We start from the raw sequence: 72,089 nt of genomic DNA on the forward strand, positions 1-72,089 counted from the left end.
TTTCTACCTTTTGAGTTCCTTCACCCATTTTCTTCATCCCACACCCTCTGCCTTTGGCAATCACCAGTCTGTTCTTTGTATCTATGAGCTCGTTTTTTTGTGTTTCTGTTTTTAGATTCTACATATAAGTGAGATCATATATTTGTGTTTCTCTGTCTGACTTATGTCACTTAGCATAATGCCCTCAAGGTCCATCTATGTTGTCACAAATGGCAAGATTTCATTCTTTTTTATGTGACTAATATTCCATTATATATATTATCACATCTTCTTTATCATATATATATATGTATGTATCACATCTTCTTTATCCATTCATTCATTGATGGACACGGGTTATTTCCACATCTTGGGTATTGTAAATAACACTGCAGTGAATATGGGGGTACATATATCCTTTTGAATTAGTGTTTTCATTTTCTTCGGATAAATACCCAAATACCTATGGTATTTTATGTAGAGGTTTTGAGGACCTCTATACTGTTTTCCAGAGCACCAATTTACATTTCCACCAGCTATGCACAAGGGTGCTCTTTCTCCACATCCTTGCTAACACTTAATGATTTCTTGGTTTTGTTTTGTTTTGTTTTTTGATAATGGCCATTCTGACAGATGTGAAGTGATACCTCATTGTGGTTTTGATTTGCATTTCCTTGATGATTAGTGATGTTGAACATCATTCATGTACTTTTTGGCCTTCTGTATGTCTTCTTTGGAAAAATGTCTATTCAGATCTTCTGCCCATTTTTAAAATAAGATTGCTTTTAATTTGTTGAGTTTTAGGAGTTCTTTATATATTTTGGATATTAATCCCTTATCAGATATATGATTTGCAGATATTTTCTCTCATTCGATAGATTGCCTTTTCATTTTGTTAATGGTTTCCTTTGCTGTGCAGAAGCATTTTAGTGTGGTGTAGTGCCAGTTGTTTATTTTTGCTTTTGTTGCTTTTGCTTTCAATGTCAGATTCTCTGTCTTCTGTTTTAATTGGTGAGCATATTTAGAATATAGATAGTATTGGGTTTTTTCCTACCATTTATACCTGTAATGGTACTAGCCACTTAGTAAATGTTTGATTATATTGAAACATAATACAAAGGAGAGAAAATGATGCATATGAATATGAATAGATTCAGAGATTATTAGAACTGAAAAAAAACCTCAGTGATCATCTGCAGTGGTGTAATGTCGAAGCATGAGATTTGTAAAGTTTTTTTTTAATTTATTTATTTGAGAGAGAGACAAAGAGAGTGAGAAGATGAGTGGGGTGAGAGACAAGAGGGAGAAGCAGACTCCCTACTGAGCAGGGAACCTGATGCGGGGCTCGATCCTGGGACTCCAGGATCATGACCTGAGCCGAAGGCAGATGCTTAACTAACTGAGCCACCCAGGTGCCCCAAAGCATGAGATTTGTATCATAGCAGACTAAGTTTGCCATTATGGCTCCATCATTTATTGGCTGTGTGACTTTGGACTGAGTCTCAGTTTCCTTCGATAAGATAAAATGAAATTATTCAAATATACTGACTGGCACATACTGTAGTTATCTGAAGGGGCACCTGCACCCCAATGTTTATAGCAACAATGTCCACAATAGCCAAATTATGGAAAGAGCCAAGATGTCCATTGACAGATGAATGGATAAAGGAGATGTGGTATATATGTGTATACACATACATACACAGACACACACAGACACACACACACAAAATGGAATATTTCTCAACCATTTAACAAAATGAAATCTTGCCATTTGCAACAATGTGGATGGAACTAGAGGGTATTATGCTAAGCGAAATAAATTAATCAGAGAGAGACATTTATCATATGATTTGACTCATATGTGAAATTTAAGAAACAAAACAGAGGAGCATAGAGGAAGGGGGGAAAAATAAAGATGAAATCAGAGAGGGAGACAAACCATAAGAGACTCTTAACCATAGGAAACAAATTGAGGGTTGCTGGAGGGGAGATGGGTGGGGGAATCGGGTAACTAACTGGGTGATGGACATTATCAGGGCACATGATATAATGAGCACTGGGTGTTATATACAACTGATGAATCACTGAACTCTACCTCTGAAACTAATAATATACTGTATGTTAATTGCATGTAAATTAAATTAAATTAAATTTTAAAAAACTATGCACCTTGGCAAGGAAAGACAGTTTTTGGTTATTCTTGCATTTCAGAGTGGCTTGTAGCTTTTATTGTTTTCCAAATTTTGTTTGCTTTTTTGAAATTCACTGCTTTTACATTCACTTACTGGTCCTTTAAACTATTTGTATATGTTTATTTTTAAAAAATGTATTGCAGTAGCTCTTTTCCATCCCACAGGCTGATCCACAAGCTGCCTATATACTCCTTCCTTCCTACTCCACCACCAACTTGCTTACTACCATTTGGCAAATAACAACTTCCAACCTTTTTTAATTAGGATTCCATTTTTACTGCCTGAGTTAAGCTATATGGTTGGACTGCTATAACAAACAAACCCTAAACTTTCATTGAGTTATTTAAAATAGTACCAGTTTATTTCTCATTTATGTAACAGACTAGACTGGGTTCAGTTGATGAGGGCAGACGGTCTGCTGCAGTTATTCAGTTATCCCAGTTGCTGTTGCTCCTGACATCAAAAAGAGGCTTCCTGAGTTCCTTTAGGCATCGGCATTTCCCTGGCAACACAACTAACTGAAAGGGAAGCTTTTCCCACGCAGTTACCTCTTGGTTTTCAATTTATTCATACTAACTTGGTCCCATTCTCTGAATTGACTTGAATGCAAATTCAGTGATTATATATAAAATGGGATATCTAAGGTGATCAGGGAAATAGCTTTAATATTGTGGTGCTAGCCTATCATTAAAGTGGTTTTTCTTCTCTCTGGGCCTGCGAGAAAACTATATTTCACAGCTTCCCTTTCAGTTAGTTGTATTGCCAGGGAAATGCCGATGCCTAAGGGAACTCAGGAAGCCTCTTTTTGATGTCTGGAGCAACGGCAACTGGGGTAACTGAATAACTGCAGCAGACCGTCTCCCCTCATCAACTGAACCCAGTCTAGTCTGTTACATAAATGAGAAATAAACTGGTACTATTTTAAATAATTCAATGAAAGCTTAGGGTTTGTTTGTTATAGCAGTTGTCCAACCTTAAGTAATATAGAAATCTTACCTTATAGTTGAAAATACTTCACAAGACATATTTACGTACTCACTTGATAGTTACAATTTGTATGACGTATTTTTGTGCCTATTTCCTAATAAAGGAATTGAAGTAAGTAGTGTTATCAAGGGCTTAGGGTCAAGTTCAGGATAGATTTACAGGACTTGAAAGATTAGAAATACAAGCTATTGTAACAGGATAAGAGGTTGAGTGAAAGCATTAAAGTATAACATAGTACCGTATATAAACTACAATATGTAAATATTTATTCAGGCAGGATACATAAAATATAAGGGCTGATCCCAGGACAAGGATGGAATATTTTCTCCTCTGTATTGGAACTGCAGTGGTTTTCAACAATTTGCAGATGTATAGCTAAAGGGAATGAAGCATCCCCAGAGGTGCAGCTCATTCCTGCTTAAATTAGGTTAGAAGGCTAGGCCTTCTGGGAGATGCTTACACTAACCAGAAACTATGCTAACATACTGCATTCCCAGCTAGTAGACCTCACTCCACTCTCCATAATTATTTCCTTTCTAAGTGCTTTTGAGGAATCCCTGTAAAATCTGCCCTAATGTGATAATTGGGGTTCAAAAGTTTTAACAGTATAAAGTAAGGGATTATGTTATTGTAATGATAATGAAAACTGGGGGGGAGCCTGTGCAGCTTTCGGGCAGGGAGTTGGAGGTCTTGCTGTGTGATCCAAAAGTGTCCTTTCCCAGGTTTGGTTTGGCACCTGTGGTTGCTGTTACCCCTCCACTTAATTTCTTTGGAAGCAATATTGGGTCCTGTGGTTGGCTGGAGCCCCACAACAGTGGGCAGTTCTCTTTGTCTAAGTGTCAATGCAAGAATTAACTACTATGGTTTTATAATAATGCTCATGTCTGGTAAAATATGACTACCTTCTGTGTTCTACCTCAAAAATGTCTTATTCTTCTTGGCCTTTTGCATTTCTACATAAATTTTAGCATAGGGGTGCTCAGTATGGACTCTGCTTGAGACTCTTTCTCCCCCTCTCTCTGCTCCTCCCCCCTGCACACACACTCTCTCTCAAATAAATAAATAAAATCTTAAAAATTTAGAATAAACTTGTAATTGATCGGGATTATATTGAATCAAGAGACATTTGAAGAGAATTTACTCACATTTAAAATGAAGTTTTCCAGTCCATGAACATATAATATTTCTCCATCTAGGTACATCTTTTCTAATTTCTCTCAATAGTGCATTATAGTTTTCCATATAAGATGTTAAAGGTTTTTTTTATAAACAATTTTATTAAGATATATTTATATACTGTAAAGTTCAGTCCTTTAAAACAGAACTCAGTGGTTTTTAGTATATTTAGTATATTCATCTATTGCCGTGTTTATTTTGGAATGTTTTCATTCCTCCAAAAACAAAACAAAACAACTCTGTAGGAATAGTATTCACATTTCATAATCCCCTAAGCACTGGCAACCACTAATCTACTTTCTGTCACTATGGATTTACATATTCTTGACATTTCATATAAATAAAATAATATAATATGGAGGCTTTTGTGATCAGTTTCTTTCACTTACCATGTTTTCAAGACTCATCCCATGTTGTAGCATGTATCAGTATTTAATTCCTTTTTACAGCTGAATGATATTCCATTGTATAGATAGATACTCTACTTTTTGTTTATCCATTCATCCACTAACAGACATTTGAATTGTTTCTACTTTTTGGCTATTATGAATAATTCTTCTGTGAACATTTGAGTACAAGTGTTTTTTGTGAATATGTTTCCAATTTTCTTGGATATGTATGTAGGAGTTCACTTGCTGGATTATATAGTATGTCTTTTTTTTTTTTTTAACTTTTTGAGGAACTGCCAAACTGTTTTCCAAAGAGGCTGCACCATTTTGTATGCCTACCAGCAATATATATCTTCTTTAGAGAAATGTTCATTCACATTCTTTACGCATTTTTAAAATTGAGGTATAATTGACATATTATTCTATTTTTAGATGTACAACATGGTTCAATAATTGTACATATTACAAAATGATCACCACACTGCTCATTTTTAAGTTGAGTTATTTGCCTGTTTTTTGGTTTGTCAAAGTACTTTCTATTTTATTTGTAAATATTTTCTCCAACTCTGTGTTCTGTGTTTGCACTTTCTTGATAGTGCCCTTTGAAGCATGGAAGTTTTAAATTTTTACGAAGTCCAATTTATCTTTTTTTTTTTTTTCACTTTTACTTTTGGTATCATATTGAAAAAAGTATTTCCTAATCCAAGGTCACAAAGATTTACTCTTATGTTTTCTTCTAAGATTTTTTATAGTTTTATCCCTTATATTTAGGTTTCTCATCCATTTTGAGTTCATTTTTATATATGATTTGAGGTGGGAGTCCAATTTCATTCTTTTGCATGGAGATATCCAGTTGTTACAGCACAATTTGTTGACTTTTCTTTCTCTCTTGGATTGGTTTGACAGCCTTGTCAGAAATCAATTCGCCAGAAATGTATAAGTTTATCTCTTAACTCCGTATTCTGTTCCTTTATCTATTTATCTATCTTTATTTCATTACCATACTACCTTGATTACTGTAGCTTTAGTGTTTATGACTAATGTATATAATTGCAATTTTTTTTGCATACTGATCCCGCAACTTTACTGAGCTTGTTTATTAGTGCTAATAATATTTTTGAATATTCTGTAAAAGTTTCTCTATTCAAGACCAGGTCATCTGAAAAAAATATATAATTTTATTTCTTCCCTTCCAATCTTGGATATCTTTTATTGCTTTTTCTTGTCCAATTGCCCTAAATAACATCTTCAGTACAATGTTGCATAGAAGTGGTACAAATAAGACATCTTTGTCTTGTTCCTGATCTCAGGAAAAAATATCCAGTCTTTCACCATTAAGCATGATGTTAGCTGTGGGTTTTTCACAAAAATGCCCTCTATCAGGTTGTGAAATTACCCTCTATTCCCATTTTGTTGAGTATATTTTATCATAAAAGGGTATGGATTCTATTCATTGCATTGCTGCATCTGTTGATGGGTGAACATGTGTGATTTTTCCCCCTTTATTTTGGTTATATGCTGTATTACATAGATTGATTTTAGTATGTTTACCTGATCTTGAATTACTGATAAATTCCACTTGGTCATCAAGTACAATCCTTTTTCTGTGTTACTGGATTTACTTTGCTAGCATTTTGTTGATAACGTTTGTGACACTGTTCTACAATTTTCCTTTCTTGTGATGTCTTTCTGTGGTTTTGGTATTAGAATAATACTACCGGCATCATAGAATGAGTTGAGAGGTCTTCCCTCCCTATTTTTTGAAAGAGTTTGTGAAAGATTGGTCTTAATTATTCTTTAAATGTTTGGTAGAATTAATTAGTTAAGCCATCTGGGCCTGGGCTTTTCTTTGTGGGAAGTGTTTTGATTACTAAATCAATCTATTTACTTAATATACATTTCATCAGATTTCTCTCTCTCTCTCTTTTTAAATCAATTTTGGTAGTTTGTTTGTTTCCAGGACTATTCCCATTTTGCTGGTTTATCTAATTTGTTGGCATACAGTAGTCCATAGTATTACCTTTTAGTTCTTTTTATTTAAGGCCAGTAGTAATGTCTACTCTTTTATTCCTGATTTTAATGATTTGAATCTTTTCTCCCTTTTTATTTGGTGAGCATAGTTAAAGACTTGTCAATTTGCAGATCTTTTTAAGAACTAGCTTTTAGTTTCATTGATTTTCTCTATTGAACTTTTATCCCCTATTCCCGTAATTTCTGCTCTAATCTTTATTATTTCCTTTCTGTTTCCTTTAGGCTTATTTACCACCCCCCCTTTTTTTTGTTTCATAAGGTGGAAGGTTAGGCTGTTGATTAGATCTGACTTCTTCCCCCCCTCACCCCTACCAGCTTTACTGAGATATAATTGACATTACCTCACACAGTTTCTAAATACATACATATGTATATGTGTGTGGATAAATATATATATTATTTAAGTATATATATATATATGGGCAAGAAGAACTGGTAAGATCTACTTTCTTAGCAAATTTCAAATATACAATACAGCATCATTAAGTATAGTCACTATGCGGTACATTCTATCATTACATCTTCAGAACTTATTCACCTCATAACTAGAAATTTGTATCCTTTGATCACCTTCACCCATTTTCCCATCTACTCTTGCTCCCACCCCTGGCAACTACCAATCTGCACTCTGCTCTGTTTGTATGAGTTCATTTTTTTTTTTAAGATTCTACATACTTGTGAGATCAAACTTTATTTGTGTTTTTCTGTATGACTTATTTCACTTAGCATAATGCCCTTTAGGTTCAACCATTGTTGTCATAAGGCCAAGATTTTCTATTTTATGGCTAAATATTAGATATTTATATACATAATGTATATATGTATTTATATTATATTATATGATATTACATATCATCAGTTGAAGGAGACTTAGGTTGTTTCCAGGTCTTGGCTATTGTAAATAATGCTGTAATAAGTATGAGCTACTGAGATCTCTTCAAGATAGTGATTTTATTTCCTTCAGATATATACTCAGAAGTGGAATTGCGAATCATATAGTAGTTCTATTTTTATTTATTTTTTAAAAATTTTTTTAGTTCTATTTTTAATTTTTTGAGAAATCTCCATACTGTTTTCCATAGTGACTGCACCAATTTACATTCCCACCAACAGTGCACTAGGGTTCTCTTTTCTCTACATCCTTGCCAGCACCTGCTATCTCTTGTCTTTTTGATAATAGCCATTCTGACAGGTGTGAGGTGATACCTCATTGTGTTTTGATTTGCATTTCCCTGGTGATTTTGAGCATCTTTTCATGGATTTGTTGGCCATTTGTGTATCCTTTTTGCAAAAGTGTCTGTTCAGATCCTTTGCCTACTTTTAAATTGAGGTGGGTGTGTGTGTGTGTGTGTTATTGAGTTGTATGGGTCCTTATATATTTTGGATAGTAACAACTTCCCACATGTGTGGTTTGCAGATATTTTCTGCCATTCTCTAGGTTACCTTTACATTTTATTGGTTGTTTCTTTTGAGGTGCTGAGGCTTTTTAGTATGATGTAGTCCAAATTGTTTATTTTGGCTTTTGTTACTTGTGCTTTTGGTGTCTTATCCATGAAATTATTGCCAAGACCAGTATCAAGGACCTTTTACCCTATGTTTTCTTCTAGGAGTTTTATGATTTGGGGTGTTATTATTTAATTCTTCAATCCATTTTGTGTTAACTTTTTGTGAGTGCTATAAGATAGGGGGTCCCATTTCATTTTTTGGCATGTGTCCAGTTTACTCAGCACCACTTATTGAAGAGATTATCTTTTCCCCATTGAGAATTCTTGCCTCCCTTGTTAAATATTAGCTGAACATATATGCATGGGTTTATTTCTGGGCTCTCAAGTCTATTCTGTTGTTTTATATATCTGTTTTCATGCCAGTACCTTAATGTTTTGATTATTATAGCTTTGTAATATAATTTGCAGTCAGGAAGTGTGGCTAGTGTTAATGAAGAATTGAATTTTTAATTTAATTTTCATCCATAATAAATTCAAATTTAAATTGGGACATATGGGAGCTAGCTACCATGTTGTATTGTACAACTTTAGTGGACTTAGTCTGTTTTCTCTCCTTGATAGCACGTTTCTTTGGTGGCAACATCTACTTTATCCTTGCTTAATTTTGATACAGGATTTCTTTTATGGTTCCAAAAATGATGCTTAGTGCCAGACATACATGCAGTCAAATTGTTTGCAGGCACTGCCACTTCTGGAGTGCTGCATGAAGAATGAAATGCCTCTCAAGGAACCCACCCTTCTCCAGGGTGGTTAACTTCCACTGAGTTAACATTGATACCCTTATTCTTCTCTCACTCACAATACTTTCTGAATCCTATATTTATAAAAACAAAGTCCTGTACTGTAGGGCAGGGGTCACCCTTATCTCTAAGACCCAAAGGCCTGACTCCTCATTTTCAAGGAATGAAGATGGGCAAACCTCTCACATTTTTTTTTTTTCATGCTGAGATCACAATAGTGAAAACAAAGACACAGGTAATTTCTCAGTCAAGCTGTCTTGCTACACATACAGATCAATGTGACAAAAAAAAAAAATAGGAAAAACCAACAAATGAGGAAAATCTTGTGTATTCTACATTATATGCTCCTATTTGTAAATGCTAGTAATGTTCTTACTGCATTGCAAAGCACATGGTAAATGAGAAAAAAAAATGCTTAGAAATATTCTTTGCAGGCATGAGTTTTGCATTTCTGGGAACTGGATGCAAGGTGATAACTGTGTAATAATTTGTGAATTATTTTAGAAGTCTAGCAACATTTCTATTTGAGTAAATTTGAAACAGAGAGAGATTGTAGCATAAATGGTCATAAAGATTCAATGATGATGGTCTTAAAATGTCCTCATTTCCATGGCAATTCTAGAGTAATTATCTTCTAGTAAACATATAAATTTGGGTTTAGTTACAGAATATTCTGATTATATGTGTGTTGTTATAAAAAAACAACCTACCTATTTTTTTATGTTAGTGAAAACACTGTCATGTGACTATTACAGTTTCCTTTGGATTCTTACTAACCAGCTTTTGCAAGTTAGCCAAGTAGAATTTATTTTAAATGTTGTATATGACTTATGAATTGTAATGGGAAATAAAAAATAAATATAAGCTGCAGTAGTTCTTGCTAAAATTATGTTGCACTCACAATGTAAAAAATTTCTATGGAGTAAGTAATATATTGGTCACAATTAACTGGTAAAAATAGGAAAATCACAAAATCAACTTGGCTGCAAACATAAAAAACAATATGGCTTCCTCTTTGGTAAACATTCAAAATGTAGATTAAGATGATGTGATTTCTTTGCTGTTATAGAGATGATGCCTCACTTAATATATATTAAAAACATTACTACTTATTTTGAATTAAATATGATATAGTGCAAATAAATAAATAATATATGAAATACTGGAAATAGTGTGTTTTAAAGGACTTGGAAATCATCATGTGTTAAAATGCAAGATTATTTTTTTTCTATTCCATATGGGTCTTTATTATATGTGGATGCTTATTCTGATATATATTAAATAGTATACATATGCAACAGAAACCAGAAACCCTATTTTTTAACTCTGATTGTATAACTTGCCAGTCATGAGATCATGAGAAAATAATTTTGATATTTCTTATTCACAGTTTATTTATTTACTTATTAACTTTCAAAAATTTCTATTCTGCTCATCTTAATACCTGGTGGTAATGACCAATTGATACTAATGGAATATAGAGAATCTGTGATGCATTTTGATTAAATAGAGAGCTACTGAATAGTCAAACAAAGCACAATTGATTTCAAGGCAAAAGACAGGTATTCTTGCTCAAAGAGGCCTTGGGATAGTGATTACATACAATCAAGGTAAATTTATTACCTGTCCATTGGGTTTAGAAAGGGTGTAAACTGCATAAATATGTATAAAAGTTTTAGTGATTCCTTATTAGTATGTATATCCAAAAGCCATATTTCAGAATATAATTCTTTTCTAGAAATATTATGGAATAGTTCAACGTGGAAAATATGAATATACAGTAAACAATATATTGGAGGGTGTTATGGAATTGATAGGATTAGGGATGGGCTATAAGAAGACTTAGGTATCAGCTAAGATTCATTTAGCCTGCATATAATAGAAAGCCTAAATAGTGGCTATATGAAATAGAGGTTTATTTCTCTCTCATTAACAAGCAATCCAGAAGCAGACAGTATTCAGCTGGTTTGGCAGTTCCATTGTTGTTCAGGACCCAGGTTTCTTCAATCTTTTACTTTACTACCTTCGTTAATGACTTCTCTCCCCAAATTTGACACATTGTCCAAAATAGCCACAAGTCTTTGTTCCAGGGAAGTTGGATGAAGTGTATTCAGAATTTTTTGTACTAATTTTTTGCAGTATTTTGGAAACCTGAATTCATTTCAAAATGAAAAGTTAAAAAGTAAAAAAATACAACAGCATGGAGGGGATTCTTGAGGAGTGGGGAACATTATGATTTGACATATAGTACACAATGGCCAAAAGAATGTACTAAGTTTTAAAAATAATAGAGATTATTTAGAACAGTGGTTTTTAATCTTAATATGAGAGGAAGAATTAAATGTTTATCTGTGCATTTAATAGTTTTGAGGGGTAAGAGAGTTCATTACTTTCATCAAAATTTCAGTAGAGAGTAATTTAGAACAAATGGGTAAGTTTTGATTTTCATACTTAAACAATCTCTTCTTATTCAGAAATTCTCTTCTCAAGTATGGGTCAAAACAAAACCCATGAGTTCATATGACACAAAAAAGAGAAAACCAAAAGCAATATAAATAAAAAAAAAATAAAACCAGCTCCTCACTGTGTCATAGGAACTAACTAGGACATACTCCTTATTATGAAAATTGGCAATTTGAAGGAAAACAGTTATTTCTGTTTTTCTTTTATAACTTCCATTGTAGGATGACCAAGTAGTTCATATTGATAGGAGAAAGTTATTCTTTATAGAAGATCCCATGCTAGTAAGTAGAAGAAATGATAGATTTATAAAATTATGATTTTGCGTTTCTTTTTTTTTTAATTTTTTATTTATTTATTTGAGAGAGAGAGGGAGAGAAACAGCATGAGAGGGGATAGGGTCAGAGGGAGAAGCAGACTCCCCGCTGAGCAGGGAGCCCGATGTGGGACTCGATCCCAGGACTCCGGGATCATGACCTGAGCCGAAGGCAGTCGCTTAACCAACTGAGCCACCCAGGTGCCCCTGATTTTGCATTTCTTAATAATATATTATTCATCATATGATACCCATCAAATTGATGGGAAACTTTACAGTAGAGGGATTTGTTTCCTAACTGATAGATAACAATTGAGTTTCAAGCAGCACTTGTGAAGTATTTTTGCCAAAAATGTTTCCTTAGTCCAACCAAGCCTTCATAAGTAACTTACAGTTTATTAGGAATATGAAGAATAAAAACAAGTTAAAGAATATTGCAAAACCAGAATGTAGGATAATCTATAGGAACCTTGATCCTGTTCTTTTAATAAGTCAGTGGCATAAAAAAAAAAAGGAGAGAGAGACTTAAAAGATAAAACTGTGGCAGAAAGAGATGTACCTCTTAGGTCCCCCTTCAAGAAGGCACTGTTGCCTAGCTTTGAGCAGTGTGGCTAGCTGACAGCTTCCAGATGTGAGTTCCTGTAGGATGTCCTCAGCTTTTCTCTCTGCTCTAGCTAATGAGCTGAACAAGAATGTGGTACAAGGGCTGGCGATTTTTGCCAGGACAGGGTGCCTCTAAAGGGTAATCTTTGCTCCTGAACTTCCTGTTGGACTGACAGAAATTTTGTTACAATTGCACCATTGCTCTATGCCTCCCCCTTTCTAAATCTGCTTTCTTTTTATAATCACTAATAAATTAATGGGCTCTCAATGTCTACTGATGTATATTCTTTCATGAGATGTTCAGTCAGGTGTGACTACAAGAGGGGACACAGGAGAGGTGCAGGAAAAGTTTACTATACACACAGTACTAAAGAGAGAGTCACCACACACCACAAAGAGGGGGTCACACAGGAAGCAGGGGGAGAACTGAGGGACCAGGCTCAACCAAGTAAGTGGGGAGAGAAGGGAGAGGGAGTGGGAAGAAGGTGAACTTGTGGGCAAATGCCTTTATTAGGAGTTGGGGTAGAGTCCACAGCAAAAATAGGAGGGGATTTCCTTGGTGCATTTGAAGTCATTAGGTCACAGTCAATGGAGGGGAAGAAGGGGAGTTTGTGGCAGGGGCCAGCCTTTTTACACTGGAGTTCTTGGTCACCTGGGCAGGGTGCTCACAGCCTGTTTGTGGGGATTTAAGGTAGTAGGAAAATAGGAAGTTTTAAAACTGACAATACACCAAATTACTTCTATCTTAATACCATCTTAGTTCTTCCTAGAGGTATAAATGGATATAATTTCCAATGGCAATGTGAGGACCTTATGTGAATTGGAATCAAAACTAAATGTGATAACCAAGAAGGTGTGTACTCTGAAAACTGTAAGATGTTGATGAAAGAAATAAAAAAAGACACAGATAAATGGAAAGATATTTCATGCTCATGGATTGGAACAATTAATATTGTTAAAATGTCCATACTACCCAAAACAGTCTATAGAGTCAATGCAATCTTTATCAAAATGCCAGTAGTATTTTTCACAGAGCTAAAACAAATAATTCTAAAATTTGTAACCACAAAAGACCCCAAATAGTCAAAACACCCCTAAGAAAGAACAAAGCTTGAGGCATCATGCTCCCAGATTTCAAACTATAGTACAAAGCTATATTAATCAAAACAATATGATACTGGCACAAAAAAACACATAGATCAGTGAACAGAATAGAGACCCTGGAAACAAACTCACACTTATATGGTTAAGTAATCTACAACAAAGGAGGCAAGAATACACAATTGGGAAAATATACATAATAAATAAATGGTGTTGGGAAAACTGAACAGCTATATGCAAAAGAATGAAACTACCATTTTGTCACACCCCAAACATAAATTCAAAATGAATTAAAGACCTAAATGATTAAAGACCTGAAACCATGAAACTTGTTAAAAAAAATGTAGGCAGTAATCTCTTAGACATCAGCCTTAGCAACATATGTAGGGCCATGTCTCCTCACACAAAGGAAACAAAAGCAGAAATAAACTATTGGGACTACATCAAAATAAAAAACTTATGCACACAAAGGAAACCATCAACAAAATGAAAAAGCAGCCTACTGAATGATTGAAAATACTTACAGATCATATACTGATAAGGGGTTAATATCCAAAATATACAAAGAACTCATACAACTCTATGCCAAAAAACAAAACAATCCAATTAAAAAATGGGCAGAGAACCTGAATAGACATTTTTGTTTTTCCTTTTTTCCCCCAGGATTTTTAGTCTTTTTTTTTTTTAACTTTTAAAAAGGTTTTTAATTTTAATTCTAGTATAGTTAATTAACAGTGTTATATTAGTTTCAGGTGTTAGAATATGGTGATTCAACAATTCTATACATTATTCAGTCCTCATCATGACAAGTGTACTCTTTAATCTCCATCACCTGTTTCACCCATCCTCTCCCACCTCCCCTCTGGTAAGTACCAGTTTGTTCTCTATAGTTAAATACTCCATTTCTTGGTTTCTCTCTTTTTCCCCTTGCTCATTTTTTTTGTTTGTTTCTTAAATTCCACGTATGAGTGAAATCATATGGTATTTGTCTTTCTCTGACTGACATATTTTGCTTAGCATTATACTCTCCAGCTCCATCCATGTTGTTGCAAATGGCAAGATTTCATTCATTTTATGGCTGAATAATATTCCATTGTGTGTATGTGTATATGTATATACCACATCTTCCTTATCAGTCTATGGACACGTGGGCTGCTTCCATAATTTGGCTATTGTAAATAATGCTTCAGTAACCATAGGGATACATATATCTTTTCAAATTAGTGTTTTTGTACTCTTTATGTAAATACCCAGTATTGGAATTACTGAATCATATGCTGTTTCTATTTTTAATTTTTTGAGGAACCTCCATACTGTTTTCTACCATGACTATGCCAGTTTGCATTCTCACAAACAGTGCACGAGGGTTCCTTTTTCTCCACATCCTCATCAATACCTGTTGTTTCTTTTGTTTTTTATTTTAGCCATTCTGACAAGTGTGAGGTGTTATCTTATAGTTTTGGTTTTCATTTCCCTGATAATGAGTGATGTTGAGTATCTTTTCATGCATCAGTTAGCCATCTGTATGTCGTCTTTGGAGAATGTCTGTGCATGTCTTCTACCCATTTTTAATTGGGTTTTTATTTTTTTATTTTTTTAAAAGATTTTATTTATTTATTTGACAGAGAGACAGCGAGAGCAGGAACACAAGCAGGGGGGAATGGAAGAGGGAGAAGCAGGCTTCCCGCCGAGCAGGGAGCCCGATGCGGGGCTCAATCCCAGGACCCTGGGATCATGACCTGAGCCGAAGGCAGACGCTTAACGACTGAGCCACCCAGGCGCCCCTTTAATTGGGTTTTTGGAGTGATGAGTTGTATAAATTCTTTATATGTTTTGGATACTGACCCTTTTTCAGATATGTAATTTGTAAATATCCTCTCTCATTCAGTGGGTTGCCTTTTAGTTTTGTTAATTGCTTCCTTTGCTGTGCAGAAGCTTTTTAATTTGATGTAGTCCCAATAGTTTATTTGGCTTCCGTTTCCCTTGCCTCAGGAGACGTATCTAGAAAGGTGTTGCTATGGCCAATGTCAAGAAAAATTACAGCCTGTGCTCTCCTCTAGGAGTTTTATGATTCAGGTCTCACATTTAGGTCTTTAATCCATTTTTAGTTTATTTTTGTATATGGTGTAAGAAAGTGGTCCAGTATCATTTTTTGCATGTAGCTGTCCAATTTTACCAACACCATTTGTTGAAAAGACTGTCATTTTCCCATTTCCTATTCTTTGTCAAAAATTAATTGACCGTATAATCTTGGTCTCTGGGCATTCTGTTCAGTTCCATCTCTCTATGTGTCTATTTTTATGCCATTCTGTTCATTTCCATTTCTCTGTGTCTATTTTATGCCATACTGTTTTGATTACTGCAGCTTTGTAGTATAACTTGAAATCTGAAATTGCATTATCTCCAGCTTTGTTTTTCTTTTTCAAGATTGTTTTGGCTATTTGGGGGCTTTTGTAGTTCTATACAAATTTTAGGATTACTTGTTCTAGTTCTGTGAAAAATGCTGTAGGTATTTTGGTAGGGACTGCAGTAATCTGGAGATTGCTCTGGGTAGTATTGGACATTTTAACAGTATTTGGCTTCCAATCCATGAGCATGGATATGAATATCTTTCCATTTGTGTCATCTTCCAATTTCTTTCATCACTGTCTTATAGTTTACAGAGTACAGGTCTTTCACTTCCTAGGTATTTTATTATTTTTGGTGAAATTGCAAATAAGATTGCTTTCTTTCTCTTTCCATTGCTTCATTATTAGTGTATAGAAATGCAGTAGATTTCTGTATATTGATTTTATATCCTGCAGTCTTTACTGAATTCATTCATCAGTTCTAGTAATTTTTTGATGGAGTCTTTCAGGTTTTCATGTGCATCTGCAAATAGTGAAAGTTTGACTTCTTTACCAATTTGGATGCCTTTTATCCCGTTTTCTTGTCTGATTGCTGTGGCCAGGATTTTCAGTACCATGTTGAATGAAAGTGGTGAAAATAGACATCCTTGTCTTGTTCCTGATCTTAGGGGCAAAACTCTTGGTTTTTCACCATTGACTATGATGATATTCACTGTGGGTTTTTCATATATGGCCTTTATTATGTTGAGGTATGTTCCCTCTAAATTTACTTTGTTGAGTGTTTCTATCATGAATGGTGGTTGTACTTTGTCAGATGCTTTTTAGGCATCTGTTGAAATGACCATATGGTTTTATCCTTTCTCTTATTGATGTGATGTATCACAGTAATTGATTTGCAAATAGCTGAACCACCCTTTGATCCTGGGAATAAATCCTGCTTGATCATGGTGAATGATTTTTTTGAACGTATTGTTGGATTTTATTAGCTAATGTTTTGTTGAGGATTTTTGCATCTATGTTCATCAGAGATATTGGTCTATAGTTCCCTTTTTTGGTGATGTCTTTTTCTGGTTTTGGTATCAGGGTAATGCTGGTCTCATAGAAAGAACTCAGATGCATTCCTTCCTCTTCTGTTTTTTGGAATAGTTTGAGTAGAATAGATATTAACTCTTCCTGAGATGTTTTGTAGAATTTACCTGTCAATCCGTCTGGTCCTGTACTTTTACTTATTGGAGGTTTTTTGATTACTGATTCAATTCCATTGCGGTTAATCAGTCTGTTCAAAATTTCTATTTCTTCCTGATTCAGTTTTGGAAGGTTATATGTTTCTAGGAATTTAGCCATTTCTTCTGTGTTGTCTAGTTTGTTGCCATAGATTTTTTCTTATATTCTGTTTGTATTTCTGTGATATTGGTTGTTATTTCTCCTCTTTCATTTTGATTTCATTTATTTGAGTCCTCTCTCTTTTTTAGATTTATTTTATGTATTAGAGAGAGAGAGCACAGTGGGAAGACAGAGGGAGAGAATCTTTCAAGCAGACTACCCACTGAGCATGGAGCCTGACACAGGGCTCAATCCCACGACCCATGAGATTATGACCTGAACTGAAACCAAGAGTCAGCCGCTTAACCGACTGAGCTACCCAGGTGCCCTGTCTCTTGCTTTTTTTTTTTTTTGGATGAGTCTGGCTAAAGGTTTATTAATTTTGATCTCTTCAGAGAACGAACTCCTGGTTTCATTATTTGTTCTATATATTTTTTTAGTTTCTATTTCATTAATTTCTGCTTTGATCTTTGTTATTTCCTTTCTTCTACTGGCTTTGAGTTTTGTTTGTTTTTCTTTTTCTAGAACCTTTCGGTGTAAGGTTAGGTGGTTTATTTTAGCTTTTTCTTGCTTCTTGAGTTAGGCCTGTATTGCTATAAACTTTGGATGGCTTTTTTTGCATCCACAAATTTTGGACCATTGTGTTTTCTTTTTTTCTTTTTTCTTTGTCTCCTTGTATTTTTTATTTCCTCTTTGATTTCTTGGTTGACCCATACATTGTTCAGTAGCATGTTATTTAACCTCCATGTATTTGTGCTCTTTCTTGTGGTTGATTTCTAGTTTCATAGTTTTGTGTTCAGAGAAGATGCACGGAATGACTTAGATCTTTTTAAATTTGTTGAGACTTGTTTTATGGCCTAACCTGTGGTCTGTTCTGGAGAATATTCCATGTGTAAGTACTTGAAAAGAATGTGTATTCTGCTGTTTCAGGATGGAATGTTCTGAATATACCTGTTTTGGTCTATCTGGTCCAGTGTATCATTCGAAGCCATTGTTTTCTTGTGATTTTCTGTTTGGATGATCTGTCCATTGATGTAAGTGGGGTGCTAAAATCTTCTACTATTATATTACTATTGATATCCTCCTATATAAAAAAGAATGAAATAGTCACAAAAACATGGAAGGACCTTACACTAAGTGAAATAAGTCAGAGAAAGACAAATACCATATGATTTCACTTGTATGTGGAGTCTAAAAACAAAATAAATAAAAAACAGAAACAGACCTATAAATACAGAGAACAAACTGGTGATTGGGTGGTTGCCAGAGGGGAGGGTGGTATGCAGATGGGTGAAATAGGTGAAGGGTTAAGAGATACAAACTTGCACTTAGGAAATAAATAGAGTTATGGGGATAAAAATTACAGCATAGGGAATCTAGTCAATAATGTAATAACTTTGTATGGTGACAGATGGTAAATATACTTATGGTAGTGAACCTTTCATAATGTACAGAATTGTCAAATCATTATGTTGTACACCTGAAACTAATATAATGTCAATTATACTCCATTTAAAAAAATCAAATGTGAAGCACATTTTTAGTCAAAGAAATTTGAATATGAGCGGAGTATTTTACTTTCTAAGGTATTATGTTAATTTGGTTATATATGATAATGGCATTACAGTTATATGAGAGAAGATTAATTTTTTTTGAGATATATACTAAAATGAGTGGTGAAATAAATAAAAATGGTTTAAAATACTGGTTTAAAATATTTTTCCTAAGAATGAGGGGCAGATAAAAAATAGAGAAATAATCTTAATAATCTTGGTGATGAGATCATTATATTACTTGTAGTATGGTGATTTTAAAACACTAGGACTAGTTTTTGGGCATTGAATATGTGACCTTGGGTGAACTGATGATGAAGAGATCAAGCAATGATCAAGAGTGCATGAAATAGAAAAAAGAAATGAGAAGATGGGTAGTTTATAAAGAGAGAATGATAGGAAGCTGTTGGAAATAAAAACATAAGTATTCTTACTTATTACACTAACAATTTGAAAAGATGAAGTACTATAAGGGAGAATACATATGCTTTGAAATTAAAGGACCTAGACTTTATTATTACCTACAACACGGATAGATCATCTCTCGGAATAAATTAACTATATTGAGTTCCAGTTTTTAAAAATACAAAATGGGTAATCTCAGGAAACAAACTGAAGGTTGCTGGAGTGGTGGGGGGTGGGAGGGATGGGGTGGCTGGGTGATAGACATTGGGGAGGGTATGTGCTATGGTGAGCGCTGTGAATTGTGTTAGACTGTTGAATCACAGACCTGTACAAATAATACATTGTATGTTAAAAAAAAAAAGAAGATAATAGGAAGGGAAAAATGAAGGGGGGAAATCGGAGGGGGAGACGAGCCATGAGAGACTATGGACTCTGAGAAACAAACAGCGTTCTAGAGTGGAGGGATTGGGGGGATAGGTAAGCCTGGTGATGGGTATTAAAGAGGGCACGTACTGCATGGAGCACTGGGTGTTATAAGCAAACAATGAATCATGGAACACTACATCAAAAACTAATTATGTAATGTATGATGATTAAGATAATAAAATTAAAAAAATACAAAATGGGATAATAACCTCTACTCTTCTATTTTATTATCAATATTTGTAATAAATGGACAAATGCAAGGGACGACATTATATACTAAATGAAATTGATATTTTTGTGGGTCTAAAATTTGAGTATTGCCGTCTGATAGGTTTTAATTTATTATAATCTCAATGAGATAAAAATATGCATAGAATGTAAAAAAAGAAAGAAAGGAATTACACAAAACTATTTATAGTGATTGTCTTCAGGAGTTTTGGGTGGTTTTTTTTTCTTCATATTTTATTCCTTCATATTTATTTTGTATTTTATTATTTATTTTATTTTCTAGGTAGTTAGAGTGAACATTATTTTGTTAATTAAGGGAAAAACTTTAGGAAAAAAAGATCATGTTCCCTTAAATATAAAGGTACCACACATGATAATATAAAAAGTTCTTTTAAAAATATAAAGTACTAGGGCGTCTGGGTGGCTCAGATGGTTAAGCGTCTTTAAAAAATATATATATAAAGTACTATACAATAATAATAGTTAATACTTTACACTTATTATGTATAAGTACTTTACATACATTATTTAATCTCTGCAAGAACACTGTGATTTTTTTTTTTTTTAAAGATTTTATTTATTTATTCATGACAGACAGAGAGAGAGAGAGAGAGGCAGAGGGGGAAGCAGGCTCCCGAGGAGCAGAGAGCCCGATGCGGGACTCGATCCCAGGACCCTGAGATCATGACCTGAGCCGAAGGCAGACGCTTAACCATCTGAGCCACCCAGGTGCCCAAGAACACTGTGATTTTAAAATGATGCATGTAAAGACTGAGGCACAGAGAGGTCAAGCACCCTGTTCAAATTTATCTGGCCAATAGCACAGTTAGAATTTGAACTCAGGCATTCTGGAACCCAAATCTGTCCTTCTAACAATATAAATGTAGATGAGAATGACACCCTGTTATTAAGACAAAGGAATGAGAACATGGAATGATATGTTTGTAATTATCAAAAAGCATTTTAGAAAACATATTGTGATATTCTTCACCTTTTCTTGAAGCACAACCAGCATTTAAACTCTCTTTTTTAGCAGAAAAGAATAAATGTAAGCAAATAGAATTCCAGTGCTTTTCAAGACTACCTGAAACCTCTCACTTCATTGGCATGTGTTCAAGCCTTATACTTACTCATTTAACCAACGAACATACTTAGGGTAGCCCTATTCCCTGTAAACATGCTGGCAAACTATATTTTTCTATTTCTATACAATCACAATGATGTCCTATTCCATCCTCCTTACTTTTTTCTCCCTGTGAGAAATGAACAGAGCTAGTAAGAAGTCACAGTTGGTTGATATTAATTCCACAGTTTTCTTTTGATGCCTGCTCTCAGGAGTGAGTGCTAACAAGCACTGAAATGCAGAAGGAGAGACAACAAGAAGGTGACCAGAAATGCAAGCTCCATAATCAGCTCCTCAAAACTTGAGAATTGAAAGGATTTTTTGAGAGCTTAATTACTTGAGTTATAGAGGGCCAGTCATCTTCTATATTTTATTTAATGTCATTCATCATATTTTCCACCATCCTAACATTTATAAAAATAGAAACAGAATATCTAGATTGTCTGAAGTCATGAAATGAAATTGGAATATAATTCAGATATTTCTAACAATCGTAATTGTATTTGGAACATTAAGGTCATTATTGTGATCCTTTTTTTTTTTTTTTTTTTTTTTATTTGAGAGAGAGAGAGAGAGAGAAACAGCATGAGAGGGGATAGGGTCAGAGGGAGAAGCAGGCTCCCCACTGAGCCGGGAGCCCGATGTGTGACTCGATCCCAGGACTCCAGGATCATGACCTGAGCCGAAGGCAGTCACTTAACCAACTGAGCCACCCAGGCGCCCTGTTGTGATCCTTGTTTATGCTGATTCTGTACATACATTTTACTATCTTTTTTGAAAATGTTTATAAAGCATTGTTATATAGTTATATAGTTATAACTATAACTGGGTTATAATCAGAGATTATATCAAGTCATATTCCTCCAAGAATATGTATAACCAAGAATATATATAAATATATAATCCAAGAATATGTTTTTATTCATATACATAAAATTTAGAACATAATAAAATCATCTGACATGCTTATTCAAAAGCATATTTTGAAACTTCACCATCAGAGATTCTGCTCTAGTATATATGATGTATGGCCCAAGAATTTGGTTAGTCAGTTTAATTTCCATTATTTCCAAAAAGAAACCTCATTTCTATTAAGCTATCACTCTCCATTCCCAACCTCCCTTTAGGCCCTGGCAATCACTAATCTACTATTTTCTATCTGAATTTGCCAATTTTGGACAGTAGATTACTGTTTGTTGTTGATTAACACATTTTATACAGTCTGGATTTTTTCATCCAGCTTCTTTCACTTAGCATGTTTTTGAGATTCATCCGTGTTTTGGTATGAATCAGTACTTCATTCCTTTTTTGTGGCTGAATAATATTCCATACTGTGGATATAAATCTTTTTTTTAAATCTGTTCATCAGTTGATAAGACATTTGGGTTGTCTCTGCATTTTAGCTATTATAAATAATCCTACTCTGAGTCTCAATGTACAAGTTTTTGTACATACATGTTTTCAGTTCTCTTGGGTAAGTAACTAGAAGTGGAATTTCTGAGTCATATGGTAATTCTATATTTAACTTTTTGAAGAACTGCCAAACTGTTTTTCATAGAGGCTGCCCCATGTTACATTGCTACCTGCATTGTATAAGGGTTCTAGTTTCTCTACATCCTACCACCACTAGTTATTTTCCACCAAAAATAATTACCTCCATTCCAGGAGATGTGAGGTGGTTTCTCATTGTGGTTTTGGTTTTCCTAATAACTAATGTCATTGAGCATCTGTTAATGTGTTTTTTAGATATTTGCATATCTTCTCTGGAGAAATGTCTGCTCAAGTCTTTTGCCTCTTTTTATTAAAATTGGGTCATTTGTCCTTTTGTTTAGTTCAGAATGTTTTTATATGCTGTGTATACTAGACCCTTATCAGATATATGATTTGTAAATATTTTCCCTTGTTTTATGGGTCATCTTTTTTTGTTGATACTCCCCTTTGATGCAAAAAGTTTTAATTTTGATGAAGTACAATTTATTTTTTGTTATTGTTGATTGTGTTTTGATGTCATGTTAAGAAATTATTGCTTGACCCACGGTCACAAAGATTTAAACCTATGATTTCTTTAGAGAGTTTTTATACTTTTAACTCTTACATTTAGATCTTTCATCCATTTTTGAATTCATTATTATATATTGTTTGAGGTAGAGGCCAGCTTTGTTCTTTTGCATATAGACATCCTATTGTCCCACCAACAATTGTTGAAAAGACTATTAACTTTCCCCATTGAATGGTCTGTGCACCTTTGTTGAAATCAGTTTGCTGTAAATAGATGAGTCTTTTTTCTTGACTCTCAATTTTATTTGATTGCTCTATCTTTATGCCAGTACCACACTGTTTTAATTACTGTAGATTTGTAGTAAGTTTTGAAATTGGGAAGGGTGAGTCCTTCCACGTGGTACTTATTTTCAAGATAGTTTTGGCTTTTCATGGTCCTTGAAATTCCATATGAATTTTAGTACCAACTTATCCATTTCTGAAAAAGAAGCAGGTAAGATTTTTATTGACTGCTTTGAATTTATAGATCAACTTAGGGAATATTGGAATCAAGGTAATACTGCCTTCAGGGAATGAGTTAGGAAGTGTTTCATACTATTTTATTTTTTGGAAGAGTTTGTGAAAGATTGGTATTATGATTCTTTATATTTTTGGTAGAATTCACCAGCTAAGCCATTTTGGACTTCTTTTTTTTTTTGAAAAGTTTAAAATTGCTCAATCTCTTTACTTGATATAGGTCTATCCAGGGAGTCTCTTTCTTCTTGAGTTGGTTTTGGTAGTTTTTATGTTTCTAGGAATTTGTAATTTTTCTTGAATTTAATTAGTATACAATTGTTCATAATATTTCCTTATATTCTTTTTATTTCTGCAACATTAGTAGCAACGGTCTACTTTTATTCCTGATTTTAAGAGGCTGAATCTTCTCTCATTTTTCCTGGGTAGTTTATGAATTGGTAAGAGAAACTAATTCTAAAGAAACATTACCAATACAGCCTTTATAGTAACATCTAGATTACTGTTTGTTGTTGATTAACACTAACAGCTTAGCCAAATTGACACACATGACTAACCATCACAGTCTAACTAAAGGTCTTTTGGTTTTGTTAATGTTTTCAAAGAATCTGCTTTTGGTTTCAAGATTCTTTGTCATTGTCTTTTTAAAAACATTAATATTATAGTAATGTATTTAAATATAGAAATCTCAGTGAATTCTGTTTACTTTCATGTGTTTTAAAAATACTATTTATTTGAGTAATAACTACCATTATAGAAAAATGAATAAAGGTGTTTTTTTTTGCATGATACTTTGAAAGGAGAGTAATCCAGTTCAGTTTAGAGTAATTACTGGCTAGCTCAGTCAGGAGAGTGTGTGACTCTTGATCTCGGGGTAATGGGTTCAATCCCCATGTTGGGTGTAGAGATTACTAAAAAATAAATAAATAAATAAGTAAATGAAATAAATATGATAATTACTGATAGGAAGGACTTCTGTTTGTTTTCTACATGCCTGACAGCTTTTTGGTTCCTCACTTCCTGCATACTGTCTTCCTTTGTGTGTGGTTGATTTTTTATAGTGAAATGTTTAAATTCTTCTCTCATTTCTTTTTGTGTATATCCTATAGGTATTTTGGTTACCATAGGATTACATTTAACATTCTAAAGTTATAACACTATAATTTCAATTTATACCAACTTAACTTCAATAACATACAAAACTTCTACTCCTTGAATAGCTCTGTCCCCATCCTTTTCTATTGTTGATGCCACAAAATTACATCTTTATACACGTGTGTCCAAAAACATAAACTAATAATTTCTTGATGCATTTGTCTTTAAAATTATGTAGGAAACAAAATGTGGAGTTCAAAACCATAGTTATAATAATGGTAACTTTTAGACTATTATTTGTTTTATTTAAATATATTAGTCTGCTAAATTATGTAGAAACAAAAAGTGGAGTCACACACTATTGTTACAATTACGATCATCCTTGCTTATATAATTGCCCATGCTTTAACCTTTACTAAGACCTTTATTTCTTCATATGGCTTTCAGTTACTGTCTAGTGTCCTTTAATTTCTTGCTGGGAAGGTCTAGTGGCAATGAATTCTTCATCTTTTATGTATCTGGTAATGTCTTAAATTCTCCCTCGCTTTTGAAAGACAGATATAGGATTCTTGGTTCACAGGTTTTTTTTCTTTTAGCATTTTGAATATAGCAGCACACTGCCTTCTGGCCTACAGTTCTGATGAATAATCTGTAGGTAATCTTATGGAGGATCCTTTGTATGTGACTAGTTGTATCTCTCTTGTTGCTTACAAAATTCTCTCTGTCTTTGGGCAGTTTGACTGTAATGTGTCTCAGTGTGGGTTTCTGGAATTCATCCTAATGGAGTTCATTAAGCTTCTTGGAAATTTATAGTCATGTCTTTCATCAAATTTAAGATGCACAAGTAATAGAGAACATGAGCAGGGAGCCCAACACTGGGCTCAATCCCAGGACCCCGAGATCATGACCTGAGCAGAAATCAAGAGTTGGCCACTTACCCAACTGAGCCACCCAGGTGCCCCTATTTTCCACCATTTAAGTTTTAACCTATTTGTATCTTTATACTTAAGTGTGTTTCATGTATACAGCATATAATATAGTTGGTTCTTATTTTTTTATCCTGACAATCTGCCTTTTAATTGGGTTATTTAGACTATTATATTTAATATGATCAGTTTATGGGCTATATTTAAATCTACTATCTTGCTCTTGTTGTCTATTTATTCTGTCTGTTATCTGTTGAATATATTTGTACCCCACTAAATGTTCTTGAGCTTTGTCCTAGAATGAAATTATTTGGAACCCATTTTATCATTTTGTCTCTTGTTTTTATGATTTGTTAGATGGGCCTGGAGCAGTTCTCCGTCTGGGCTTAGTTTTTCCCCTCTTCTGAGTTTAGCTCCTTCTCTGTATTCTGCACAGTAGTCTATGAGCTATGTAGTTTATTTCATGTAGCTATTGGAAACAAACACTATTCCAGGCCTTGTGTGAGCATCAGGCATTGTTACCTCTAATCATCTTGTGTGTTTTTTTCCCTGGCCTTATTTAATTTTTTTTTTACATGTATGTGATAATTAGTACTCAACTATTGCACAAAAATGTTTAGAGCGTGAAGTATACAAATAATTTTCTGTAGGTTTATTTTTCTTTTGCATTAGTCCACATCCCACAAATCTAGAAAAAACAGCCTGCTAGACAATCTAGTGCACCGCTTTCAAAGCAAAATATTAACTCATAAAATACGTTTTAATAACAACAATAAGCAGAATTTGCTGTGGCCTCCAAAGTAGCAGAGTGCACTACCCTCTCTCCATAGGTTTCTGCGACTCTTCAAAGTCATTTATATTTATAGCCAGTGCTCAGAGTTCTCCCTTTCCATTAAAGCGGCTTCTCTTTACTTGATCTTCTGCTACTTTTTATCTGGCCAGTGCTAATGGCATGTTAATAATCACAACAAACACTATTACTGGTTCTCTTTAATGTGTAATATGTTGTCTTAAGGATTATATATACATGGTTTTATTTACTCCTCAGAAGCCCTATTTTAAAGTTGAGAAAACAGAGGATGAATGACTTGCCTAGGGTCACACATAGTTGGTAAGAGCTCAAACTTAGTTTAATTCTAGAGTGCTTACATAGGACAGTGGTAGAGTACTACTCTTAGCTGCTACAAGAAATAATAATGACAATTAACACTTGTGTGATTGTTACTACATGTCAGAGTTGTTCTTAAATTTTTAAATCACAGATATTAAATTATTTAAAGGTGGTCTTACAACTACCTGATGGATATGGGATAGGTTCTATTATTATCCTTATTTTATATATGATGAATGGAGGAACAGATAGGTCATTTACCTAGGAAGTGGCAGAGCTGGGATCTGAACCCCACATTTTGTTTTAGGAGTTTATGATCTTAACCTTTATCTGTGTTGATTAGATTAAATGCTACCACCAATCTGCTGGTTTCCATTTTAGCTTTTGTTTGTCTCTGGTTTTTGTGTGATTATCCTGTAATCAGTAGCTGGCCAAGGAAACAAAGTTTTCATATTTTTCTATCCTTTTCATCTTATTTCCTATTTTATTGATTTGTTTGGGAAATGGCAGATAACTATAAGGTCATCTCAGTTAAGATGACCTCTGACCCACTTTAGCTTTGTGTTACTGAGAAGTCAGACTGCCCCTTCCCTTGTGTGCTGTGATCTGTTTTATTTGTCCTCTATTTCGGCTAAGAGATAGTGGGACATGTTTTCCAAATGAAGTACACACACACTATATACACACATACAAGTTCCACAACAAACCACAGTGGGGTGTATTAATAAAGAGTATAAATTATAGTATGTGTATGTGTGTAAAAAAACATCACCTAAGAATGATAATACATCAGAAGGTGTTTTTGGAAAAACTAATTCTTTCAAAAGATTTATTGTATTCCCCTTTAATCCAGTTTATCTTTTTTTTTCTGAAATGTATTTAAGCCTCAGCACCTTTATAGAGCCTTTCTGGACCTACTTCCTCTTGTCAGATGCATGTAATAGCTCTTCCTGTTATTTATTTAGTCTGTCCTTGTTCCTCTTATTAGACTCTAAGCCTCTGAATACAAGGAGCTCTTAAATTAGTGCAATAATAGAAGTTAAAAGCAATCTTCAATTCACTTAGTAAAGGCTGGGGAACTTTAATGTTTGTGAGACTATGACTTTGATCTATTTGAAAATAAATTTCTGATAATTCTTTCCCTCCCATACATCATCACCCTCCACATCCTGCCACAGTTCTTTCCTTTAAGTTTCCTCCTGGCCCACTGCTTTATTTTCTCTTTTTTATGTATTTGGAGCTTACAGATTCTCTACTATTTATAAGTTAGACATTCTACCTGTGTCATAAGACTTTTAACCTAAAAATGCTATTGAAATCCAGAAATCATTCCAAAAATCAAGTTTAAAAAGTAAACTCAGTTCAGTGTGATTCAAACACTCTCACTTTGGGGTCTCAATTAGTTCTTGGCCTTAAGATGTATGTTTAGGATCATCCATCAATTTCTTTGTGACACAGAAACTGCACTTCTATTCTATTAGCAAGAGAGAATTCAGGGAGAATGGGAGTTTTGAACTTGAGAGTTGGAAGAGAATTTGAGACTTCTTAACTTCCTTCTAGAGAGAAACTGTCCTAATCCTTACTAGACAGCTGGGTGTATGTCCCATTTTTCAAGAGAAGGAAACTCAACTCTGTAACTCATACTAACATTTATTAAAAATTCTCCAGGCCTGTCACTGGAGAAAGATGACAAATATTACCACAGCGATGTAATCTAGGTCAACATCAACAGTCATGTTGGTTATATACACCCTGGATGTGTTGAGAATGGCATTTTACCTGTGTGACCTTCCTTCTCCAAACCCATAACCCCACTCTAACCATGAGAAAAGCATTAGACAAGCCTAAATCGAGGGACATTCTACAGAATATATGACCAATACTCCCCCAATCTGCCAAGGTCATCAAACATAAGGAAAGCCTGGGAGAGGCCTAAGGAGACATGACAACTAAGTGTAATGTGGTATCCTGAGTGGGATCATGGAACAGAAAATGGTCATTAAGGAGAAAGTAATGACATCCAAATAAAGTGTAGATTTTAGTTAATAATAATGTATCAATATTGGCTCATTAGTTGTGACAAATGTACCATATAAGATGTTAATAGGAAAAACTGAATACAGAGTACATGAGAACTCTATGCTATCCTTGCAACTTTTCTATAAAAACTGTTCTAAAATTAAAAATTTATTTAAATATAACAAAATCATCCAACTATAGGAAGGTAATTTTTCATTCAGATTCAAGAATACTTTGATGCAAGCAGAAGTACAAGTTTGTCCTGTTTTACTATAATGACTAAGGCTGTTATAGAATTCTGGATTACAGTAAATATTAGTATTTGAGTTTGTTACTTTTCTAGACCTTTGAAAATCCAGGAGGTATTAATTAGCATCTTAGCCTTTTTAAACTAAATCAATTGTCCCTTAACTTTTAGCAATTTCTATGAAACTAGGAGTTCAGTTATAGTGAAAAATTTCTTGTTCATGATTTGTAGTAGAGAGAGTTAACATCAATGGGATGGATAATTACTTCTAAAAATTTTGGGAAACAATATTGATATGGTCATTTAACATAGGTTAGGAATCCTCACACTTCTTGAAGTGATGTCCTAAAAATAGCACACTACTTAATTTTTGTATAATCAGAGCCATGGTTATATTCTGTCTTACCATTCTAAACTCCTTTTTAAGGACTTGTACCCTTGTACTTTTAAAGTTTTGTATAGACACTTCTGCTTTGATCATATTTTATTCCTAGAATGCATGTAGTTTATGTTGGTTTATTGAAGAGTCTACTTACAAAGCCATCCTGACACATCATACTTTCTCTGTACAAATAATGTAAGGGATAGCGATTGTATATGTTATATATTGTGGCTCTGTGACTATTTCATTTAATTTTTAGGATTACCCTTCAAATTTTATCTTTCTGACAGATGGATTAGTAGCACTTTCAATACTTTGTATACAATTTTCTGCTACTCAGAAATACATAAATCCATTTATTTGACCTTCATAATGAGGCAGAGTTGATACCGTAAGGTTAATGAGGCAATTATTCTTATAGAGAACATCGGTCATGAAAGCATAGTTTCTTCCTCCCTTTAATATGCACGGGCGCCTGGGTGGCTCAGTTGGTTAAGCGACTGCCTTCGGCTGGGGTCATGATCCTGGAGTCCCTGGATCGAGTCCCGCATCGGGCTCCCTCCTCGGCGGGGAGTCTGCTTCGTCCTCTGACCCTATCCCCTCTCATGTGTTCTCTCTCTCTCATTCTCTCTCTCTCAAATAAATAAATAAAATATTTTAAAAATAATAATAATATGCACATTAATTAAAATAATTTTTGCTTTGCTGTTTGCATTGATAAGTGATCATCAATGACGGGATGGATAATTAAGATTCTAAGTATCTCCATTGTGATTTTGGGCCCTAAGTTTCATGGTATAAAACTTTTTCTGGTAAAATATATACTTTCATACTTACCCTCAGTAACTCGATATTTACTTTTTTCCATTCACTACAGAGGCAGAAGCAATGGATGTTGCTATGGCAGTCTGTCTGTCAGTTATGTGGGGAAGAACATACACCGAAAGTATTTTCAGAATCTGCCCTTGACTACTACCTCAGATACAATTCACTTGGTTAGGCATGACATTTAACCATAAGCTAATAGGTTCAATATTATTTACTGAGTTTTCTTTCAGATTAGAATCTATTTTAGGGCATAGTAAACATTGTTTTCTCTTAACATCAAAATATACTTTTATGGATATACCAATCAGAACATAGATCCTGAGTAACTTTTGTACTAACACAAGATGATTCTATCAGCAATGAACCAGCCAAACCTGCGGGTATGTAAATTTATAAAAAAGTTTAAATATTATTTGGCTTGTATACAATAACTTCTTATATTAAACCTAAACCAAATTTAATTATTACAGTTTAAATATATATATATATATGTATCTATAAATGTAGTTAGAAATATATTTATACACGCATATTGAAGAGAAAATATAATGTGTTTGCATCTGTAACTTAGAGGAATGGAATAATTTTTCTCCAGTTGACATTTTTTATTTGGCAGAATGCTTAAATGAGGCATTTGCTTGTGAAAAATGGGGCTTAGACATAGCTGGGAGGGCTGAGAAGAAAGACAGGCAAACATTAAATTATTCTTCATAATAAAATGAGACTTTTCGAATTTCCTACAGAAGGTAAAGAAAGGGAAAGTGGGGGTTGGAGAGTGTCACTGAAAGGAAGGTGGAGAAAGGAGGCCAACAACCCAAGGAAAGCCAGAATGCTCTGCAGTGGGATGGTAAATGAGCATGGCTGAATGATGATTTATACACATGAATATCTGGTTTCTCGTAATAAGCTCTTGGTCAGTAAATTTTTGGTTGGCTCTTCCTTGCCCCACCCTCACTTTGTAACTTCTGAAACTTCAGTGACAGTCTGAGCAGGGGCACACTCACTTGGGGAATGGGTAGATAAGGGTGCTTTTCAGGATTGGGAGGACTCAGAAAAAAGCAGCAGTCTTGGATAGAGGGAGGATCCAGCTGGGTAGAGCAGAACTGAGAGCTAGCAGGGTTCAAAAACCAGTGAATACATCCTCTCCTGTGGTTTACACACATTTCATTTGAATGTTAAAGAACATTCGTACTTCCAGTATATGCAGTACCTTAGCTGTGTCCAGGCTATATATAGGATGTATTTTACTCTGTGTACGTGATCTGTTAGACTTAGGTTGCCAACAGCATCACCACATTCCCGAAGAATATTATCTAAGGATTCATTAGTGAATACCCTGACCTCTATAAAGAAGTGAGTTCTGATTTTGAGAAAGAAAATACCCTACACAGTAAAACCTCAAGCCATCTTCCTCATATATGATAACTTTGTGATATTGAAGGGCCACATTTCTCTAAAGCCTTCCCAGAAATCTGGGAAGGAAGGTGTGTTAGTATTCATAGCCTCACAAACCGGATGGAGGGAAGTTGGGCTCAACTTTGATTTTTCCATTTAAGGACAATATCATAAGTAGCCTTAAATTTTACTATTTCTTTTCTTAAGATATAGAATGTAAGAAATTATTTAGGGTCATAACTGAAAATTGATCTGTGTTAGAATCATGTTTAGTCCTTGCCCCACATGGCTGGCAATCATCCAAAAAGGCTATTAACACTGCTAATCAGGTTGGTTGCCAGTTGATATCGTTTGAAACTGATATATTTTCTTGTTTGTATATTTTGAACAAAAAATAACTTTTGAGAAGCACAATATACAGTATATACTGATGGTTGGGTGATTTTTCCCCTTATCAGATTAGAAAGAAAACTGCATTTGAAGTAAAATTTCAATCTCTCCCATCAGATTAAAATTTCATAATTTAGAAACTCATTTAGTTAGTAATGGAATTCTTTTAAAATGGAAATGTAGGGGGGCATTAGTCTTTCATACTTCAGTCTGAATTGTTTATTAGATGACCTGTCTTCTAATATGTAGGTAAAATTAGCCACAATGAATAGTTGAGAGTGTTAATAGAGCCCTAAAGAGAGGGAGGTTAATTTTTGAATAAAGGCCATGACAATACCATCCCTGATTGTGACCCTGCGGGAGAGCCTATAGGGCAACGAAAAAGATGAAAGTGAAATAAGAACGTACCAAGGTAAACTATATTCTTTACAATTTGCTTATAGTAATCCGAATACTAATAATACTCAGGTATTAAAATAAACATAGATTTAAGATAACCAGAGCGAATATGGGGGAAATGCATTCTTCATTTCTAAATAAAAGTAATGGAACAACAAGAATTTTAAAATCTATTTCTGTCCAACACTCCTACATTAAAAAAAAATTGCACTATTTCTGTGTATCTCCCCTCTAGACACCTGCATCTTCCAATAGTAAATCATTAGCAACCTTATGAAGTGCCACAGAGAATGGGTTTTGTGGTAGAAAGATGAACATAAAAGGAGAAGCTGAGAGCAATCAAACATCCACTTAGGAAGCAGTTTTACCTATGGGAATCTTCATTGGGTGCCTTTATTTCATTTTGATTACTGCCTTTACTGTTTCCTGGAGAATAAAGCCCTGATTTCTAGAAGTATGCTTTCTCTCTTGAGCACATAATTTCTGAGCCCACGGGTATCTTATAGACATTAAGTACACTGATTCAATGGACTCAGACAATTTTGTATTTCTGAGTTTTTTTCTAGGTGGATTCTAAAGATTTAGGATAGCTTTTTTCTTTGTAAATATATAAAGTGGTGTAAAAATAAATTTGCATCACTATGACTATCTTGTAGGATACCTTTCTTTCAAGAAGCCCAACAGAATTTTTGGTGTGAGTCACATTCATTTGGGGCCTCAGTTACAGAGTAGATACAGTATGTATATTGAATTTTATTCTGGTGCCCCTGAACGGTAGCTAATGTCCACAGGATTGTGGAAAGAATCACTGCGGGAAAAAAAAGAATCATTTAAGTTTATGAGATAAGACTTATAAAAATACCACAAACTATAAAGTGCATATAATTATAACTATCCATGCAATCTCTTCTCATCACCTGATAAAACACATTTTGCCTTACACTATAATACAGAATACACTAAGGTATGGGAAACATATCAGCATAAAAAGATTGTGTACACATTGTGGTATATAAGGTGGTAACTATTTCTAACATTAAATCATATAACCCACCTAACCTACTAACTGTTAGGAATTAGATTTGAAGTCCTGGGCTTGGGTATAGGCTGTCATTTAAGTTTTTTGAATTTCAGTGTCCTTTTCTGCTGTACAAGGGCAGGAGTATCTGCAAGAGCAATTAGAATAGATAACCTTTAGGATCCCTTCCAGTTCTGGTGTCTTATTTGAGGACTAACATGTATTCTATAATATGTAATGAGCTTCCAAACTCTAGTCTAGTTAGGTTTGGGGAAATTTCCCTTATTTCTCTAAATATCTTGGCATTTCTGTTAGGTAGTATGGCACACTATTTTTAGTTTGAGACATGTCTATTTAGAGAAACTAAGTGTGTAATTTGCTTATGTTTATGCAGGATTGAATCACAGATAAAATTTCTTTTCTTTGAACCTTATCTTAACATCTTTACCTTTCTATTGGGTCAGGATTCACTAGAGGGAACAGAAACCACCCTAGAAATTTTAAGTAGAAAGATAATTATGTGCTTAGGAAATCAGTGAAAGGGCTGGAAGAAGCAGGGATTATGCTAGGCCTTTAAGTGTGACTCCCAAACACATGGAACCCACACCCATCAGGGGAGCTACCATCGCTGCCAAGTTGGAAGTTGGGGATGCAGTTGGCCAGTGAGAGTCTCAGTGCTGATGCCATGGTCTAGGGAATAGGAAGCTGAAATGGGGCCACTTTTGTGACTATTGCTGCTGCCACTGCCGCTACAGAGGCCTCTTGGTACCCAGCTGCCACCTCTGCTGGAAGCTGGACACAGGAACGTTACTGTAGAAAAACCCTAGTTCTCTGTACACCTGCTTGCTAGCAGAAAACAGCCAGAATGAACATGAAATTAGCTTCTGCCTTTTGTTCATTCTTCAAATCCCGGGAGATGGCATCTAATTGATGGAACCTGAATCACATCCAGATCCTTAGCTGCTAGGGAATCTGGAAAACATAGTTTTTACTTCCCAGTCTCTGGAGCACAATGAGAGACTGGTTCTCAAAGTGAGATCCTCAGAACAGTAGCATTAGCATCCCCCTTTGAACTTATGAAAAGTGCACATTTTTGGCCTACCCTTTACCTGCTGAATCACAAACTCTGGGGATGTGGTCCAGCAGGTTGTGTTTTAACAAGCCTTCCAGATATACTCATGCACACTGAAGTTTGAGAACCACTATAATAAGGCAAACTAGAGACAACTGGAAAAGGATGCTGCTTGCCGTTGAACCATATTCAAGAAATATGTCAAGAAACACATGTCATAACACACAGGTAGTCCATAAAAGGAAAAAGGAACATTAATTAGGAGTGCTGAAAATTTAAATCATAGTTCTGTTTATATTAGCTGATTGTATTACTAGAGTTGTAGGGCCTTAAATTCTTACTTGTAAAATGGGAGTCTACTGTGTTCAAGAAAAGTGATTTTTAGGTTTTGTTTTTGCTTTCCATTACTTAATATCTTCATTAATACACCATTACCTGGCACATGCTAACTTTAAGAAGTTAGCTTCCAAAACCCCTAGCAGAAGAATCAACAAAACTTACTTACTAGCTTTTTATTTTATTTTATTTATTTATCTTGGGGGGGAGAGTGGGAGAGAGAGAGGGTGAACGTGCGAGCGGGAGAAGGGGCAGAGGGAGAAGGAGAGAGAGAATCTCAGGTGGACTCCCTGCTGAGTGCAGAGCCTGACACGGGGCTCGATCTCATGACCCACGAGTTCATGGCCTGAGCCGAAATCAAGAGTCGGTCACTTAACCGATTGAACCACGCCCGGTGCCCCAGCTTATTAGCTTTTACATACTTTTTCTGGAAAAAAAAATTTATTACAAGGATATTTGGATTTAATGTTTCTTTTCAAGCCAAATCAATAAACTTTCTTGAAAAGTAGACAGTTCTGTTCATACTAAGAAGGCATAAATTTGTTTGATGTAATATATTGTTTTCGAAGAAAAACTTTCATTGCTAGAGACATATATATATATATATATTTAATATCCAGAATGTGAAAATTAGAAAAAAAGTGAAAATCTCCTCATAATCTTACCACTTAGAGACAAAATGAAGTTAATCCCTCTCCCTCATCCTTTTCTTCTAATCCTCTCTTTCAGTAGGAACTACTACAAGACCAGAATTTTTGATGCTTATATAGGTAGATCCATTAAGATAATAATTGAACAGTTAATGTATTCATTCATTTGAAAAAAGTACTTATTTTTAGGAATTAATGTACTCTTTTCAATTACCAGTTCATTAGTGGATTTCTTTATGAACCGGTAGTTATTTGTGATGGCTGTATGATATTTTGATTATATGAATGTAACTAATTTATTTAACTATTCTCCTTCTCACTGCATATTTATATTTTTCCAGTTTTTTTTTAAAGATTTATTTATTTTATTTTTAGAGAGAGAGAGCCTGGGCAAGTGTGGGGAGGGGCAGAGGGAGAAGGGAAGCAGACTCCCTGCTGAGCTTGGAGCCCTCCATGGGGCTCTGTCCCTTGACCCTGAGATCAAGACCTGAGCTGAAACCAAAAGTTGGACGCTTAACCCACTGAGCCACCCAGGCACCCCCAGATTTTTTATATTGAGAAGAACAATGCATTTAATATCTTATACATACATTCTTATGTATTGCTCTTTTTATTTTTTAGGCTAAATATTGAAAATATATTTACTGAACATCACATTAAGAAATATTAATAGGTTTTACTAAGTTATTCTCCAAAAAGATTGCTCCTATTTAAAGTGTCAATAATAGTGTACCTTTTGAAACTTTATTAACAGTTATTAATATTTCACTTAAAATGAAATCTATATGGTGTTTAATTTTCATTTCCTTAATTAGATGTAAGGGTGAGCAACTATTTAAAAGTCTACCAGTTATTATTTTAATTTTGTGAGTTATTTGTTCTTATCCATGACTTATTTTTTTTCTATGCACTATTTTTCTTTTTTTCTTTGTAAATGGGAGTTTTTTTGTATGTTTGGGACATTAACTACTTGTTAAATGTATTACAAATATTTTCTGTCAGTGCAGTGATTTAAAATTTTTTTATTTTATTTTTTACCATAGGTTAGCTTTAAATTTCAGGAAGTTAAATTTGTTAAAATATTTAATGGCTTACGGGGCACCTGGGTGGCTCACTTGGTTAAGCGACTGCCTTTGGCTCAGGTCATGATCTCAGGGTCCTGGGATCGAGTCCCACATCGGGCTCCCTGCTCGGCGGGAAGCCTGCTTCTCCCTCTCCACTCCCCCTGCTTGTGTTCCCTCTCTCGCTGTGTCTCTCTCTGTCAAATAAATAAATAAAATCTTTAAAAAAAAATATTTAATGGCTTTTGGGCATCATGCCTTGCTTAGGAACCTGTTTCCATCTCAGGACTAGTTTTTAAAACTACTTAATATTTAATTAATTGTAATTTTTTATACTTTGATAGCTTCATTTCATACATTATATCTTTGAACTGCCAGTATTTTGTAGTGTACATTTACTTGCATGAATGGATAGACAAGATCATTTATTAAGTAATTAATTTGAAATGACATCTTAGGATTTACTTAGCTCTCATATACTGCTGGTCCTGGTACCTAACTTTTCTAGTCTGTTCTCCTTGTGTTTATTTCTGTCAAACTTACTGTTTTAATGACTGTAGTTCTTTTTAAATGTTAAATGATGACTTTGAACTGGCAGACTAGTAGAACCAATCTCATTCCCCTTATCTTTCAACAATCTTTAGGAATTATGTGTGTATGGCAATTTCTAATGCATCTGAATTGTCATTTTTTAAAAAATTATTTGAATCACTGTTTTTGCAGGGTTCACTGTAAATATTAATTGACTTTAATCAGAAAAAGCAAAAAACTCTTATATAAATACTTATTTATAAATCCCTGGGAGTGCTCCTACTATAATGTTTTCAATTTAACAGAGGTTATATATAAAGGATATTTTCAGCAATGTATCTTCTCAAGGAAAACCAAAAGAATCAATAACATTTCAACTACCTGACTAAGAAAATGGAGTTGTCCTTGTTAAAATGTAAGCTGTTATTTAGTAGTGTTTAGTCTTATTAAGAGCAAGCCAATAATACTAACTTCTAACAAATGTATATTGAGCACCCATAGGATATGTGTACACTGCAAGAATTCTCTGGAGGACAAAGTAATTCTCTAAAGAATTCTCTGGCTTCCAAACTTTTCAATAAGATCATTACTTATTTCTGAAAAGCTCAGATCTGGTAAAACTATATTGCCATATATTTTTCAAGAGAGGAAATTCAAGGGGTGAGAGTGGGGAATTCGAGGACTGGAAGTTCTTTCTTGAGACATAGTCTTCTGCCTCACTGAAATATGGGTTCCTCTTGGATCTGATCCAAACTGAAATTTATTAAATAACTAACATTTCATAACTTCCAATTCTGTGGCTATCCTCAGTGAGTCAGTGCTATGGGTTAGCAATTAATCTATTAGCTTGTAATCACCTTTTCAACTGATTTATATTAGAGGCTCCTAGTTTTCTAGGATTTACATGTTCAGTGTTGCTGACTTTTGCATGATTATTTGTGGTTAATTATTTCTTCCTAGTATTTTATGTATATAATTAGTTAGATTGACAGTGTCATAATTAGAATGATGATATCAAGGAAATATTAATATTGCCTGCTTTTGAAAAAGCCAGAATATGAGATAAATTATTTCATTTAAAAATAAGTGGGTAAATATAACTATCTCATTTTTAAGGAAGATAGTGTAGTTTTTGTGTGACATTGTGCCATAAAATAAAATCTTTAACTTTGTATCTGGAAAAAGATCTAAATAATTTTTAAATCATCAGATAAAAACTATTTTTGCTATTTGTTAATCAAAATGCCTGATTTTATAAACACTATTAGATGAACAAGTTAATTCCAACCATGATTTATGCAATATACATGAAATTTCTTTGATTTGCGTGTCTAAATATGCTGGTATGAATCACAGTATTTTTTAACTTCTATTTTTATTCAACTGATGTTTTCAGTTATATAATCACACTGTCTTGCCCATTGTTTGTGTGTCTTCCTCTATACTTTTTACAAAGATACAACCTCATTAAAATGCTATTTTACAAAATCAGATATAAATACAGCTCAGATCATGTCTCCTAAAACATAAGTACATACAGTGAAATCTTGATATAAGACAGCTTAAACAAATGGTGTTTTTACTGTTCTTTGACAGTATTATAAAGAATTTCTGTGAATATCCATGTATAATCCAAAGGTGGGGAGACAGGGTAGATGAATATTTTGTAAAAAACAGAAGTTTCTTAAGAATCATTCCTTTCAAAAAAAAAAAAAAAAGAATCATTCCTTTCTTTGGTAAGTAGCTTCAGTAATCCTGGGTGAGATCAGGACCTGGGGTAGGTGGTAGTTTAAGGTCCGTTGCATTGAATTGTGTTTATTGAGCATCTACTGTCTGCCCATCTCGGCATGCTGTTTTTGTACTTGGGGAAATTTTGAAAAGAGATTAAGAGAATACCTTCTTCTCTTCCTACCAAAATCAATTATTTTTGTTCACTTTGCAGTGATTCAGAATTCAAAGAGAGAAATTAAAACAGTGTTTTTCAAGCTTTAATGTGCATAGTAATCACCTGGGTATCTTGCTACAATGAACATTTTGATGCAATAGGTGTGGGGCAGGCCTGAGATTCTGCATTCATCTATGTTCTTTTCTACTCAAAATAATGGGTAATAATCCTATCCTATATTGCCTTCAGTGGTGTCTCAGCCCTCTACTGGTGAAGTTACTATCTTGTATAAAAAGTAATTCCAGAGGACACTACCCCTCTTCACCCAGCTGTTTTAGTAAGTGCGGTTAGAGATCAAAGTTTTAGAAATGACTTTGTCCCTGCTTCCAAAGGGCAAGATGAACTGATTCTGTCTTTATAACTAAGGTGATGGAAGTGTAACAGGGAAATCCAACATTTCTCTTCTCCTTCGGGAAACTAGTGGGTTGGCTTCCTCTATTTCCTAATGGACGTATTACAAATTAGAAGTCATGCATAATTTTTCAGGACACAGAAAAAGAATTTTTTAGAACATGTCATACCTTCACTTCTTGTGTTGAAACTTGAAGTAAATGTTTTTGGAATTAAGCATTGAAGGCCTTGTGCTATTACACTGTAGGAATTTTAGTGGGAGTTTACCTTACAGATGAAGGAAGAGTGACCATGTGGCAAATGGCCACTGAATCACCTTTGTCTACAAGTGCAGAATTTTCAAAGGTCTCCAGGATATATGGGAGATGCAAAAACAAACAAAACGGAAGTAATCACTTCTATATGATATATTTACAATATAGCTACTTTTTAAAATCTTACCTATAAGATAACCTATTTTTTATATAAACTATTAGAGTCTGGGTTGAAGGACAGAGCATACCATCCATTTGAATGCACAGAAAATTTGTCTAATGATTTCCAAAATGAGAATTTAAATTGATCTTATTTTAGTTCTTGTTTTGTGATTTGCTTGAAAATTGTCATTTTGTCAAATCTAACAAAGGCTGAGATTTCCCAATCATTTGGTGAAAAAAGAAGTGACATTTTCTGAATAGTATATTTATTACCCATGGTCCTTTTTCTCATTGATCCTGAGCTTTCTCTATTAATCACATAAATAAACTTCTTTCCAATGTCTCCTTTTCTGTGTCCTCATATTTAGCAATGGATTACCTTTGAATTTATCTTAGTCATAATAATTATCCTCCTTTATATAGTAACCATCAGTCTTGTTCCCCTCTTTCTCACAATTATCCTGATTTGACCCCTCTCCTTTGTATCTCTCCTTTACTTCCAATTTTATGATTTTTACCAATCAAATCCCAGGTCCTTAGTTTTTTCTCAGATATTCAGATTTTTTCCAGAAGTAACACAGCATTTTGCTTCATATGTATTTCTACCTGTAACTTTATTATATCTCTTTCCTTCTCAAATTATTGTGGAGATTTCCTTTCATTCCTCTCATATCTCATTCTAGCATAAAATGATTGTCGTGACTATTATCTTCTGATTTTTTAGTAAATTGATTCCTTGAGAAATAGGATACCCAGAGCTTTATCAGATTCATCTCAGATGCCGTAAAGGAATATTCATTTTTTAACTAGAGATTTTCTCTTCTACAGGTAGCATGAAAATCTATAAAAATGGGGTCAGTTAAAAAAAAAAACACAACACTACCACAAATGAATGAACTTGCACCAACTTCTCTCATCCAGATGAATGGAATTCTCCTCTTTGGTAAAGTCTCACTATGCTATTCCTATCACTGATAGGTTATAAAACTGACCTCCTTTATGTAAGAAAGATTCTAGATTTTTCAGTCCTTTCATATGCGAAATTGCCTTGAGAATCAGCATTTATGTGTAATGTATAATTCATACCTCATTTTCTTCGTAACATAGTTTTGAGTCCATTTTTAATAAAAGATACATCTAAATAAGATAATTAAAGTCTATATTTAAAATTCAATGAAGAAACAAGTATAGAAAATATAGAGGAATTAAATCAAACTAATATTCCATTTATTTAATCATCAAACATTGTCTAATAATACCCATTGTCTGGTAGGTATTCATTAGGTACTGGATCAGAAAATAAAAGTAAAGGATATGTTATAGATCCCAATTTTCAGAAGATCAAAATCTAGGAAAAAGAGACAAAATTAATTAAATTCCAATATGTTGAATGCTGTGTCAGATACATATGAATATTGCAGTGCATGGGGTCGGAGGATTTGACTTATGCTTCATTTAAAAAGTCAACCTATCTTGATTCTCCTATGGGACAATGGCTGTCTTGGCTATATGTAAAGATGAGGCCCACTAGATACTTTAATGATAAAAGGAAAAATACTTTCACTGCATCTTATGAAAAAATATCCTTAGTTATTTGTTTTGAGCCTTTTTATTTCAGTATATGAATACATATGTGCCAGGAGTTTCGATTAAATGAAGGAAAAGCCAGGTTCAGGCTTCTAATGCTCTTAAAGACTGATGAAAATTGCTTTGAGTCATAATCAGAAATAGTTTGTCACCACTGTACCTCCTAAGGAAGTTAGTTGTTTTTGGAATTTTATCAGATTTGAAGGAAGCTTATGATAACCTTTATTCTGCTATAGGATTAACCTGTGAGTAGACTGTTGCTCTGTAAAGTAAGGTCTGGATTAACTTTAAGAACACAACAGCAATAGGGCGCCTGGGTGGCTCAGTTGGTTAAGCGACTGCCTTCGGCTCAGGTCATGATCCTGGAGTCCCTGGATCAAGTCCCGCATCGGGCTCCCTCCTCGGCAGGGAGCCTGCTTCTGCCTCTGACCCTCCCCCCTCTCATGTGCTCTCTCTCTCTCATTCTCTCTGTCTCAAATAAATAAATTTAAAAAATCTTAAAAAAAAAAAAAAGAACACAACAGCAATAATGTTAGAGACAGAATTGCCAAATTGTTTCTATTTGAGAAAAGTAAGGGTTGAAGGATGTGATTATGGAACATCAGGAGACACTGAATCGGATGGATTGTATACTCATCTGTGGATGCCACCTCTCTTGAATTCTAGGAGTGGTCCGTAGTACTACTAGAGTTTTCTTTCTATCCAAGAACAAGACTCATATGCATAGAATTGGTTAATTCAACTCCTCATTATTGCCCCTGGCATTTTTTTTGCAAAAAACGACCTAGCTTGTTTTGATCCTTGCCTTTATTTTTTCCATTCTAATTCATACTTCCAAATGATGCCATTATGGTCTCTAAGGCCTCTCTACATATTAGCACCCTGTTTGCCTTCTGAAAGCCCAAACCCTCTAGCCAGTCCTTGATGACTCTTTATGTTCTGAAATTACCTTACCTTTACAAATTTCACTCCAAGTACCCCTCATCACCCACTGGATATTCTGTCCCAAAGGTAGCTAGCTATTTACCATTTGCCATTGACACCTAGCATGTCCACATTTTCACATTTATGTTTTTGTTCACATGATTCCCTCTGTACCTCTTTATATGTATATCCAAATTGTACATCCCTTTCAAACTTTGGCCCAAATTTCGGCCTTTGTGCAGACTTCTGGTATTTCAAGTTGGAAACAAACTTTCTATTCTTTAATAATTAATAGGTAAGAATAGAACTGCACCTGTATCTCTTTACATACACCCACTGCTTTCTTTGTAACATGAAAATTGTGTATCTAAGTCCTGTTCCCTTTAAGATTCTTAGGAAAAGATCTGTGTCTTGTTCATTATTGAAATGGTAATAATAATAGTTAACATTTATTAAGGGCTCACTCTGTGTTATTTTAATATGTTTGATACAACTGGGCAGTAAAGATTACTGAATAAAAAGAGAGTCTACTTAAAAATACAACTAAAAGATGACTAAATTAACTGCTCCATTCAATGTGAGACTTACATTATCAAACTTGGTGCTTATAACAGACCTATAAGACAAATACTACTATCCCATTTTAAATGGGAGGAACCCAAAGCTCACAGAGTTCAGAAACTTCCCCAGCATCACATATATCTGACTTTAGATCCAAACCCTCGACCATTTTTCTGTATTGCTGCTTGTGCATTCCCACCTGCATTTTTGTTCCCTTTTGCCCCTTGGGTTACATATGCATTGCCCGCCACCACCACCCCCAGCCCAGGGAAGTGCTCATAAAGATCTCTTGGATAAAGAAAATGAGTGACTCAAATAAGAAAGATACATATTTAAGGGTTATATGTTTATTTATATCCAGGCTGCAAGATGGAAAAATTTCATTCTTTGTACATGGAAGATAATTGATATAAAAATTTCTCTGTGACACGTAAACTGTTAAGATTTACACCAGAGTTCTGATTTGTGCTTTTTATTACATAAAATAGGAGAATTATAATCTTTCAAAATAAATTTACTTCTTTGAAGTTTTTAAGAGCCTCAGGAAAAAAGAATATGGGGACTTCATTCCTCAGGAGAAAGATACTAGACAGATGTAAATTTTTGTAAAAGATCTTTCATTTAATGTCTGATCTAAGCCTTGGCCTATTTGCCCTCAGATCACTTTCTTCTTTCTTCCTCTGTTCTAAATCATGGTGCTGATCTCTGTAGACTATGTTTCCCAGGCTCTCCTGTCACTGGGTTCTAGCTGTGTTTGGACAATGTGAGATATTTGAAGAAAAGCGAAAAGGAGAAGCTAGGGTATTTCTTGCCCTCTCTATCTGTCTGAAGTGGCATTGTCTGTACTAGCTGCATCCTCTTTGGCTCTAGTTTCTTCAGACAGGCACATTAAGGTTTCAGCTTCTACCAGGTGACCCTGGTCCCTGGGCTCTGGTAACACCATCCATCCTTTGCACCTCCAATTTAGAGATGGACCATCTTCCAGTAATTGCTAATCTCTGGGTTGCTTTACTATCCTGGTTGGCTTCTTAGGAATTCTATCACCCGTGTACCAATCCTAGTATGAAGTCCCTTCTTTTTATTTTATTTTATTTTTTTAAAGATTTATTTATTTATTTGACAGAGAGAGACACAGTGAGAGAGGGAACACAAGCAGGGGGAGTGGGAGAATGAGAAGCAGGCTTCCTGCGGAGCAGTGAGCCCCATACAGGGCTTGATCCCAGGACCCTGGGTCCATGACCTGAGCCAAAGGCAGACGCTTAATGACTGAGCCACCCAGGCACCCCATCCCTTCTGTTTTAAATACTAATAGTGGGTCTTCTTTTTCTGATTGGATCCTGATTGATAAAATGTCCTATGAAATAATTGGTAATATTATTAAAGTTGACAAAATTTTAGATTTAATGCGGGGAAAATTTTAAAAATAATTTATGTATGTTCTCTTTCATATATGAAGATAAACTATATAAATATAGGGCATGTTGTTTTCTTTCTTTTTTTGGAAGGGAAATATTAAGTTAGATTTATTCTCACACTGCTACTTTGACACCAACGGTATATGATGATCCTGGCATAGCTGACCACTGTCAGTGATATAGTCTAGGATGAATGGAATGGAGTTATCTCTACTATATGGGAATCAAAGGTATTGCTTGAAGCCTACCAACAATGTATTTGAATCAACTGAACTAGTTAACTAAAAACATCCAGCAATACACACTAGTAACATAGCATTGACAATGAATGATTTAGGTCAACAGTAATTACGTATTTTTAATTGCACTTTAAAATCTTATTCAGCAAGCAAAACTACCCATCATTATACTGATTATGACATGTAGCATATTAGCTAACCTTTATTTTGCTTCCTGTTGTCTTAACTGAACAAGACCTTCATCAAACAGACAAACCAGAAGGAACTCAACTATCATTTTATTTCCTCTACAATGTATGCATTAGATGTTGGGAAATGTTTATATGCATATGTTCTTAAATGTGCCACTATGACAGAAACAATGAAAGGTCATGACTTTGGTTGAAAGAGGGGATATCTGAGATCATTTCTTTCATATTTATACTTTAATTTTGAACAAGGGTGCAGAACACTGTAAGGTGCCAAAGATCTATATTTTTATATTATGTAAAATGGTTTTAATACAGTTTGGTGGGGAATATTCACTTACAGATAGAAAAGACATCCATTAAGAAATACTAATTATATGACTATTAAATTAGGAGTCATTACCCAAATTCAAATTTTCAGAGAAAGTGGTGGAAAGAGCATTAGATTATAGTATTGGAAGACCTGGATTTGAGTCTTCATTCTGCTGCCTGACTAGCTGTGTGACTTTGGGCAAGTCCTTTTGTATATCTGAGTTCAGGTTTCCATCAGTAAAATTGGAATCATACCAGTGCTACCAGGCCAATAGTAGTTTATTATGATAAACACATTCAGTGTCTCTAAGCAGATCCAAAGATTTGCTGAGTTTTCATGAGATGGAATGTGGGTTATTTTATCTTATTTTCTTTGTAATATGTCTAAAAGTAGATGTGTTTGAGGCTTATGGCATTCTCTCATTTTTTTTTTTATATTCTGAGGATTACTCTTCCTGAGAATGAATGGAATCCATGAACATTTCTGCTTTCATTACCTTGTTCTATTTAGACTTTTTTTTTTTTTTTTATAGTCATGAAGGTGACTTTGCAAGAAGAGCATACTGCATTTCACATTTGGGAGATAATCTACTGTCATGAAAAAATTATCAAAACCAGAAAAACGGTGTTCGTTTTTTTCCTGAATCTGAGAAGTGTTAAATGAGAAGATTTCTCTTTTGATTACTTTCTTCTTGTTTCTGTTCTTTAGCAAACATAATGATGTTAAGGAGTTATACCAAAATAGCCCATTTTTGTAATTTCTTAAGTACATTATTTTGGAAGCATCAGAGCTGAATTCAAACTTCTTTTAATGACATATATATTTAACTTCACAACTAATTCTAAAATGTTTCTTCTTCTAAACAGTATATTATAGGGGCGCCTGCGTGGCTCAGTCGTTAAGTGTCTGCCTTTGGCTCAGGTCATGATCCCAGGGTCCTGGGATGGAGCCCCGCATCAGACTACCTGCTCAGTGGGAAGCCTGCTTCTCCCTCTGCCACTCCCCCTGCTTGTGTTCCCTCTTTCACTGTGTCTCTCTCTGTCAAATAAATAAATAAAATCTTAAAAAACTTCTTTAAAAAAATAAACAGTGTATTATAAATCTGAAAATACGGCTTACAGTTTTTTCAGGTACACTTTTTTTTTTTAAAGATTTTATTTATTTATTTGACAGAGAGAGACACAGCGAGAGAGGGAATACAAGCAGGTGGAATGGGAGAGGGAGCAGGCTTCCCGCTGAGCAGGGAGCCCGATGTGGGGCTCGATCCCAGGACCGTGGGATCATGACCTGAGCTGAAGGCAGACGCTTAATGACTGAGCCACCAGGCGCCCCTCAGGTACACTTTTAATAAAAATGCTATATTTACTGCCTGATTGTGGAGTATAGTTGAATATATTCATAAATTTTCACAAGTACTCTTTAAAAAGGATTTTTTTTGTAACATTGATAATTTCATTAGTATTGCTTGCATATTGGGTTATATTTCTCTTAAAACAGGCACAGTTGGAATTATACTTATTTCTAAATAACAGTTATTTTTATAACAGCATTGCATGAACATTTTTAGAAAAGTCAAAAAACACTGAAACGTTTATAACCAAAACCATTTGAATCTGATTCAGTTATCCTTGGGGGGTGGAAATGGGTCCTTCCCAATGTGTGTGTGTGTGGGGGAGGTTAATATTCATATTTCTAAATAATATAGTAATGACCAGTAATTCTAATATCTCCATTTTACACATTATTTGCTGTCCTTCAGTGTGGTATGTGAGGATTTTGTTTCTTTGTACTATAACCCTTTTGCCTCCATCCATAATACTTGAATTTTTAATTGGACTTTTTGTAATTTACTGGGCCTACATAAATATTGTTAATTGCTAAGCCAAACAATGTATTTTTATTAAATTTTCTTTCATAATTTTTTTTCTGGGCATTTGCCCCCTTTTTTTTCCATTCACTAATTTTTTGTGCACTCAGTTTTTATTTTTTGCACACAGTTCAGCAACTTCTTAAATGTAATTGTTTGTAGAGTTGAGTCCATCATATAATCTGTCAAGTAGAGTAATTTATCACATTCATTTTCCGAGAGGTCTTGCTCCTGGATTCCTCCTGCTTCCTGGGCTAGCTTATAGCAGTTATTCTCTAGGCCTGCTTTACAACTTTGCTTTTCTTTCCATGTCTGGGAATTCCTTTTACCTTTCTCTTCTATTGAGTCCCTAGTTTCCTAGATCCCATTATTTTTCTTTCTTGGTTTTATACTCTAGATTTGAGGGTAGGTACTCTCTAGAAGATTTCACTGAAAGGATGCATGAGAGGTAAATATTTGAAGGCATTTCATCTCTAAAAACATTTTTATTTTGCCCTCACACTTGATTCACAGTTTATCTGCATAAATTTGGACTAAATTTCAGTTCCTGTCAGAGGTTTTTGTTTCTGAAATTCCAGATATGCCCTGTTGTCATTTCACCCTCAATGAGCCTTTTCAGTTTGGAAAAATTTTAGCACATTGTAATTTCTCATATAATTTTTTCAATCTTTCTTTGTTTTCTTTTCTTTTTTTTTTTTACATTTTTTTTCTGTATTTTTTTTCAGAGACTCCTACTGGTCAGCAGTTACATCTCCTGTAATAATTCTCTAATTTTTATATGTTTTTCTTTCTGATTTCTTTCCATTTCTTTACTTTTATTCTGTCTTTTTTATGAGCTGTTTTCAAGATCTTGTATCCCTTTGTCTTCTAATTCTTCTTCTGGATAGTAAAGATATTTTATCTGTGCTTTTAAAATGTATCATGTATCATGTATCATGAATACATTGAATAGCATTCCAATTTTGTTGCATAGATGTAATATTTTATGTTTGGGGAAATTAATTTTAATTTTTGACTAATTTTACCTGATCAGTCACCCTATTATTTTAGATGCCTCACATTTCCCCATTTTTTAAATTAATTTTGGTGTCTGTCCTTCATCTAGGGGCTTTCCTCAAATATTTGGCATCTTTGGATGTCTGTGAATGGGACTCTAAGAAGCTGGTTGGAGATTGTGTATCTAGACAAGGCTGTGTCCTGGATACCATGGGAGTGATGTTGGCAAACTTGCCAGATTTTGGCCTTTGAGAAATTCTCAAGTGCCAGTATCTGTTCCTTTCTGGGATTTTTCAGTTCCTTTAGAACTGTTCCTCCATTCTGCTATTTTAGGAGCAAGCTGGTCGTAGGGGTCTCAGCACTGGTGAAAATCACATTTTCAGCCCAGAGTCTGGCCGCTACCTGCACTGTGCTGATACCTCTGTGCTACCAAGGAGCCCGCTGCTCGATGGGGCCGAGCGGGGTGCTGGGAAGCCTGTGGGATCATTTCTGCTCTTTCAAGCCCTTCTGGTTCCCTCCTTTTGTGGTGTCTGACACTGCCATCAGGCTTGCCATTGGGGTTCCGAGCTGCCAATGCTTGTCTCTCACTGGTGCACTTCTATCTTCAGGCACTTGATTTTCAACTTCCTTTGCAGTGCTATTGAAGTTGTGTCTTAGTTTTCCATCTTTTTCAAATTTTCTGATGTTTCCTGTTCTCTCATCCATGAGCGTTTACATGCCATAGAACTCGGGGAAAGAAAGAGGGATAAGTTTGCTGCATTTAATGGAAAGTCTATTTTTACACTTATAATACTCCAGTCTTACATTTTAGAGCACAAAAAAGGGAGATAAAGAATCTCTCAAATGCATCAGTGTATTTTAAAATTGCATTTTTAGTTGTTCTCCTAGTTCAGAAATATTTTAAACAAGGCATATATGAACATTTTCATTTCAAAATGTAACCTGCTAGTTTATCTTCAGGTATTGAAAAAAGGCTATAAGTCCAAGCATAATAATGAATGTCTGTAACCAATGTCTGTAGCCATAGTTTATAATTTAAAAAAATATGGGGCGCCTGGGTGGCTCAGTTGGTTAAGCGACTGCCTTCGGCTCGGGTCATGATCCTGGAGTCCCGGGATTGAGTCCCGCGTTGGGCTCCCTGCTCAGCAGGGAGTCTGCTTCTCTCTCTGACCCTCCCCCCTCTCATGCTCTCTATCTCATTCTCTCTCTCATATAAATAAATAAAATCTTAAAAAAAAATATGGATCAATAAGGCATGGGTTAAAAAAAAAGTCAAACTGTTTCTCAGCAAAGATTGTAGATTTCTTCTTTAAAGCATAAAATATCTCATGAACTTTAGTCTCCTGATGTCAAAATCAGTGCTAAATTGTGCCAAGTTAGTTCAGTGACAGCATTCAGTCTTAGATGATTTTATCTAACTCTCATCGAGAATTGGCCTCATGAGCCTCTTGATTTTGTTTCTCTCAGTCTTATCACTTAGTTTAGAAAGTACAAAGACTTCACTCCAGTATTGGAGTGTGAAAGAATGAGATAAAGATCAAATTACCTGTACAAGAAAGAGAAATGGATAACTTACCATGTTTTCACATTCCTAAGGTTTCTAGGTGAAATTTCCTACCATAAATGTCAGTTAAATAAATGTCTGAAACAACCTGACTTTCTTTCTCTTTCTTTCTCTTTCTTTCTTTCTTTCTTTCTTTCTTTCTTTCTTTCTTTCTTTCTTTCTTTCTTTCTTTCTTTCTTTCTTTCTTTCTTTCTTTCTTCTTTCTTTCTTTCTTTCTTTCTTTCTTTCTTTCTTTCTTTCTTTCTTTCTTACTAGGAATGGCATTAGAATTATTTTGAATTATTATGAATTATTTTGCCTGTGGGACTAAGTTACAGACAGAGCCCTAGAATTTGTTCTATCACCTTTATACTTTTAGGAGTGAAATTTATTTAATTAAAATGATTGGAAAAGGCTCACGGAGGTATTAGCCATTTAAATAGTGAAGAAGTAATAAATAGTCTCTTAGAAAAATTTTATATTCTGAACCAATCATTTAATTTTGTTTCATGACTTTTTCTCCCTTCCATGAAGAAATAGCTTATATAATTTTCTGTGATGAGTTTTAAGGCAGTGTTAAAAAAAAAAAAAAACGCAGAAAAAAGGAGGTAATAGCTGGCCACATATTGTTGCCTCTCTGGCTACTCATTTCATAGCATATGAAGGCAGGTATATCATACCAGAAAAGAAATATACATATGAAAGAAAAAAACCCACACATTTAAAATAATTTTAAAACCGAAGCCTACATTTGCGCTTCTAAAGGTGAATTCTTAGGGTACATATTTTGTACCTATAAAAAATGTGTATCTCTGTCCACAAATTGTTTTTGATTCCTATCAGAGTAATGAATACTGCCAATTGAATATAAGGAAAAAACCTTTTGTGATTGAGGCTTTGAATGTCTATGCTCATTCTTCAAATGCATTTGCATCTGTGCTCCTTACACTAGAAATAGGAGAGAACACATCTAGATGGACCCCAGACCTTGTCCCCCAGCATCCCAACTTTTTTGTCGTGGAGTGATCTTGAGAGCACCACAGATAAATGTGTTACAAATGTTTTATGTCCTTTGGGAGAACTGTTCCTGGATCTCTCACAGTCCTTCCAGGCTTATAATATGATGTAGTGTCCTTGATCTTAAACTGCTTTTGGTATTCTCAGGGTTTGTAAATCAGAGAATCTTCTAGTCAACCCTCTCTGATTGATACATTCAGATCTTGGCACAGTGGGCTCTGCTCTAGCAGGGTTTATCTGCATATTCAAACCAGTCACGAATAGCCAAAGCACTGACTTAACATGCCTAAGGCCTAAAATAAATGAGGAGAGGCCCACAAAAGGGTGAGACAGCAAAACTAATGAGGACCAGGCAGGGAGTCTACAGAAAAGGAAATATACTCTACTTCTCCTTCATAGTCTTCTGATTAGTTTTTTATCAGGCTCTGAGGAGCGAATTCTGGAGTATATATGCAACAAGAAGATGCTTGTTCTCTATAGACCAGCATTATGGGAGCAGTAGCTGGGGATTCTTAATATGAATGGGAATAATACAAACTTTGCAAGTTTTATACAACTTTGTGAATCTATAGAGTTTTTGAAAACTCTTTATTGTCTTATTACAGCAGGAATGCATCATTATGGTCTGGTAATTTTAGTTAGATTAAATAAACTCTGAAGCAAAGGTCAACATTTGGAATTTGTGTTTTTTTTTTTTTTTTTTTCTCAACATCCAAGAGGTAATCCAGTTGGTATTGTTTGAACCATTTTCTATAAGATGTAATTTCCTTATTTAATTGGTTAATATAAACAAAGATGCAAAGATTTAGCTTTCCTAAAATTCCCAACTATTTCAATTTCACATCAAATTATACTAGTTTGGAATGAAAATAATGTATCTGCAGATGGTGCTGAATTACATAAAATTAATTACTACATGTGCAAGTTTTCCGTAATTAATTCCAGTGAGGCCTGTAAAAATCTATTGTGAGCAGAATTACATGCTTTTTAGCCTCTTCTCTTCCAGCCTGATGGTTGCTCTTTCACTCTTGAGAACAAGTTAAAGTGACATGGAAGCTTAAAAGTCATTTAGGGAAAATATGGCATTGGGTTTCTTAGGGTATAAAAGAACCAAACTCTTGGGTGATGGCTAGTTCCCATAGTTCCCATATGCCTGTAGGTTTTCATTAAAGAGTGATTATCTCTTGGTGATAGGATGGGGAAGTCAGTATTGGCAAACATATGCTATTGCTTTGCATATGTTTTCCAGCCATGCCTGGACATAGATTGACAGTGGGATTTGTCCAGTATTTTACTCCTAGGCCTTAACTGCTATGTAATGTTCATTTTCCCATCATTTTCTGTGGTCCTCATGAGTGACTGTTTGCAATACAAAAACTTAATTCATGTAATTGAATATTTTGAGTGTAATATTAAGTGTACTTTGTCTATAACAGTGAAGTTTCTGGGATCATTAAAGAGACCACTAATATGGGATAATGAAGAAACAAGAGAATTTCAGACTGACAATATTTAAAAGTGAGAGTTTTTCTAGGCATTTAGATACTATTTTGAATCATGTGCCTTCAAAGTCTTCATGAAGTTTGGGAATTGTGGAAACCTCTAAGCCATTCTCATCTTAGCCACATAGGATAAGGCTGTCTCTATTATGAAATCTGATGCTGGGTTTGGATAATATTTAAATAGAGGCATTTGGTGTAGTCACCATTTATTCATGTGAATGAAATTAAGTGAGATAGATGAAAATATCTTAAATATAAGTTTGGAAGGCCCTTAAAGGCCTACTGCTCTTCAGAAGTTACGATGTATTACCTTTTAAGCACCAATATTATATTACTTTATGCACACATATAGCTATGATTCTCCACCCTAAGTTTGCAACAGAATTAACTTTTCAAAATAAATGTAATGCTTGCATCTCACCCTAGATAAATGGCACCCCCACACGTGGACACTCATTCACTCGCACACACATTGCTAAGCTATTTCTTGGCTGTTATGCTTGAAAAAAACTGTACAAATTTTTGGGAGTGAAATTGCTTACTTATTTTGCTTTCTAAATACATGATTTTCATTATAGATTCCATGAAACATTCCCTGGCCTAGGGAGAGATTAGAATAAATTATAGAAAAAGTTCAAAGTTGAAATAAATTAAGAGTTTCTACATTCAAAAATATAACTTCTCAGTAAAACAATAGATTCTATACCAGACTTTTGAGGAAGGATTGTCTAAATTTCTTTAACTTCCATTCAACTAATTGAGGGACAGACTTGGCAGGTGACAAGTTAGAGTTTTACATAAAATGGATCCACATCAGGAGAAAGGAAAATTCTTCTCTTTCTGACTCTGAGAGAATTATGAGCAAAAGAAAGAGAATTAAAAGAGCCAAATGGGCTTTTTTTTTTTTCTTCTCCATGCTTTGAGGAGGAACATTATTGTCTTCCTATTTCCTGTTTGGTAGTCTGAAAAGAGACCACTTTGCAGTCAACAACTTGGAGCCCAGCTACATCAAATAAAATTGGCATCCCAGAAAGGCTGGAAAGGTGGAGGTCCAAAATTTGTGAAGCTTTCCCAAGTTCCTCGGAGCTTCTGAGTGGTACTGAATGAACCCAGAAGTAACTGAGGGTCTGGCTAGGAAACTTGACAGAGGAGGAAACTGTGTTGGTGTAGAATTACCCTGGAGTGTGGCACAGACATGGCCCCTTGAGCTGAGAGTGAATGGAAGTCAAAAATAGATGACAAAATTTAAGTTAAGGTCAGGTTCGAGAGGGAGCCACCAGGGGTCTTGCCTGAGCCAAAAGAAGAATGAGAAATCAGTTAAAGACTTCAGCAGAGGAGGCCAGCAGGGCATCTAGTCACTTGGCAGTCAGTGGACATTGCCTCAGTGACCCATGCATGCCAGCCAACATACCCTGAGGATCTATGCCAGGCTGCAGACCCTCTTGTACCCACATCATGAAGACATGCATGCCACACTCTTCACCCACCATGTACCTGAATGACATCTTAGGAAGAGGAGTTGGGGAGAGAGAGAAGTGCTGACCACAAAAAAACTATGCTAAAATTATTTCAGACTAAGTAATTAAACTTTAAATTTATTAAGACTAACTGGGTTTGTTTGTTTGTTTCTGTTAGTCAGCAGATCAGGGCTTGGGAGAAAACCCAGATTTGTCCTATAGGAATATCTTGTCTGCAGATTTGGGTTGTAACATAAGATATATCTGAAACATACATAGTCTTAGAAAAATTAGCTGACAAAAAAGGGAACGTATGCATATCCACTAATACCACATATTTGCTTGGAGAGTAATTCAAAACCATTCATTGAAACTGAAAATCCTTTTAAATTTGAATTTTAGCCACCTCACATATCTAACTACCTATCTCAGATATAAATAGAAATTTTTGAAATTTTTGCTAGATGCAGTGAATAATAAAATATCATTGATTTAGGGTCTAATTAGCCACTGTATTAGTCTTCTTTGGCTCCCATAACAAAATATAATAGACTGAGTGGCTTAAAAAATAGAAATTTATTTTCTCACAGTTCTGGAGACTGGAAGTTCAAGAGCACGCTGCCAGCAGAGTTGGTGTCTGGTGAGAGCTCTCGCTTTGGGTAGCAGATGGCTACCTTCTCGCTGTGTGCTCACATGATTTCTTCTTTGTGAATTCACAGATCTCTATCTCTTCCTCTTTTTATAAGACAACCAGTTCTATAGAATTAGGACCGTGCCTTTATGACCTCATTTAATTTTAATTACCTCCTAAAGGCCCTTTCTCCAAATACAGTCCCATTGGGGAATTAAGGCTTTCATACATGAATTTTGAGGGACACAGTTCAGTCTATACCAGCCATAAAACACAAACATAGTATTTTTTAACATAGTTCTATCTAATTATACTTTATGTATATAAGCATGACTTTAGGCATTATAGGATACTGAAGTATCTTCTGAAGTATAAGCAATGAATTAAATTATATCCAGTATACTTCTTGTGTTAAATTGCTTTTTAAACTGGTAATTCATATATAGAGCATATGGTAATATTTGATAACTAGCATAGATAATAAGTTGGCCACCCCATTTCACTTTTTATTCATTCTGAGAAAATAAAATTCATCATGTTCTCACTTTGGGAATAGATCTAACTTATGAGCCATTAGAATGTGCTATAATGCAAACATTCATTTAAGCTAAAACTTTTCTAGTATGTAGAATAGCTAGTAAATAAGAAGCTACTTTATTTAGCCATACCCAGAATCATAACCAATAAATTAATTAAGTATACACAATTAGCATAATATTTTCAAACCACAATAATTATATGGTTTCATTTCTTGTCTTTATAAATCACATTCCCCAGCACTCTACCACCACTGCAGGCACAGTAATAGGGGGAAAGCAAATGCTTTGTTCAGAGGTGATAGTCTGTAGCTTGGGGCTACCACATACAGTTATACAGGTTGTATACTGCATAAATACGTTGCTTTTACCAAGGCTCCATTCACATTATAGACAACATAGTTCGCGTATTTATTTTAACAAAAATCTCCCAGCAGATGGCAGTCAAATGTCTTATCCTGAGGAAATCAACATAAAGCAACAATTTTCTGACAGAGGGAAATAAAGCTTTTTGAGGAAGGACCACCGTTTTCTGATTCACAAAAAGGCACTGTGAACAGGCTAGCTCATGGGGGATATATACCTCATGGGGAATTATAAGGATTAATTCAGTCATAATAGTTCCTGGCTCATAGAAATCTCTGAATAAATGTTAGCTACTACACTACACAGTCACTACTCTTTGTACTGCTGTCATCATTTTCATTATCTCCATGAGGACAAGCAAAGAGTTTTCACACATATAGGCAGTATCATTTGGGAGAAGAGATGGTATGAAAATCTGTCTTACCTAAAAAGACTGAATGTTCCATAAGATGGTATTTAAACAAGCCCAGATGAAGACTTAAACTTTAAGTAGAATGAATATTCAGAAGTAAAGAGACTTATAAATTTAAGTCAACCCCCTCCCAGTATGGTGGAAAGTGAGGGTCAAAGACTTGTAAGGAAGATTATATCAGTTCTGGAAAAGTTATTATTTTTTCCTACTTCCAAGTGAGGTGCTGTGTCCGTTCAAGTCTTCTGAGAAGAAAACTCTAAGACAAGATAGTACATGATATTTGGTGAGTAGAACACCTGTAGGGATAGAGAGAGGGACCAGGAAAGGAAAGGTTTCAGATGGTGATGCAGGACTGATACCCATGAAAGGAGAAACAGAAGGAAGGGGAATTGGATAGGAATAACTCCAGGCTATAATGCATTTCTGAGAAAGCCTCAGCCAAACCAATGGAGAGTCCCCAAGCAAAGGTTGCCCACTGAAGGAGTCCCACACTGGACAGGAGTAGCTTGGCTCTAGAACTCTCCATTCTCCATGTTCAGTTAATGGCTGGGAACAGTGCAGAGGAAGTGTGTTCTCTGAATGAACACAATGGTGGATCCAAAGGTACAGCAGCTGGGGCTGTCAGTCAGCTATGTTCCTTATTGGCAGGTTCTCTTGAAGGGACATCTGAATGAGACACCTACATGGCAGCCACAGAAACTGTTTCACATGTTTAAAAGCATAAATACAACCCCCTCTTTAAAAAAATGCATAATAGTATGAGCAACCATTTACAGAATTGAAGGGAGAACTAGGCAACTATACAATAATAGTAGAAGACTTTGACACCCCATTTTCAATAATAGAAAGAACAACCAGACAGAAGATCAATAAGGAAATAGAGGACTTGAACAAGACTACAGAATAATGGGACCTAACAGACATATCCAGAACACTCCATCCAAAACAGCAGAATATACAATTTTTTCAAATGTACATGGAACATTTTCTAGGACAGATCATATGTTAGGTCACAAAACAAATCGCAATAAATTTTAAAAGATAGGCTAAGCGTTGTGAATTGTGTAAGACTGTTGAATCACAGACCTGTACCTCCGGAACAAATAATATATGTTAAAAAAAAAAGAAGATAGTAGGAAGAGAAAAATGAAGGGGGGAATCGGAGGGGGAGACAAACCATGAGAGACTATAGACTCTGAGAAACAAACTGAGGGTTCTAGAGGGGAGGGGGGTGGGGGGGTTGGCTAGCCTGGTGATGGGTATTAAAGAGGGCATGTACTGAATGGAGCACTGGGTGTTATACGCAAACAATGAATCATGGAACACTACATCAAAAACTAATGATGTAATGTATGGTGATTAACATAACATAATAAAAAAACTAGTGATGTACGGTGATTAACATAACATAATAAAATAAAATTTAAAAAAGATTAAAACCATACAGAGTGTATTTTCTGATCATAAAGGAATGCAACTAGAAATTAATTGCAGAAGGAAAATTGGAAAATCCATGAATATGAGGAAATTAAACTGCATACACTTAAAACAACCAGTGGGTGAAAGAAAAATTCACAAGGAAGTTAGAAAATATTTTGAGACAAATGAAAATGAAAAACAGCATAGCGAAATGTATGGGATGTAGCAAAAGTGGTGTTAGTAAGGAAGTTTATATTTATAAATGTCTACATTAAAAAGGAAAGAAAGATCTCAGATTGACAACTTAACTTTACACCACAATGAACCAGAAAAAGAAGGACAAACTAAACATAAAACTAGCAGAAGGAAGAAAATAATGAAGATTAGAGCAGAGATAAAATGGAGAATAGAATAACTAGAGAAAAATCAATGAAACCAAGAGTTGATTCTTTGAAAATTCAATAAAATTGACAAACTTTTAGCTGGATTGACAAAGAAAAAAGAAGACTCAAATAACTAAAATAAGAAATGAAAGAGGGTACATTAATATTAATATCATAGAAATTAAAAGGAATATGAGAATATTGTGAACAATTGTACACCAACAAATCAGATAACCTAGATGAAATGGATAAATTCTTAGATACAAACAACCTACCAAAACTGAATCATGCAGAATTAGAAAATCTTAACAGACCTATAACTAGTAAGGAGATTGAATCAGTAATCAAAAATCTTCCAACAAAGCAAAGCCCACAACCAGAGGCCTTCCCTAGTGACTTTCTAAAGAAGTAACACAAATCATCCTGAAACTGTTTCATAAAAGTGAAGAGAAGGCAATAGTTCCAAACTAATTTCATGAATCAGTGTTACTCTGATACTAGAATCAAAGACACTTCAGGAAAACTACAGACCAATATCCCTGAGGAATATTGGTGCAAAAATCCTCAACAAGATATTAGCAAATAGAATTCAACAGCATGTTGACAAAGGATTATACACTATGACCATGTGGAATTTATTCCTGGAATGCAAGAATGGTTCAACATTTGAAAATTGATTAATGTAATACACTACATTAATAGAATGAAAGGGGAAAAACCATATGATCATCTCAGTTGATTTAGAAAAAGCATTTGACAAAATTCAACACCCTTTTGTTATAAAAATTCTCAAAAAACTAGGAATTAAAGGAAACTACCTCAACATAAGAAAGGCATATATGAAAAACCCATAGCTAACATCATATTCAATAGTGAAAGGCTGAAAGTTTTTCCTGTAAGATAAGGAGCAAGAGAAGAATGCCCACTTTTGCTACTTCTATCAACATAGTTCTGGAATTAGGCAAGAAAAAGACAAGTTATCCAAATTGGAAGGAAGAAGTAAAATGATCTGTTCTCAGACAACATGATTGTATATGTAGAAAGCCCTAAAGATCCCACAAAAAACTTAGAACTAATAAACAAATTTAGTAAAGTACTAGGATACAAAGTCAACATGCAAAAATTAGTTGCATTTCTGTACACTAACAATGAACAATCTGAAAAGGAAATTAATAACTCTATTTACAATAGCATCAGAAAGTATAAAATCCTTAGGGATAAACTTAACCAAGAAGGCAAAAGACTTGTACACTGAAACTCACAAAGCATTTTTGAAAGAAATTAAAGAAGACAAAAATAAATGGAATGATATCCCATGTTTGTGTGTTGGAAGATTTAGTAATGTTAAGATGTCAATACTGCCCAAAGCAATCTACAGATTCAGTGCACTCCCTACCAAAATCCTGACACTGTTTTGCGGAAATAAAAAAATCCATCCTAAAATTCATACTAAATCTTAAGAGACTGTTTCAATCTTGAAAAAGAGAAACAAAATTGGAGGCCTCACACTTCCTGGGTTCAAAACTTATTAAAGAGCTACGTTAATTAAAACAGTGTAGTACTGGTATAAACATAGACACATGGAATAGAATACACAATGCAGAAATAAACCCTCGCATATATGGTCAAATGATTTTTGGCAAGGGCACTAAGACCTTAGTGGGTGTCAGGCAATCTTTTCAACAAATGGTGCTGGGAAAACTGGATATCTATACATGCAAAACAGTGAAGCGGGTCCTTACCTTATATCATATACAAAAATTAACTCAAAAATCGATCAAAGACCTAAACATGAGAGCTAACACTATAAAATTCTTGGAAGAAAACATAGAGGAAAATCTTTATGACATTGGATTTAGCAATGATTTCTTGGTTATACCAAAAGCACAGGCAACAAAAGAAAAAATAGGCAAATTGGACTACATCAAAATTAAAAACTCTTATGCATCAAAGAACACTGTCCACAGAGTGAAAAGACAACCCATGGAATAGGAGAAAGTATTTGCAAATTACATATCTGATAAGGGCTAAATATCCAGACTGTATAAAGAACTCCTATTACCACCACCACCAAAAGCAAACTTCTTGATTAAAAAATGAGCAAAGAACTCACATAGACGTTTCTCCAAAGATATACAACTCGCCAATAAGCTCATGAGTAGATCTCAATATCAATAATTATTAGGCAAATGTAAAAAAGTATCATAATGAGATACCACATCACTTATCTCATCAGGATGCTATTATCAAAAAAGGAGAAAATAACAAATGCTGGCAAGGATGTAGAAAAATCAGAACCTTTGTGCACTGTTGATGGGAATGTAAAATGGTGCAGCCATTATGGAAAACAGTATGGTGGTTCCTCAAAAAATTAAAAATGGAGTTACCATATGATCCAGTGATTCCATTTCTGGGTATGTATCCAAAAGATTTGAAAGCAGGGACTCTAACAGATATTTATACATTTTCCTATCAGCATTATTCATAATAGCCAAAAGGTGAAAGCAACCCTTTTGTATCTCTGCATCTTTCTGTTTTCTCTTTTTGATTTTCCTTCTTTCCCTTCCTTCCTTCCTCCCTCCCTCCCTCCCTCCCTCCCTCCCTCCCTCCCTTCCTTCCTTCCTTCCTTCTTTCCTCTTTATTTCCCCCTATTTTACTATCTCTCCTCCTCCTCCTCCCTGTTCTTCCTTCCTTTCCCTCCCCCACCCCCCATTCACATTGACATTTCATTGATGTTCCCATCTCTGTCCTGCTCATTGGATGAATGGGTAAGCAAAATGTGATATATACATATAATGGGAAAATTATTCAGTCTTAAAAAGGGAAAGAAGTTCTGACATGTGCTCTAATATGGATGAGCCTTGAAAACATTACACTAAGTGAAATAAGCTAGCCACAAAAGGACAAATACTATATGATAGAGATTAGATAGAGATTAAATAGAGATTAGATAGAGATTAAAAAGAAGAAAGGTGGTTACCAGGGGCTAGGAGGAGGGAGAAGTGTGGTGTTATTGTTTAATGGTTATGGATTTTTGGTTCAAAAGCTGAAAAAAATTCTTGGGAGAGATGGTGGTGATGGTTGCACAACAGTGTAAATGTACTTAATGCCATTGAGCTGTACACTTAAAAATGACTAAAGTGGTAAATTTCATGTTATATCTATTTTACCACACACATCTTAAAAAATATTTAATCAAAAATATATTAAAATTCATAGAATAAGCCAACTCACTTCAGAAAAATGCATAATAGTTTAACAATATTAATCATAAGTAATTTAAGCAATGATAATTTGGTCAGTAGAGATGGGTTGGATTTAAAAAATATCAGTTTAGCATTAGGTTGTCAGGTGAAAGAGAAACCTAAACATTCAGTTTCTTTAAGTCCTCTTGGATGTATTTATATTACAAGAATGAGAAAAACAAACAAAATAAAAAAAACTTCCAAATTCAATAGAAGGAAATGTCACTTGGATGAACTAATCCCAACGTTCTTTAAGGAATTTTGGTGAAAGAATTGAAGCTGTAGTGTTAGGCTATTTTATGGACTAAAACTTTGTAATTATTTCAGAATACTTCCTTTTTTTTTTTTTTTCCCTTAAACAACACATTTATTTCTCACAGTTCTGGAGGTTGAGAAGTCCAAGATCAAGGTGCTGACAGGTTCAGTTCTTTCTTTTCTATTTTTTAAATTTAATTTAATTTAATTTTATTTTATTTATTTTGTTATATTATGTTAATTACCATACATTACATCATTAGTTTTTGATGGATATGAGGAATTCTTAATCTCAGAATACTTCTTCTTTATTACATAATAATATTAAAGTTTTATGGCTAGGATTTATTCAAACACTTCAGTAAGCTGGGAAAAAATAGTACCATCATTAGGTGATTATTTATTTTACTCCTTGATGAGAAATTTCTCTATATACCAGGATATTTGAAATCAATATGTGGCTAAAGGAAACATAACATTATTGAAAAACCACTGACCCCAACAATTGTCACTATTTAACAACCCAAAGTGTATCTGATATCAGTTCTCATTGTTTAACTGTTTAGTATTTTGAGGAAGTCTGTTAAACATGATTATTTTTTACTAATCTATAGTATTTTCAGAGCATTGGATAAATGATAAATACAGATACTTCTCCAAACTTTAACATCTATAAAGATGTTATAAAGAAAAATATAATTCTTCAAATTTATTTTCTTTTTTTTTCAAGTAATATTTTTTTCTGATGGGAAGACAGTAGAAAAATATATGTACGGACACATACATGCACATACATACAAAAATAATATGTTACTACCTCTTTTAAAGGAAAACTATATAAACAGTAATGACATTTTAAATAGTTTATATTATGACAGTGAAAGACTGCTGAGTCCATCTGATAGAGTCAAAATGAAATTTAGCTCTAGGGTCTCTGAACTGTATAACCTTTTCATCTTCTCCCAAAAGTTAAGAATCATGTGTTGGAGAAGGGGATTAGCTAATGTGTGCTTAGGGCACATAGAACAGTTTCTGGCACATGGAAAAGTCTTATCATCATCATCATTTATACCAGTGATTCTCAACCACTGGTGGTTTTTGTCTCCCAGGGGACATTTGGCCATACCTGGAGATAATTTTGGTTGTCATGACTTAGGGGACACTACTGGCTTCTACTGGGTTAAAGCACAGGATTCTGCTAAAATTCCTACAATGCACAGCACAACCCCCACACAAAGAATTAGCAGGCCCAAAATATCAATAGTGCTAAGATTGAGAAACAATGATTTAAGTTATTCTTTTGTGGGAGATGAAGTTTAAAGGCCAGCAAACATTTTCAAAATGTTGCAAATAATGCTGATTAATCCTAACATTAACTCTGTATTTTCTAAGTTTCTGTTAAGCAAACTGTATCAAGAATCAGAAACCTCTATGGATATATAACTCAGGTGTGGGAAAAGTTTCCAAGGGAGTAATAAGGTAACAAGTGTGGTCCTACCAAATAGAGTAAAAAAATAAAAGAGAAGATGCTGGAGGAAAACTAATGGGAGCAGGGACTGATCTGGAAGAGGAGAATCTCAAGAACCTGATTTTAGGGCTTCTGTTTTAATACCCTGCCCCTCAGCATCTGATGTAGGTTTATAACTTTATAGTTAATTTCAGTTTGAATGAATGAATGGAAAGAACTACCTGATTACAACTCATCCCTTCACTGTCCACTTAACAAGTTCTCAACTGCACTGACTATTCCCCCAAAGCTCTACAGTGCTCTAATTTTTCTCCTAATCATCAGCAAAATGAGGAAAGACCCAGTGCCCCCTAATTGCTTTCCATTGAGGAGGAAAATTGGATTGAGAAAGGATTGGCAGGAATATGTATAGACAGAAATGGTGAGATCAAGTGGGACCCATTCCTACCCATATGTAAAGCTCCCTTCAGCCAGTACACAATTGTATTTATTCTATCTATTGAATTTGCAGACTACTTGACCTGATTTTGGTAGCTGTTATTGATTTATTTTTATGGAAATACTTCTTTTGCTTTGTTTTAAACCAAATCACCATGAATCAAATCACAGATGGTGTGCAACTCCTGTGATTAGAAATCCCCATCATCATGAGATTCTGATGTAATTGGGTGTATGGGAGGGGCACCTTTCTTAATATAATGCTATTTTAAGTGTGGAGGTTTTACTAAACAATATAGTAAGGAAAAAAATAAGAAAAAATATAGTAAGAACTAAAGGCATTTTCTGTGTTAAGGGTGCTCACATTGTGACTCAGTGGCCATTACTATGCTTGCTAGACCAAGATGTATGCTTTCTGGGTGTTTCTGTTAGCTTTGTACATCACATTTCACTGCTTATATACCCAGTAAGTCATTATCTGGTTTCTAATCAAAAGACACGTAGTGAGCCAAAAAGCAAGGCCAATTTACACTTTCGCACATTTAAAGAAAGAATTTCACAGTCCTCTTCCCTTAAATTATTAATGAACAAATTTTTACAGATTTCCATAAGTACAGAACCAACAAGCAAGCAGGTTTCACAAAACACAGTTGTTTTTATGGTGCAAATAAGGACCATCTATATGAGACATAAAATTTTTAAAATAGAGTATGAGAGCAATGGTCTAGGAGCCTAGATACTGGGGTCCCAGGCACAGCTCTGCCTCAAATTAGTCATGGGACCTTGGCCACCACATTTATACTCTCTTGGTTTTTGTTTTCTTATCTCTTATGTGAGAAATTTTATCAAGATTACCCTTTAAATCTCTTCAATTTTAACTTTTATGTGTTCTGAGGGTTGTGTCCTGAGGGTTGGTCACTTGGAAAATCAGAGTCAAAGGGTATAAACCCAGCATGTGCAGTGAGGAGTGGTGTTTATGGTTTGCTATAATTTTGATATTTAGCTATAAAGTAGTTAATATTCTATATTATAGCCTGTTTCATAAGTTATTTTTTTTAAAAAAAGTAGTATGAATTATCACTTTCTACATAAACTACCAAATACACTTTCTGGAACATTTTCTAAAATTTTTTGTGTTCTTGTAAGCTTAAATGTTAATGGAAAGAGAGGAGACCCTTCCATATTTTTTTCAAATTACACTTTTTACTTAGAGATAATTGTAGATTCATATATAGTTGTAAGAACTAGTACAGAGAGATTGTGTGTACCCTTTAACCACTTTCCCCTGATGGTAACATCTTTTTTTTTTATTATTATGTTATGTTAATCACCATACATTACATCATTAGTTTTTGATGTAGTGTTCCATGATTCATTGTTTGCATATAACACCCAGTGCTCCATTCAATACATGCCCTCTTTAATACCCATCACCAGGCTAACCCATCCCCCCACCTCCCTCCACTCTAGAACCCTCAGTTTGTTTCTCAGAGTCCATAGTCTCTCATGGTTCATCTCCCCTTCCGATTTCCCCCCCCCCTTCATTTTCCCTTCCTACTATCTTCTTCTTTTTTTTTACATATAATATATTACTTGTTTCAGAGGTACAGGTCTGTGATTCAACAGTCTTACACAATTCACAGCACTCACCATAGCACATACCCTCCCCAATGTCTATCACTCAGCCATCCCATCCCTCCTACCCCCCACCACTCCAGCAACCCTCAGTTTGTTTCCTGAGATTAAGAATTCCTCATATCAGTGAGATCATATGATACATGTCTTTCTCTGATTGACTTATTTCATTCAGCATAATACCCTCCAGTTCCATCCATGTTGTTGCAAATGGCAAGATTTCATTCCTTTTGATGGCTGCATAATATTCCATTGTATATATATACCACATCTCCTTTATCCATTCATCTGTCGATGGACATCTTGGCTCTTTCCATAGTTTGGTTGTTGTGGACATTGCTGCTATAAACATCAGGTTGCATGCACAACTTCGGATCCCTACATTTGTATCTTTGGGGTAAATATCCAGTAGTGCAATTGCTGGGTCATACGGTAGCTCCATTTTCAACTTTTTGAGGAACCTCCATACTGTTTTCCAAAGTGGCTGCACCAGCTTGCATTCCCACCAACAGCGTAAGAGGGTTCCCCTTTCTCTGCATCCCTGCCAACATCTGTCTTTTCCTGACTTGTTAATTTTAGCCGTTCTGATTGGTGTGAGGTGGTATCTCATTGAGGTTTTGATTTGGATTTCTCTGATGCTGAGCGATGTTGAGCACTTTTTCATGTGTCTGTTGGCCATTTGGATGTCTTCTTTGGAAAAATGTCTGTTCATGTCTCATGCCCATTTCTTGATTGGATCATTTGTTCTTTGGGTGTTGAGTTTGATAAGTTCTTTATAGATTTTTGGATACTAGCCCTTTATCTAATATGTCATTTGCAAATACCTTCTCCCATTCTGTTGGTTGTCTTTTGGTTTTGTTGACTATTTCTTCTGCTGTGCAAAAGCTTTTTATCTTGACGAAGTCCCAATAGTTCATTTTTCCCTTGCTTCCCTTGCCTTTGGTGATGTTTCTAGGAAGAAGGTGCTGTGGCTGAGGTCGAAGAGGTTGCTGCCTGTGTTGTCCTTTAGGATTTTGATGGACTCCTGTCTCACATTTAGGTCTTTCAACCATTTGGAGCCTATTTTTGTGTGTGGTGTAAGGAAATGTTCCAGTTTCATTCTTCTGCATGTGGCTGTCCAATTTTCCCAACACCATTTGCTTTCTTTTTTCCATTGGACATTCTTTCCTGCTTTGTCGAAGATTAGTTGACCGTAGAGTTGAGGCTCTCTATTCTGTTCCATTGATCTATGTGTCTGTTTTTGTGCCACTGCCATACTGTCTTGATAATGACAGCTTTGTAATAGAGCTTGAAGTCCGGAATTGTGATGCCACCAGCTTTGCTTTTCTTTTTCAACATTCCTCTGGCTATTCGGGGTCTTTTCTGGTTCCATACAAATTTTAGGATTATTTGTTCCATTTCTTTGAAAAAAGTTGATGGTGTTTTGATAGGGATTGCATTAAATGTGTAGCTAGCTCTAGGTAGCATTGACATCTTCACAATATTTATTCTTCCAATCCATGAGCATGGAACATTTTTCCACTTCTTTGTGTCTTCCTCAATTTCTTTTATGAGTATTTTATAGTTTTCTGAGTACAGATTCTTTGCCTCTTTGGTTAGATTTATTCCTAGATATCTTATGGTTTTAGTTGCAATTGTAAATGGGATCGACTCCTTAATTTCTCTTTCTTCTGTCTTGTTGTTGGTGTATAGGAATGCCACTGATATCTGTGCATTGATTTTATATCCTGCCACTTTACTGAATTCCTGTATGAGTTCTAGCAGTTTTGGGGTGGAGTCTTTTGGGTTTTCCACATAAAGTATCATATTATCTGCAAAGAGTGAGAGTTTGACTTCTTCTTTGCCGATTTGGATGCCTTTTATTTCTTTTTGTTGTCTGATTGCTGTACTATGTTGAATAGCAGTGGTGATAGTGGACATCCCTGCCATGTTCCTGACCTTAAGGGGAAAGCTCTCAGTTTTTCCCCATTGAGAATGATATTTGCTGTGGGTTTTCTATAGATGGCTTTTATGATATTGAGGTATGTACACTCTATCCCTATACTCTGAAGAGTTTTGATCAAGAAAAGATGCTGTACTTTGTCAAATGCTTTTTCTGCATCTACTGAGAGGATCATATGTTTCTTGTTCTTTCTTTTATTAATTTATTGCATCACATTGATTGATTTGCAGATGTTGAACCAAACTTGCAGCCCAGGAATAAATCCTACTTGGTCGTGGTGAATAATCCTTTTAATGTACTGTTGGGTCCTATTGGCTAGTATTTTGGTGAGAATTTTTGCATCCATGTTCATCAGGGATATTGGTCTGTAATTATCCTTTTTGATGGGGTCTTGATGGTAACATCTTCCAACACTGTGGTACAACATCACGACCAGGATTTTGACAGTAATAGACCCAAGATATAGGACATTTTCATCACCACCTGTTACACATTAATAACCACCCACATTCCCTTCCACCTCACCTCCACCTTAACCCTTGGCAACCCTGAATCTGTTCTTTATTTCTATAATTTTCATTTCAAAAATGTCACATAAATCGAATTACAATATAACCTTTTGGGGTTGTATTTTATCCTTCAACATGATTTTCTGGTTTCATTCTGGTTGTTGCCTATATCAAAAGTGCATTCCTTTTTATTGCTGAGTAGTATTCTATGCTATGGATATGCCACAGTGTTTAACAGTCCACCCGCTGAAGGACATTGGGTTGTTGCCAGTTTTGAGCTATTATGGATAAAACTGATATAAATCTTTGTGTACAGGTTTTGAATGAACACAGATTTTCATTTCTCTGGGACAAATGCCTAAGAGTTCAGTTGCTGGGTTGTATGATAGTTACTTATTTCATTTTTTAAGAAACTACCAAACTGTTTTTTAGAGTGGCTATACCATATTACATTTACATGACCAGTGTATGAGTGATCCAGTTTTTTTACAACCTCTCCAGCATTTAGTATTGTTACTATTTTTTTTACTGTTTTTTTAAAAAGTTTTAGATTTATATAAAAACTGTGCAAGTAAAGCAGAGTGTTCCCATATATTCCCTCACACACATTTTTCCCTATTATTAACATTATACATTCGTGTGCTACATTTGTTACAACTATTGAACCACTGTTGGTGCATTATTATTAACTAAAGTCAATAGTTTATTCAGATTTCATTAGTTCTTACCTACTGACCTTTTTCTTTTCTGGAATAACAGCTAAGACATCATATTATATCTAGCTGCCTTAGGCTCCTCTTGGCTGTGACAATTTTTCACACTTGCCTTGTTTTTGATGACCTTTATCTTGATGACCTGGTGTTGTCATTTTACTAACTCACGGTAAGTGTAGAAATCTCTACTTGCATCCTGTTACCCCTTCTCTGTTTATAATATAATTACCTTAAACATTTCCTCTACATACATTTGGAATCATAAGATAATTCTCAAGAAGAGAAGGAAAATCTATTTAAGCTATCTATATTTTTGCTTACTCTGTTCTTTCTTCCTTCCTGATACTCTAACACGCCTTACTTTATTGTTTTCCTTTCTATTTAAGGAGCTTTCTTTAGCCACTTTTTTAAAGAAAGTATGCTGATGCCAGATCCTTTCAGTTTTCCTTCATCTGAGCATGTCTTGGTTTTCCCTTCATTCCTGAAAGGTATGGTGACTGGATATAGGATTTAAGGTTCACAATTCTTTTCCTTTTCAGCCTTAAGAAATATTACTCCACATTTCCTGACCTCCATGGTTTCTGATGAGAAATTCCCTGTCATTCAGATTGTTTTCCACTATAGATGTAAGGTGTTCTCTCATTGTTTTCAGATGTTTGTCTTTAGCTTTCAGAAGTTTGACTATGATTTGTCTTGGCGTCAGTTTTTTTGAGTTTTTCGTGTTTGGGGTTTGCTCAGCTTCCCTAGGTTTATGTCTTTTGCCAAATTTGAAAGATTTCCAGCTATTATGCTTTCAACAATCTTTCTGCACTGTCATCTTTTTCCTCTTTCTGGGACTTTGATAACACAGGTCCCTGATGCTATACTCTTTTTTTTTTTCTTCTTTTTCCTCCAGTGTGTTTTCTCTTCATTCTCCAGATTGGCTGATTTCTCTGTCTTCAAGTTTATGGATTCTTCCCTCTGCCCTGCCTGCCCCCATTATTCTTCTGAGCCCATCCATTAAGTTTTTTATTTCAGTTATATATTTTTCAGTTCTAAAATTTCTATTTGGTTCTTTGTTATGTCTTCTATTTGCTGAGACTTTCTCTTTCCTTGCTGAGACTTTCCATTTTTTTATTATTTCAAGCATGTTCATAATTGAGGATTTTGTAATGGATGCTTTTCATTGCCAAATAATTCTAACATCTCAATTATCTTGTATTGACAATCATGATTGTATTTTTCATTTCATCTTGAAATCTTTTTGATTTTTTGCATGACACATTTTGATTTTGACTGGATGTTTCTTTTTGTTATTGTTGTTATGAGATGCTAGTTCTTACTTAAACCTGTTTCAGCTGGCTTCCTGTAACCTTGTTCTGAAAGGGGAAGAGGTTATGCTGCTTTTGTTGTTGCTAGGTGGGATAAAAATCCATGTTCCCCACTTGTCCTCTGTTGGGAGGAGCATTCCTCATTATTGCTGAGTGGAGGTGGGAATCCCAGACCTCTGATAGTCTCTTGTTGGGGGAGGATGAAGGATGCCACTGCTAGTATTGGGTGATAGTGGAAGTCCTTATTCTTCATTTGGCCTTCTTTGATATCACCCAAGTGAAAATAGGGTGAGGCATCTTGTAACTGTTAGATGAAGGTGAAGGCTCCCCACATGGTCTCCATGCCTTGTTACTGCCTGATGGAAATGAAAGTCCCAACTCTCCTCTTGGTCTCCCATGACACCAACCTGGACTGAGGGCTGGGGTGCCTCATTCCTGCCTGGTAAAGGTTAAAGTCAGACTATGTTGACATGGGTGGAGGTGGGTCTACAGTTTTTTTTTTTTTCCTATGATTTTGGGGATAGATTAGAGCAGTTAGTGTCTAAGTTTACAGCCTTGTTAGGTCCTAGCCACTTTCCTAGTTCTTGGGCTAGAAAGAGCAGGCCTTTGTTTGTTTGTTTGTCTTTTTCTTCATTCATTGGTGTTTCTGACTTGCCAGCTTCTTCATTTTCAAGTCTGGGATATGTGAGGCAAGAGGAAAACCCAGGGAACTCACCACCATGTTGTACCACAGATCTTGAGGTATAGGTCCCTAGTCTGTCTGTTCTTCTCACTACCTTTTGGAGTCTTCTTATGTTTGTTTTATATATAATGTTCAGAGTTGTTCTGGGAGGGATATGGAAAAGTATGTCTACTCTGTTTTCTCAGAAGTGGAAATAAATGTATACAGTCCTTTCTGTATGTATTTAATGCTCTCTTTGAGAATTCCCAGTAAAACAAAATGTCATTTATTTGCCCATTCCAAGAAAATTTGCAGGAAGAAAATTCCTTCCTTTGAAATCATAAGAACCTTCTGCAACACCTGTTTTATCTGTGGCCACTCTACTTCTTAGTATTCATACCTCCCTATCTCTTGCCATGAATTTTGAACTTCCTCCATAGTTTGCATTCCCAGATTATGCTGTTAACTGCCCCAGAGAGTTAAAGTTCCAGAATCTGATTTAGTTTCAACTTTGTAAATTTTTTTGCTTTATTAATTGGTGTATTGAATAAATGATTGTCTTTTTAGTCACTGTTACCACCCACTTTATCCTCAAAACTGAAACCTTTATCTGGGTATAGATGTGTAGAGGAAGGGGTGGGCTGAAGAGATGATTGGGCCAGCAAGCAGTACTTTTCAGCCAAGGGCACTTATTTTTTCTTAACTGCAGTCATTGCCATATTTTAGGGTTTTAAAAATTCCATGGACATTCCTAGCTACATAGCTTGTAGACCTAGTACAAAATATAAAAATGTGAGGTTCCTTATTTGAAAAACAGGAAAGGGGCCATTAAAGACACTAAAATACAAAGTTTTTATTTTTTTTCTGCAGTCTCTTTTGGCTTGTCATGGTGATTTTTTTTTTTTTAATTTGCTAATGGTTATTCTTAGAGAAAATTTACAAATCTTATCATTCATTTTTATATTCCTACCAGTTTTAATGCCACTTACCAGACAGTGGAAATGCTACACAAAACTAACTAAACTGTTTTTATTTTACTTCTTGAACACATGCATTCTATTCACATTCTATCTTCAGCTTATTAGTGATTAAGTAAGGACCGAAAAGAAAGGGGACTGTGGGCTGCTCTATCTTTATCTATTCTTCTATGCCATTTTTAGCATAATTAGTTGGATAATACAAGGAAGTAACATGCATGAGAAAGGATATGATTATGTTTCTTAGTCATTTGTGTTCTTAGAACTTCATTGCTTGCTTTCTGTGCAAGTTCTGGTTAAAATGGAATACCTGTCTCTTAGAGCTGTCTGTGCCCCTGCTTACTCAGTTGTATATATAACATGCTTAATTTGTACTTGCTTTGAGTTTCGCTGAACTCTCATGCCTGGTGGGTCCACAAGTATTGTGTGCACATGGTGGCTAGGCCTAGTGCACATATGTATATTCTCCATTCACATACATGCTCCATTGTCCCATTGGACTTCACTTACTAAAGACAAGTTCAAAAATAAAATTATTGAGGGGGCACCTAGGTGGCTCAGTCAGTTAAGTATCCAACTTTTGATTTTGGCTCAGGTCATGATCTCAGGGTAGTGAGATTGAGCCCTGTGTTGGGCTCTGTGCTGAGCATGGAGCCTGCTTGAGATTCTCTCTCCATCTCTGCTCCTCCCCTGCTACTCACACACATGCTCTCTCTCTCAAAAAAAAAAAAAAAAATTATTGAGCTTTTTCAAGACATTGTTAGCAAAGCATTTAATCAAGCGTAGCTCTGAGCACAGAGCTCTGGCTAACCGCACAGCTCATAACCATGAAACCTGCCCTATGGATCAGAAGCAAATTTTCCTGTATTTTTAGTGCCCTACACCTAAATTTTCTCATACTCTGCTTTGCCCACCTAAATACCTAGTTTTCCTTTAAGTTGTGAAATCTGACATTTCAGTTTCCTATTACCTAAAGGATTTATTAGTTGAGCACTTTGCTTAACCAATTTTTGTTTAAGTATTTACTTGGCTCCTACCTCTATCACATATATTGGCCCTTGTTATCTCTGTGAGTGCAGTTGTCTTTTTTTCTCCTGTTTTAAGCTTTCTACTTCAGTTCTGCTACATGTGAACTTCAGGCTTTCTGTTTTCAGGATCATTGTCTAGGTTAACTCATACTTCCTAGCTGTGCCCTAATTAACCTGTTTCTTATTCCTTGATTTTTATCTGCAATCTAGTAATGCCTATGATTTGGTGCTGATGTAGTCTAGAGCAGTGTTTTGTTTCAAACTGTGGCAACATGTTCATGTTGATATTCATGTAGATATTGCTTTTTAACACACACACATACCCACAAAGTTGTATATTGGTTCACAGGATTAAATGCATTTATTAATGTGGGCTGTGGGTCATGGTAAAAATGTCTGAAATCTGGTCTACTATAAACATATTATTTTCACATTGGAAAAAATGCCTAAATCATTGCATAAACTGCAACATATTATAAAGTAAGTGCATAAATCCTGCTGTACTAAAGGGATGCTGGAGTGATGATTGTGCCATAAAGGAATGATCATCATGCCATAAGGTCCATCAATGATACTTCTTTTTACTATAATCTTCAATGTGGACTACCAGCAGTATTGAAGAGAAGGAGATGGAGCCAACAGGGGGAGGAAAAACACATGTGAAGTATACAGATGGAATGTGCAGATTAGTTTGACTAGAGGATCCAGGGCTTTATGGAAGCAGAGAACAATGGAATTTGAGTTCAGGAAATACAAGGACATTCTTTGTTAGACTATGTTGCATGCTTGTATTCTGAATTTGATACAGTCATTTCATTAGAAAGCTACTGGAGATTACTAAGTATCAGAATGATGCAATAAAAGTGGGAGTTTGGATGATTATCTTGATAACATTTTATATCTTGGATTAGAGAAGACAAAAGCTGAACTTTAAGAGACCATCTAGAGCTGTGCTATCCATTATGGTGGTCACTGGCCAAA

This window comes from Mirounga leonina, unplaced genomic scaffold, assembly GCF_011800145.1.
Source record: "Mirounga leonina isolate KUSES-001 unplaced genomic scaffold, KU_Mleo_1.0 Mir_53, whole genome shotgun sequence".
Taxonomy (NCBI): domain Eukaryota; kingdom Metazoa; phylum Chordata; class Mammalia; order Carnivora; family Phocidae; genus Mirounga; species Mirounga leonina.